Genomic DNA, 72,089 nt, shown 5'->3' with positions numbered 1-72,089 from the left:
TTTTACGGCACATTCCTAATAAAAAATATTTTACTTGAATTAAAACATAGCTTTTTTTATAATAAATAATAAATAAATAAATATATATATATATATATATATATATATATATATATAATATATGCAACAAAAAAAATTCATTTCTTTTTTTAGACAAGAAACAATACATATTAATATTTTATTTAGAAGTAATAATTCATTTTTTAAATGCATGACAAAATAATAATTTGGAATTAAAAAACTTAAATATATTGTATCATGTAATATAATTCAAATATATATCTATACATTATTTTAATAAAATTATATTATTTTTTTATGATATATTAATTTCAACACGCAGAAATATATTTTACTTAACATATAACTGATATAATAACATATATAAATACATACTAGTTCATAATATTTATTTATGTTGGAAACATATCTTAAAATTCTAATAGAAAAATTTAAATCATTTAATTTAACCAAATAACTCAGAAAATACCCTTATACTATAATATATCCAAAAGGGGAAGATATGTATAATTTTAATAATAATATTCTGTATGTGTATATTAATTATATTACTAAATATATTACTTCATAATAAAGACTTCTTTAAACAAAGGGCATATTACATATTTTAATTACGCTTGAATATAATTTTATCATATTTTTTAACTTTCTTGTGGTAATAAGCAATTCCTAATATCATTGAAATACCTAATATAAAGAAAACAGAGAAATATACTATGAAACCCAAAAAATTTCTAATAAGACCAGACTTCTTCTCATTCGAGATTTCAACAACTGTATAAAACATTTTTCCAAAAGGGGTAGCCAACAATGTATTCTGCAAAGACTCCAACCCACTTTTATCAAGGTACCTGGACAATACACCAAATAACAAATTTGTAACTCCATATCCCACAAAAAGTTCTACCAGTAATGCTATGGAAAACAACAAGAGTAATATCACAGGAAAAGAGAGCCTTAATGAGAATTTTTTAAGAATTATTTTTTTGTAAAGCTTGTCGCTAATTGTCCTCTTGTTTTTAAGAAAATTCAAGTAATCAAGTTCTTTGAAAATTTTTTTTTCTATATAGGAATATTTTCCTGTTTCAAATATATAGGATTTATTTTTCATATTTTTTTTATGGCATCTTGCATTTCTTGGTAAACTTCCATTTGATTGTTTCTTTTTTCCTATGACACATTTTTCATTATTAGATGTATCTCTTTTATCATTTGGCATATCTTCCTTTAAATATACAATTGTGGAATTTCTATCCTGATTATATTTTGCCAGTAAACGATATTTTCTTGTGTATAATATTCTAGGACTATTGTAACATTTAACCAAAGATTCATTATGTGTCCTCTGAAAGATAATAAAAAAAATTTATTATTTAATAATATAAATAATCTCACACTAAAAAAAAGTACTAATAAAAGTAAAATACGAATAATACGAATAACACAAATACCCTTAAAAAATATTTTCACACCGTGTAAATATAAATATGGCATATCCAACTTAAAATGATAATAGCAGATATTTTTTTAAATAATAGGGTCTTAATTTTTTGTTCCATCATATATATATATAATAAGTAATATCCTGAGCAAGGATATGATTAACAATATTAATATATTCTTTTAATAATGTATGACGCTTTTTTTATTTATTTAAAAAAAAAATTTTTTTCTTCCTAGAAACATAATAATACGTTTATAATTATAATTCTTTTATGTACGAAAGTGATAAAGAAAAATAACTTCAAATATAAACTAAAAAATTTTTATTGTAGTATTTTTTATAAAAAAATAATTTCAATAAAAATAACATAAATCTGATTAATTTATAGATATTCAAAATATATAAATTATAAATTTAACATAATAAAGTAATGAAGTAAATTTTTTTTAATTCTTTTCAATTAAAATAAAAAAAAATATATGATTTCATAATATTTCGAAATACCAAACATATAAAAAATATAAAAGGTAGGGAATATATATAATTCTCTGTTCTCTATTTTAAAATAAGTGATACTGTTTTCATTGTTGTTTATATATTAATAATTCTAACTTAATAACATTTATATTTTGGAATAATTGTTTATCCCTAGAAAAAATATTATCTATTACAGCGTAAATATAGAAATAATAAATAATGAGAAAATACTTTTTTTAAATTCTCATATTATTTAATTTGTAGTATTTAATTATTCAATATATTAACGCATACACTATCTTATAGTCTATAATATATTTTAAATATACAATTTATAATAAAAAATCTAATTCATTAAATAAATAAATATATGGAAGATAAATAAACACTGATCTTTTATATTTGCTAAATCAAACGGATGTTATATTATTAATCATATATAACTTATACTATTATGTGTAAAAGAAATGTTTGTAAATATATGGAATTAATTTTTCCTTTTAATATAATATTTGTGTTAGAAAGAGATAATAAAAAAATAATAAATATACGAAGTAAATAGTGATTGATGCATAAAATTCATTGACATAACTAAAATATTGGTAGAATAAAGTAATTTTTTAAATATATTATGAGATAAAACAAATGTAATTTTTGTAATCACTATATTATATCCTAGTAATTTATATAATTTTTATAAATGATAATTTATTCCAACAAATACGTAAGATAAGATGTAAAATGAGAACTATTCTTTAAATTTTTTATTTAAATATATATCTTTATAATTTCTGAAATTTTTAATTTTATATTAATATTTAATTTTATAAATGGAGAACTATACTATTATTTACTCTTAATTTCATACTTCAATTATAAGAAAAAATTATAAATCTATCAAATATATACGCGAATCAGGAAAACTATAAAGTATATAAATTTCATGATATATTTTTTATAAATATAATATAAATCACCATTTCACATCATAACGGAAATAATAATTCTTAAAAATATAAATTAATTAACTGAGAAAATTCATAATTATTGTGAATTTATAAATTAAATTAAACAATCTTTCATCTATTTGAATACAAATCTCCATGAAAAATATACTCAAGCGATTATTGTACGTAAAATACGTATTTTTATTATTCGTATTTTTCAATATCAACTTCGCTTTTATATAAATACATAAAATTATATTATATTTATATTTTAATACAGAATACTCAATTATATCAAAAGTATAATTATTAATAAAAAAAAAATATATAGAAACTAGGGAAATACTAAATATAGAGAATAAATATTTTTTTGCCTTTGAGTATCAATATATATCTATATAATGTAAGCTACATAAGAATAAATTTATTAATATAAATCATCTAATTGTATTTAAACCCATAACTTCATTAAACATAAAGAAAAATATCATTCGATATATAAAAAACATTATTTCTGAAATTAATATTTTAATTATAACTATGCTTAAATTTCCTTGTCACCTACTTCATTGGCTTATTTTTGAAATTTTACCAGTACATAAATAACCATTAAAATATAAAATAAGTAAAAAACATTACAGCTGTAACTTTGTCCTTATAATTAAAAAATAGCCTTAGTACTTATGACCCTGACATATATAAAAAATTTCCTAATGAAATAAAAATTAAAAAAAGTAATAAAAATACTTAATAGAATGTATGCTTATAAAGTATATACTAAGCGACACTTATATATTTTGAATGTTTTATATGTTCTTTTTAAGAAGGATCAATACATTTCCTTTATATATAGTACTAAATTTGTTATAAAATAGTTTCTCAAAAAAAATATATATATAACACTACAAATGGCTCACATATATCACATATCCTTTTCTTAAGATATGTTTTTGCTTATTCTTATAAATTACCATTACACCTACAATAATCGTTTCGAGTATATTCTGATTAAACATCATCTTCTCACTCTAGGAATCATTACATATATTTCCACATGACATAACTTTAATTCTATATTAGTTCTTCTCTTTTCATTTACTTCGTATAGTATATAGATTCTTATATTCAATGTTCAATCTTCACTGTTCTAATTATCTAAAAATTTATCAAAGTTACATTGCAATTAAAAAAATTATTTTTATCATTTATGTAATAAATTTACTTATAAAGAAAATATACCTATAAGTATATATAAAAAGAAGAATCAAAATATATATAGAAAATTCTCTGCTATGTTAATATACCGCATCATCGATATAAGAACTTATTCAAATAAAAAGGATAATTACAAATATTTTAACTAAAATAACAAATTTATTTTATTACTAATTATGAAATTATTTAATTTTAAAATATATCCAAGTACCTAAAAAATTCACTGTATATTCAAAGGATATTAACAAAAAAGTATAATTATTTTCATGTTTATTTACTTTATTTTGAAAAAGAATTAAAAAAATAAATAAAATATTAATATAATGTATAAAGAAGAGTAGATAATTCTAAAAATATTTTTGTGAATATTACCAATAAATTTTTTTACAAGAAAATCAAAGTTATATATTAATCATTAATGGTAAAAATAATTTTATTAGTAACAGTTCAAGAAGTATATATATATTAATATTCTAAAAGAACAGTTCTAAGTTTATGGTATAAATACTATTCAGAAAAAAAAATAAAATTAAATGCCTTGTTAGGTTCATATACATTTTACTTTATTAGAATAGAAAAACTTAGTTCATTTTGAATGTGCACATAAGTATATATTAGAAATAAAATTTTGCTTATTTTTTTTTTGGATTTTATAATGCTACATTTAGTTTATTTTACATGTTATACGTTTTAAAAATCTATTATATAATTGAAAAAAACGTAAATTGTTGCATAGCACATAATAATATTCAATGGAAGAAAAAAAAAAAAATACAAAAGTACAAAAATCTTATTAATAGTACAAATTATAATGTAACATCTGTTATATTCCTACGATATGAAGAAAATTTGTACATTAATTAAATAATTCCATTCTAAGAATTAATACACAGACGAAATTTTGATATTTTAAAAATTTCTATACAATATAATGCTTTTATATATTCATATTATATAATTTTTTATGCAATACAAAAATTTTTATATAATTTAAATTAATGTACCTTTCTTAATACTAAAATAAGGAATATTAGATTTAAGAATTATGAAATTTATAAATTTTTGTTTATTTGAAAAACAGTATAAATTAATAAGTTCTTCAGAAATGATATTTTAAAAAAAAAAAATAAAAAAGTAAATATAGCAAAAAATCATTTTTATTAATTATTATAATCAAAAAAAAAATTGTACAAAAAAATTATTTTAAACAATATAATTTGAAACATAAAATTAAATAGATAAAAAGTACTAAATGTTGATATATAAAATAACATATAACACAATTTAGGAAAATATTTAATGCTTTATATTACTTTTTGACAACTGTATAAAAAATGCAATTGTATGTATACTTTCTGTTGATACAAAAATAATTATTATCCCAAATAATATATTTAATGATAGCTCTATTATAACTAAAATAAGTTATACATAGATGAAATATATCTTTAATTGCAGAAATATTTTAGTACCATACTCTTTGTTGAATATAGTTAATATAGATAATTGTAAAAATATAATACATTAAATGTATTATATTTATTTTATGACAATAAATTGATATAAACATGTAAGTAAAACATTTTTCAAAAAAATAATTAAAACAAATGTGCAAAAACCTTAAATTTTCAGTATTCTATATAATATATATAATTTTACAGTATTTCACAAAAAACATATAATTGTTTTTATACTTTATGATTTCATATTCATATTGTGTACATATTTATATATATATAAATATATGTATATTTAAAAAAATTCTTCGTTTGAAATTTTTAAATTATTAAGTATGGGTATTACTTTTCATCGTTTGTAACTAATTAAATGAAAAAATATTAAAACCTTTTCATATTTGCTTAACATATTAAATATATTTCTAGTACATTAATGTATTTTTAAATTTTACATATATTCTCTTTTTAAAGCATCAATAGAAAATGTGAATATATACAATAATCCTTTATACACTTCTGAGCAACATAAAAAATACACAAATAAATAATACATATTCATTTCAAAAAACAAAAGAACATTATTTTTATAAAATTCATCTTGTTCTATTATCTGTTAAAAAATATATAACAAAACTACAATTTTAGATATATATATAAATGGATCTTATATTTCAAAATATTTCTCAAATTCTTTTTTGTATATATATTTGGTTTTTTACAATACAAGAAATATTCCTACGTAGAGCATTGGTCATCTTTTCATACATCACCTATAATTTTATTATCTATTTTTAACATATAATAAATCTTGAGTATTATTAGTTTTGCGTATGTTTTTGTAAGTATACTCAGTTTTTTCTTATTGTATTTTTATTAATTTTTACTATATTCAAAATAATCCATAATTGCAAATTTCCTTTTTATTTTGTAAGATGATATAATCTATTTTTATTTAGTTTTTATATATATATAATTTTTTTATTCCATTTATATATTTAGAATAATTTGCTTCTTATATTCAAAGAGTTTCCTCTATATTTAGCATCATTTTCAAAAGGATATATGGGAATTAATAAAGAAAAATAGATCTTAATATAAGAGTAAAAAATGAAATAAAAGACACAAATCATATATGCATAATATATTATACATTAAGTTTGAATTTAGAATATTTTTTACAAGTTAATCCTTAAAGAATATTCCTATATATCATATCATTTACGTAAAGTTGATGTTCCTTAAAAAAATGCTCTACTCAACAAGAAATAATGTACAAATAATGTAGAAATATGTAAACTGTATTCAAATATGGAAAATCATTTAATAAAATATAATCATAAAATTAATAATTATTTAAAATCATTTACATTTTTATAACAAGTTATAATTATTCAAAATTTTACTTATTCTATATATTATTTATTTATCACATTTTTACAAAATAATAAATGAATTCATAAGTTATATTAAAACTTCTATATAATAATAAAATATTTATAATTCCATTTATGCTTCTATTTTCATTATTTGCATTTCAAATAAGGAGCATATAAAACTTGTAAAAACGTAAAACGCAGTCGTTTTCCTACTTCACAAATATAACGGAACTTGTAATTATATATAGTCTACCTTTTTTTTTTGGTTTATAGGTTATTAGAATAACAACATATTTTTAAAAACAGAAAATCGTATTTACTTTTATACACATAAAATATAACTTTTGTATATTATTAAAGAAAATAGTCAAAGAAAAAATTATGGAAGAATTAAATTACTTTACAAACTAAATAACAACGTAAAAAAAGATATTCTACCGCTATTAAAAAGAATAATATACAAGTTGAACTTGAAATGGAAAAAATAAACATTACGCACTTTTTATTTATATTATTTTTTTTCCATTACATATTAAAGATAATTAAGAATTAATCAATTTTTGCATTACTCTTAACATATTTTTAATACCATTGATATATTTTTTTTATAAGTCCTTAGGGTCTTATATAGTATAATAAAATATATATATTTGAATTATTCTAGATTTACTATGAAATATACTTGGAACATCCTTTAATATTTTTTCTGTTTTGCTTCTTGAACATTATACATAGTTTTTTCACTTTCGAAAAGTCTATTACTAATCAAATTTACAAATAAATTAAACTAACGTATATATTAAAAATAAAATATGCATATTTTAATTTGTTTCATAATTACAAAATTTTAAGAAAAATAACGTACACATGTGTGTACATTTTATTTGTAATTATAAGAAGATATTATGTTTTGTAGAAAAGGAAAAACATAAAAAAATATCAAGCAATGGAAAACCACCTAAACAGACTGTGTAAAAAGGACTTCTGGCTAATCTTTCTTTTTGTATTAATATTCTTATTATAAACAATTAAAAATTTCTTTCTTTACTTTTTATTACATCAAGCTCAATGAGTGTAGATTCAAATATTTTTCCTTTTCCTTAAATGGGTCTTTTGTTCATATGTACAATTTTACATATGATATTATATCGATAATATATTTCATTATATTTGAAATAATTTTAATAATTTTCTTTACAAAGTTAATTTTGTTTCCCAAAAAAAGTACATTATGCCCATATATTATTTCTATACAAATTGTTAATATATATAAAGTACGTGAAATACATATTACAATTATTGTTCTTACTATTTTTAGTACATTTAATTTTATAGAAATAATTTTAAAAATGTTCATGCAAATATTTCTCTTCTTTTTATCCTTTAATGCTAATGATATCAGTGTAACACACATATGATACACCTTAAAAATGTTTTAAATTAATAAACCTTACTTTTGTACAAAATGTCATAATATCATCTTAATTACCAATATTTTTTCCATTAATACCAAATGTTTTCATTATTATATAGAAAAAAAAATACAGGGAATTATAATAAGGGTCTAGGAACTTTCCTCTTTATTCGCTGTAGATAATTTTTTAAAGTTTGTTAATACTTTTTTACAAAAACTCTTAATGTTTTTATCAGTTATATGTAACTTAGTACATTTACCATTACTATTATTAATGTTTTGTTGTTATATTCCTCTTCTTATTTTATATATGAAGACAGTTCTGTTAATATACATTCATGAAAAATAAATATAAAAAATAAATTGTATAAACATATAAATTCTTTCGTTGATGAAAGGATTTATATATTTCACTTCATTAGAAATATAACACATAAATCATGAAATATATATAATATTTATAATAAAAAATATAAATGTACTCACTCATTCTCTAATGAACGGTCCTATATACTTAAAGATATAATAATTATGTAAAGCATAATACTTGTTACATAATTATAAATATATGTAATATATAATGAGATCTAAATTGTTAAAATATTATGCATTTTGCCATATTAAGTACAAGTTCCAAATAAATATATATTATTAAGTATAACTCATTAATTCTCCTTTAACATATAATTGTACTAGTACTAACATTATCAAACAAAAATTGGCATTTTCCATAATGATAGAAATTAAATGAAAATTTGTAGTTCAATTTCCCTATAAAGCGAAGCATTATAAGACACATTATTTCTCTATAAAATTATAATTTATTTTAATTATTCTATAAAACACTATTAATAATATATAATAGAACTAAATTTTTTTATGCTATATAATTATAATCTTTATTTTGTATTAAAATGTTTAACTAGTAATACTATTTAATTATCTAAAAAATCAAGGACACAAATTTGTATCATGCATAAAAAATATAATTAATATATTTATCTAGAAATAAAAAGTGTCCAATTTCAAATATATAGAATTATAACCATTCTATTTAGTTATATTTTAATTTTATAAAAATATATATATATCATTATATAATTTTGACTTTATTTTTATTAAAAAATAAAATAAATCGTAAATATTGTTATAAATTTGTAAATATATTATAATATAAATAACAACTATCTGATTACATAAAAAAATATTTATTAATACAGAAAATTATTAATTATACAGCTTCTATTTAGAACATAGACTATATTCTAATGCTATAAAAATGTTTTTTCTGTTCATATTAACGTTAACATATCTCTAAATTTGAAAAATAATTTTATTATGTAATACTATAGTCTCCATTTAACATATAAACATTGAAATATTAGTATTATTAAATAAGTATACTCAAAATAAATTAATAATATGAATTAATGGGCATAAAGAAATGTTTTAAATTAATTTCCTAATTATTCTTTTAAAAAATTAAAAATAATGATAAAGAAATTTTTTCCTTATATTTCATACAGTAAAAATATGTTGTGAAATATGTATATAACATAATAAAATAATTTATGCAAAACGTATATTAAAATTTATGACAATTATTTTTTTCTCACTGATTAAATAAATATAAAGAACAATTATTTTATTATATTTTTTAATTATATATTATCACATATTTTATTCATTAATGTTACACGTCATATTAATAACAGTATATAATATTAGTTTATTCAAAAAAAAAAAAACAGAATAGTATTTTTAAGATTATATTATTTTTTTTAACTGTTTCAGATGAAAAAATACCAAATCACAATTTACATTAAATAATTAGTATTTGATAAGAAGGCTTTTATGTCGCTTTAACTGTTATCCCAATTATAATGAATAATTAAATATATTTTTTATGAATTATTCAGAATTAAATTTATTAAAAGTATCATTATCTTCATTTTGGCATTCAACAGAATATTATAATAAAAAAAAAAAAAAAGTATCAATATACGAATTAATGATCTAATTTTATAAGCATATATTATACAGAAAAATTGAAGATATTAATATTAATCAACGAAATATTTCACTAATTATAAAATGAATTAAATACATTATAACACTTTAATAGTAGATTCAATTAAAATTAGCTAATAATGTTGTTAGAAGATATTACAATATTCATTCAAATTTCATATAAAAAAGATAACTAAAATGAAATTTTTTCTAAAATCAATGAAACAACTTTTTACAAAAATTTATAATAAATAAAAGAAATAAAATGTAATACTAATACAACCTGGTCTGTATTATTATCAATTAAATGATTTATAAAAATCCTCTTAAATTATTTAAATAAATAATGGCAGCAAATGCAAAAATCATTGTCTTAATCGAAAATACATTATAAAAAAAATGATGTTTATGAAAATATAACACAATATACTTGAAAAAGTATATATAATATTAGTAATTTTACGTTTGATATATAATATTTACTAATTAGAGTTTATTTTACTTATCACAATATTTAATTAGAAATCATTTATTTGGAAACAATCACAATATTCGAGTTATCAGTATTATAACAAAATGAAGAATAAAATATAATATTTTTAAGAAAAAAATAATGTAATATAAAAAAAAAAAAAAAAAAAAAAAAAATTAGATAAAATTAAATATACATTATCGTATTACTTATTTTGAAAAAATATTTAATGTCATTATATCATGAGCAAAACTCCAATAAGATAGAAATTCATGCTGTTTACATACATAATGCTGATGGTATCTTACATAATATTTTTATTCCAAAATATTTTAAAATATTATGTGATTATTATACCAAACATATTTTATTTTAATGCACTCAAAACGAAAAATTTCTATTGCAAACAATTACCTACAAAAAAATGAAAAAACATTTTTACTATAATTCCATTATATTTTTGGGTTAAAATTTTAAGTAGCACAAGGTGTATAAATAAGATATCATAAAACTGTTGTGAATTTCACAATTCTATTATAACTCTTTTCGTAATTATTTTATATCCTGAACACAATAAAAATAATATTTGGCATATTTTAAATCTTTAATTTATATTATATCAGTTCATTTTAATATCATTATAAAATACCATTATTATTATGATAAAAATATAAAAGTGTTTATTCTTTCCTTTATAAATAATAATTTTTTACCTCATAATTTATTGTAATATATATTCGTGTTATGCTCGTATTTTTAACACTTTAGATATATAAAAATTTATATGTTATTTAAAGTAAATAAAAAAAAATATATAATTAAAATAATAATTAATATAATGCATAGAAATTCAAAGAACCATTTTCTTACAATAAATTCACGTGCAATTCATTAAGTAGAGCAATTATAACTGTTAATTTTCTAGTGATAATTATTTTTTTATCTAATTTAAAATCATTTGTTTTTTTTGATTCATATATATATTCTTATATGATAATTCTGTCACATTTATAAAAGAAAAATTTTATGTAGTTATTCAAATAATTTTGATGAAAAATTTATTTATAATACACTAGAATCCAGAAGAGTTTCTACAAAATAATTATATTAAAATAGTAATAAACGTAAAATCCATAAAATTATTCTTACTGAAGATATGGTTATTACGTGGAAATTTGTATATTGACAAAATATTTAAAGTACAAAATTGATAAATACTAATATTAAAAGACTAAAATAATGAAATTATTTTTTATTATGTAACATATTAATAAAATAAATAGAATATTTACAAATAATGCGTTAACTTTTAATTCTATAGTTTTTACAGTATAATTTTAAACTCATTATTCATTTTATTTGTTTGAAAATTAAAAATTAAAATTTTATTAAATGTTAGAAGTGTTACGGAATATTAATCTTTAACCAGAATTATCGAATATGAACACTTAACAAATATTTATTCATTTTATAAAATAATACATAATATATCATTAATAGGTATGCATTTATTTTTTTTATTTGGATAAGTTAACATTTAATATAATGACATATTCTTATATTTTACTTTCCTCAAACAAAAATGTCAACTTCAGGCGATAGCTCATGGGTATATATTAATTCAAAATTAAAAAGATTATTAATATCTTATAGTTAAAGTACTATATTCTCGGAAACATGTGTTGAATCATTTATGTAAAAACAACTTATAAATTTATATCTAATTCACTGTGTCCTCTTAATTTTCAGGAAAATATTTTAGAAGGATCACCTTCACACCACATATATAAGGAACTCAATAATAATGTTGAGGGAACGAGTTACGATAGTTACTGTAGTGCATTCAACCATTCAAAAGATAATACTGACAATGCAAATTATAATCTCTGTAAAAAAATTGCAAGAAATGCAGATAAATTATCTAATTACTTTAATACAATTGAGTACATTACTCAGTGTGCACATTATAAATACTGGACATATCATAATATAAAAAAAAATTTAGGAGATATTACAAATGATGAGAAAGCCAAACCTATAACTGATAAATTCCTGATAGCTCAAAATCAAATTAAAGAGAATTTTAATACATATAATTGTCAATATGACTTTAAGACTGATATTGTACAAAGATTAAATGATATGGTAGAAGAAAAATATTTATATGATTATTTTGAAAATTTTGACATCATTAAAACGCAAGAAACATGTAAAAATGTTAAATTTCAGAATTACAAAAAATATCTTAATCATGTTATTACACTATACAATAAGCATAAAACGCAGAATGAATGTTGTATAGATTCATTTTGGTCATATTGTGATGATTATTTTAAATGCAATGAAGAATTTGATCCTAATAAATTGCTGTCTACATTAGAGTCTAACAGTAGTAAAAAGTGCGATAACTTAATAAAAGCTCAGAAACCTCTAACATCAGGTAATACGTCACATACTGGGAATTCCCTAACAGATATTACAGATTCAATTTATTATTTCAAGTGTAATAATTTTGAAATTGACAAAATTACAGACACAAAACAAGAAGGTGGAAAACTTAAATGTCATATGTTTCGGACATCTGATCATTCTCATATTAAACCATTATCAACTTCTTTTCATCGTCCTTCTGTGCAGATTCCTTTTACAAAATATGGACAACGAGGAATTTCAGTATCTACAAAATTACCACACGGAAAACCCGAACAATCAAATAATTTTTCCATTTCACAAACATCAGATGTAATTGAAGTTAAGAGTGATGATAAAAATACTCCTTGCACAAATCCACGCTTCCTAAGAGATGTAACAGGAATCTGCATAGAGCCCGATGTTCGCAAAACTCAAACAATTGGAGTAAAATTTAACACATATGCTCCAGGAAAAAAAATTAAAATAACACTAAATCCTAATTCTAATATGTTCAAAAACAATTTTTTTCGCTTTGGAATTGCATTTTCTCTGATAGTGGGGATAATTTTCACTATATACCTTTATTATAAAGTAAATGAATGTTCTTTAATAAAATCCAAAATTTATTAATTTACTATTTTTAATTTCTATAAAATTTTATGATTACAAAAAAAACATATTAAATATATTTTTTATTATTCATTTTTATAATAGTTTACTCCATTCGGAAGACATTTACATAAAAAAGGATCAAGGCATAAAAGAATTCATGATTATTATGATGATCCGTATATGCGCCAGTTTATAATCCGTGCTCCAAAATCGGCTAAAAGAAGATCTGGGAATATGGGATTACAACTGTCTTATTACTCTAGGTAAAATATTCTTTATTGGCTTCTAATAAAATGCAAAATGACTTAAAAAAAGCTTGTTGAAAAGCAGACATTAGGAAATGTTACTTGCACTTATATTAAGAGAAAAAATATAAAAAATGAATTATATTCATTTAATACATAAAATAATTCTACACAGTATATAGTGAATAAGTGAAACATCATCAAATAATAGTAATTACATATAATTATATCTACGCAGAAAAATATCTAAATTAAAAAATAATTATATATAGAAAATTTGTATATAAAATGATACACATACAAGTATAGAAAAACAAATATATATAACAAACGATTGGTAAGTATTATCTCATATATAACAACATAAAAGAAAATTATATAAAATAAGTTAAAGAAAACAATATATAAAAACTGTAATAATTTGAAAAGCTAAAATGAATAATCACATATAAACGTAAATGCAGCAATTATGAAGCCATATTGAACTATACAAAAAGCTCGTTACAAAAGAAAAGTAAAATATTAGAAAAAAATTCCCTACATAAATATCAAGAAAATTTAATGATGATTAAAGACAAAAAAAAAATTTCTAATGTATAGAAAAATTAAGGTATCCTTGGTAATATTACATGGGAATATTTCTATTGAAGATAATAAATTTTTTTTAGGAATTATGTTTGTACTTTTAAATTTCTTTGAATACATCCTTATTTATTTAAATTTAATAACCAAAACTCATTAATTTATTTAATGCTTTCTTTTTCTTTTTTCTTTTTTTTAAAATGATTTTTATATAATGATGTATTAAAAGTGAAATAATGTTTATTCTATAAAATTCTAATATTGATTTTGCCATGGATACACTTTATCAACTTCAAAAATATAATAAGTCCTTATAAATTATAATAACATAATTTTTACATTAATAATGTTAAACTTAACTATTTTAATTATTTAACAAAATTGCTATAAAGTGGATATATCTTTTTTAATTTTGAAGAATGATCACAGTTTTCATATATAAATAGAGTAATGTAAAATGAAATAAGATTTAATTTTAGAAAAAAGATAATATGGAATTACTATTTCGACACATTAACTCAATCACTGAAACCTTTGGAATCATAAAACACAGAATAAATGATAATGACATATAAAACAGAACATCCATATAGTTTATATAATATGTACATAAGATTGTTATCTATAATACATTAAAAAATATATCATTTTACTTATTTTATCATGTATATAAAATATATGAAGTATATTGCTAAAAAATGTATTTGAAATATTAGTAGGCTAATGTGAGGTAATTTATTTTTTTAATAATTTTTTTCAAAAAAAAGTAAAGGATAAAAATAATACGAATGAGAATTATATTTTAGATTAAATCGAATAAAAACTATTTAGAAACCTTAAATTATGTTCATTTATATAAAAGAAAGATTAAAACTCAAAAAGTTCATATTAATATATGGTCATAATCTAGCTAAGAACTCTTAATTTTTTCCAAGTAATGATTCTGATTTTATAGATGTTTTTGTCAGAGTTTCTTTTTATAGCTAATACCTATTATTATGTCAGTAAAAATAAATTATAAAGGATATATAACTATTAGAAAAATTTGTTATTATATAAAATATACGTTAGTGTCTCTTCAAAAAAGAAAACGCCTTCTTTTATAAATTATTATATATTTATAAAATTTGTGTTTAGCAAAAAAACCCTTGATATGTATATTTTCAAAGGAACTATAAAATAAGCGTTATATTTATGTATAAGTTTTTTACAGTATTAAGATTTGTATATAAATTGACAGAGTATTTATTAGTGTTTAATAAAAAGTTTAAAAACTCATAAATTCTGTATTTTTTATTTCCTTTAAAAAGATAAAAAAAAAACATATATTTAAAAAATCTTAATATAACTAAAAGATTTAAGACAAATATAAATCAAGTACAAAAATGTTTCCTACAATCCAACAATTCCTAAAATATTTATAGCCATATAATATTACAAATAAAAGAATACAACGGAATATATATTTAAAATATATAAAAGAATGATAGAATAAATTTATAAAATATTTATAATATACTATTTTATACAAAAACATACGATTAAAAATATATATTTAAGATGAAATATTAATAGTTATTATTATCATATAATACAAAAAACTCTTATAAGAAGAAATTTATTTTATATCCTATTAATTTTACTCTATTAATCTGTAATGTAGGGGACAATTCTTATTAATTTATAGTACTGAAAAAAATACTATTACTAATCAAAAAAAATTAAGAAAAAAAAAATCATTGTACGTTTATTTCAGTATGTTCATAATAGAGAAGTATTAATAAATTTATAAAAAGAGAAAAAAATATATAATTATTGCAATTAAAATAATTATTTTTGAATTATTACATAGAGTTGTAAAAATTGACACATATTTTAATTCCATTACATTTTATGTAAATATTATAATATTATACATGATACTTCTTTAGTATACTTTGAACGCTTTAATTAATTCATTCATACATATTTTAAAGAGTTAAAGAAAATCCTGTACTTAAAAAAAGATATATTATATAACATTTCGTAAAGAAAGAAGCATAAAATTATCATTACTAAATAAATTAGAAAAAGTATTAAGTTTTATATTTTACAACAAAGTTAGTATATTAATTTGATCATATTCTCAAAAATGTTAGCGAATATTTATTTTTCATAAAATATCTTTTTCTTTTTTGTATATATTTTTCTATAAAATATAAGTCAATTTTATTTTTTGATAATGAAATATTGCATAATAAAAATTTGTTTATATAATAAATAATGTAACCTTATTTAATATTTTATTTATAACTATGTTAACGTAAAAATATAATTTATAATTTTCTAAGAACTCTTAGCTTAATTTTAATATATCATGTTTCTTTTTTCTTGTAGATTCTTTTTTCATGGAATAATTAAGTTTTAATTTTGAATTATGTACTTTTTGTAATTTATTGTATTCATTACACCTATAATATATTATTCTAACAATTAATATATTATAATAATAAAATATTTCATTGAGACTTTTAATATTCCATTTTCCTTATGTGGATATTTAATGCATGCATTTTATTATAGATTGTTTAGAGTATTCATAAACTTAATTCTACACTCATAAAAGTAGTGTTAGCAGAATAGTATGCTACTTTATTCAAAAAATAATGTAAAATAAAAAACTTTTGTTTATGACTGGTAATATAATTTTTAATAAAAATTTAATATATATATATATACCCTATTATTATGATAACTACTCTAGATTTTAATATATTATTTAGATTATGATTAAATTTTGAGAAGTTAATAGGACTATTAATATAAATGTTATTTTTCCTATTATAAATAGATTTAATGGATTCAAAAATACACATTCATTTCTATATTAAATAATATTGTAATACATATCTTATATTCAAAGCTTTAACAAGGTATAAAATATAGTAATTACACAATGTCATAAGTGCAAATAAATAAAATTCCTCCTTCTATACATTTTTGAGATCTCCGATAATTTAGAGCCTTAAATTACAGTTGAACATCAGAAATTTAATTTTGTTCTTATGGGGCATAATATTAACATATATTCTTATTTGTTATTTAAAAAAATATATTTCTTTTAAATTACATAAAAAAGCAAAACAAGTGGTATTTATTATTAATAATATAAACCTTTTATTACTGTCTCTTTGAAAACTGTATCAGATAGCATGAATTAAATTAGTCATTATATTTGACATAATTATTAGTGAAATGCTTAAATAATAGCATATATTATATTAAAAATAATATATATATGTTCCATCCTTTAATCTCAAATAAATGATATTTAGAAAAAAATTTAACAAATAATATACTAATACTTTCTTAATTATTTTCCAATAATTTAATCTTTTAAATACATAAAAAATAAATAAAATATAGACTACTTAAATATAAATTTCCAATGTAATATATATTCAAGTAATTTGAAAAATATTGAGTAAACTATACAGTTATGTGCAAAAACAATATAATAGTTACTTTAAAAACGTCCCTCATTTGTAATGATATAGAATCCCCAAATCCTTAAGTTTTTAGTAACAATACATAATTAAAAAGTACATTATATTATTACATATTTATAATATCACATTTAGACTATGTAAAAAATTAAGTCTGTTAAAAAGGTTTTTATAACTATTACCTTTTATAAAATATTTCTCATAAAACATATAGTATAAATATTAACGATTTTTTTTTTGGTGTAAAAAAATATATATTATTACCAATAAAAAAAAATTTATACATATGCATGTTCTGTATATAGAAAAAGACACATTTATTTTTATCATAACAATAATAATACATTTTCTTAAATAACCTAAACAAATAAACACTTTAGACTTAATCGAATAAAAAAAAACGAAAAAAAACGCTTAATAAAATAGAAAGTGACACATTTCACTAAAATTATGTTAATTATTGCGTTCTATATTAATTTGAACGCTTATGTATATATTATTCATGAAATATATTTTAACGCGAAGATTTATCTATTCAGAAAAAGTATTTTGTTAAGCTAAGATCATTCCTTAAAAAATAAATTGAAAATTATTCAAAAAGTCCAAAATTAAAATTAACAAAACTAAGAACACACATTTTTACTATTTCACAGTGAAAATAAAGATATATTCAGGTGTATTTACAAAATTTATATAGTTATTGTTATCGTCGTTAAGTATATCACTAAAGATATAGCTATCTGTTAAATTCATCTTTATAGAAAAATGCATATTACCTATTTAGTCTTTTTCTGAACTTCATATTTTCATATTTTATAACTTTTTTATAGTAGTAAATCATTCCTAATATAAATATCACAACAAATATGAGGAAAGGTACGCAATAAAGCAAAATAGGTGATGCAAATATTACTTTTATTTTTTCCATTCCAGTAGCGCTTAATAAAGTAAACAAATGCCCCTGTACATTTGTCCCCAATGTCTGTCCTTCAGATGAACTTGGGTATAACAAGCCTAATAATCCCAACAACCCACCCTTTGTAAATTTCTCTAATGAAAGATCTAATATGGGTACTATTAATACCAGGAAAAATAACAAAATTAAAGCAGTTCGTATTCTGAGTTTTTTACGTGATATTTTTTTATATTCCTTATCTTCAATTATATTGATTTTTATAAGGTAATCTTTATAATCAAGTTCTTTAAATATTTTTTCTTCGAAATTGGAATACTTTTTTGTTTTAGGTATAGCACATTTATTTTTCTTAACATTTTTATCGTATTCCTGAATATATAATGAACTTTTACATAATTGTCTTAGGCTTCTATTTGATCCTTTTTTATTATTAGATAAACATTTATTTTGTTTCACTTTATTATGCTGAATTTCTCTCTTAAAATTCTCAATACATGAATCACTATCCTGCTTATATTTTGCTAATAATCGATAATTTCTTGTATTTATTTTTCTACAAAGATTGCATTTTTCATACAAATTTTTATTTAAAGGTTTCTAAAAAAAAATTAAAAATATAAAAATATATTATTTAAATGTAAAAATATTCTCATCTTAAAAAAAGCATTAATAAAAATTAACAATGACATCATAAATAATACAAATATATTTGAATAATATAATCATACCAGGTCATTGTAAAACTTACATATCCAAGGTAAAAGTATAAACGTTGAAATATTAATAAATAACAGCATATTTTTTTGTTCCATCATATATTTCTAAAATTATAATATATTCAAAAAGTATTATATTTATAATAACATATAATGCATTCAATGATAAATCGTACTATATATATTTTTTCAATTTTTTTTTATTATTTCTCTAAAGAAAGATAATCATATAATATATCGAAAATGTATTTTACAATGCGGACCAAAATAAAATACCTTTAGAAATATATTATAAATTTTTAGTATTAACGTTATGAATAAAAAAATAACTTTAAATAAAATACTATAATTTTAATTCACTCATAAATATTCAAAATGCATATGTAAATTTTTTAACATAGTCGATTAATTACAAGTTTTCTTCATAGGAAATTATTAATGTAAAAACAAAATATATGATATATTAATATTTATAAATATTCATTTATTTTACTACATAAAACATATAGAATATAGATCTATTGCAATACTTTATATAATAGGATAATCATTTCTACTTATATTGACGTTTTCCTATTTTTAATTATAATTTCTATGATATTACACATTGAAAAAACGTGTTATTTTTTTTAAAATACTAATTACTATGAGTATACAATAAATACAATAATTAATGAATTAGTTAATAAATGTAAAATTCTTTTAGTTTTATAAAATATAACACATTTTATAGTTACCACATAAACAGGTACATTAGTTTATACTTTACAATACATTTAGAAAGTTCAATATATAATGTGATATTCAATCTATGAAAAAATATATATACATAAAAAGTAAATAAATTATTATTTTATATTTATACGTTATATTTTTTAAAAATTGAATTCTTAATTGAATTTAACTTGTACCGTTATTTCTAAATGGGAATTTTTTAAAATAATAACTTTAATGTTTTTATTTTTTACCCATATTTATACATTTTAAAAAATGTTAATATATTTGAAAAATAATAAATAAAGACACAATAAAATTAGTATATGAATGATTCATACAATTATCATAATTTAAAAATATTCAAAATAATATAAATTTAGCTATGAGATCAATATACAGATTATTATATGTAAATTAGAAATAGAAAGTGTAACTATATGATTTACCGAAGTACATTATTTAGTAATTTTTCAAATGACATTTTTAGAGCTAACATATTAGTTCTTCTTTTGTCATTTATAAACATATATTTTCAGAAAAATAATTTTGCTGATACAGATTATGTAATAAATATGAATAAACAAAACATTTTTTTTTTATAATACTTATATTAACAAAAATTTTCCGTTCAATTATTTCTGCTACATATGTAGCGTAAACCATATAATAACAATTATAAAATTATTATATTAGCAAAAAAATTACTGTAAAAATCCTAAATTATATTTTATTTTTCTTTCAAGAAAATATTATTTTTCCAGCAAATAAATTACGATATTAACAATAAAGGAAAATAAACATTTAAAATACTATTTTCAATTTCAAAAAAAAAAAAAATAATATCAGTATAATAATATAATCACTTTGTTTCATTATGTAAATACCAAGGAACTCTAATTATTAATCTTAAGAAAATAATTCTTTTTATTAAAAATCTGAAAAAATAAAAATTTTATACTAGAAAATGATAAAAAATATAATGTAGAATTATTTATAGTTAAAATGTAAATTAACAAGTGAATTCAATAAAATAATATTAATTGTTCTTTTATACAATAATTTTAAAGAACAAGTATATATTTCTCATTAAAATATTCATATATATAAAAATATATATATGCGAAATATTAATTCATACAGTTTAAGGAACACATTAAATTACATATAAAAAATTTTCAAACATTCAAATTCACAAAAAAAATAAAAACATATATATTTTATATTTACATATAAATATTGCCACGAATATGTGAAGTAATCCAAAAAATCTAAGCAATTACTCTTATATTTAATATATCATTAATGTTATTACATTCACTATATAACGCTAAAGGCCTCCTTACAGAAATAAGCATATTCCTCACTATTCATTGAACAATTCCATTGACTTAATCTTTTTATATTTTATAACATATTTAAAATAATAAAAAATTCCCATTATAAGCATAATACCCATTATTAAAATAGGTATACAATATACTAGAATACTAGATACCTTTAATGATATATTTGGATCATTTGAACAAAAAGAACTTAATTGAGAGTTTGGCGCAGCTGAAGCACCTCCATCTAACTGAGGCTGTGTATCAGATGTTAAACTATATCCAAATAACTGACATAGTAATGTCAATAAATACAATGAATTTTCAGAATTACTTAACGATAAATCCAATATAGGTAAAATTAATACAAATATGAACAATAATAAAAGTAAGCAAAGTCGTAATCCATATTTTTTACGTTTTAATTTTTTGTAAACCTTATCATTAATTAATATCATTTTTTTAAAAAAAACTTTATCATTAAGTCCATTCATTATTTTTTTCTCATAATGATTATATGATTTATGTAACATGGTACATTTATTTTTCATAAGTCTCTTAATTAATTTTTCCTTATATAATGAGCTTCTATATAATTTTTCTTTTTTTTCTTTGTCCCATTTTTCATCATTAACTGTAAGTAATTTTCTGTTTTTTTTTCTTGTATTATATGGTATCTTTAATTCTAAATCTTCAACATTTGAAAAAATACCATTTTCACATTTTCCTAACAATAGATAAATTCGCTTATTTAATTTTTTACAAAAACTATACCTCTTATCCAAATATTTATCAAACCTGCTCTAAAAAAAGAAAATGTATATATTTCATAAATAAATGGTTAAATATTCCAATTCCCAAAAAAATAATTAATAAAAATAAACAATAAAAATATGAATAATACAAATTCCCCTCAAAATATTTTATCATACCATGTCACTGTATAAATGACAAATCCAAATTAAAAGTACAAACAGCAAAATTTTGATGAAAAAGATAAACCTAATATTTTGTTCCATGCTATAGTTTCTAATATTATAATATATAATATAAAGAAAAAATTAACATCACGTTATACAATTTCAACAATAAAAAAATACTTCTTTTATTTTTTTTAATATATTTTTTTAAAGTATTAGCACATATAAAATATTTTACTACTTTAAAAAAAAAAAATACCTAAAAAAGGATACATAAAAATTTCTTAATTGTTATTATTTATAAAAAATTAACTTTATGAAAAATTACTCAATTTAAATGTATTCATATATATTCACAACGTACAATTTAATTACGTAATGGATAGATTAAACAATATTTTTTTATAATTTTTATATATTAGGAAATATTGGATTTATTTTACAATATAAAATGTATAAAATATAGGTATATGTTATTGTTCTAGGTATTTCTAGAATAATTACTATTTTTAAATTTTTCTACTAAATATTCTAATTTTATAAATATTATATTTTGGAAAATGCATATATTATTAATAAAAAAATATTAGTTATTAAATGAATGAAACAAAAGAACTCATAAATTCCAAAAATATATATTTTGTGAAAACTTCCGTGTTCTGCTAATAACACATTCTTTCCTTTATAGTCTACAATATATTTAAAAAATAAAATTTATTATAAACTATATAATTTATGAAAATGTATACATTTTAAGGGGAAATAATAACTTTTTTTAACTTTTGTGTAAATTTTTGAAAATTATTATTTTTAATTAAGTTTAATATATATAGTAGTTTCCTAATAACATGTTTTTAAAGTCAAAAATTACCTTTTTTTTTCATTAAATGTATATATATAGAATAAATGTAATAAAAAAAAAAGAAATGTAATACACGTATAAAATGTGTTAATATTATAATAATCTAGATTCAATAATGTGTTTATTAAATTCTTGCATGAATAATAATGCATATCTTTTTCGTTACCAGTTCATATTATAATATACATTTAAATAATAATTATAAAATTAAAATAAATCTAAAATTAAGTGACTTCACTAATAATATCATGAAAGTAGTTATCATCCAGTGTGTCTCACATATTTTATTTCTTACTATTAATAATATCCTATGTACATAATTACAAAAAAATTAAAATTATACTAGTATATCTAACAATTTCATACCAATATATTGAACCAAAAACTAAAATTCTCTTATAAACATATGCCTATTGTTTACAGAAAAGAATATAATTACTTAAAATATTATAATATTTAATATTAACAAAAATACATATATATATATATTAATTAATTAATAGAAAAATATTAGACTTTAAGTTTTAATATGTTTCCAAAATCAAATATAAATAATAATATTTTTAATATTTTTATTTTATATTTATGACAAAAAATATAACATGCGAAGCAAATAGGTACACTAACACATTATGCACGTTGCTATTAATTTTTTCCTTTTTCCTATCAATTAACATAATTTATTTTACTTTTATACTTTTTAGATCTCATTTTATAATTAAAAATGTAAAATATTATATTAATTATTATAGCACTAACATGATGTAAAAAAAAAAAAAAAGAGGATAAATTATTTTTTAAACAAGTTATAATCTAACATGTCAAATATACAAAGGATACATAGAGTATACATATATTATTACTTTATAAGTTGCATTCCTGAAATGAATTCACCCATATTATGTTTGTATTATTAATAAACAAGCTCCAAATTAAGGATTTTTTGACACTGTTTCAAATTATAAATAGAACATTATAATTATTATATATTTTAAATAAATATATTTTATTTATCAAATCCAAAAGTAAATTATTTAAAATTAAGGAATCAGTTATATCCCTTTATTTTTTTTTTTCTCTAAATATAAAAATAAACTTACATTTTCGATAGAAACATAATTAATAAAAAAAAATATAAAAGTAAACGTAAATTTTGTAAAAAAATATCTTTAGTAATTATTATAATTTTAAAAAATATTTAAATTATAATAACATATAATATAAATTTTCATAGTATCGGAAAAAATATATTGTATAACTTTAGAAAATTATTAGAATAACAATTTTTTTTCATAAAAATATTACGGAGGACAAAACTACTATTTGTTTATTAGTGATTTATAAATAAATATTACCTCAAATTATATATTATTTTATAACTATTATGCAACAAATGTAAAATAAATAAAATATATTATTTATTATACAATCGTGCGAAAGAGGATATATTTGCATTCCTATATTACTATTCCTTACGCTTTTTCGCACATAGTTACAGGATATAATTATAATTATATTATACATTAATGTTAATATTTTTATAGAATGAATGTTAAATTTATACCAGTGTGTATAATCAAATTACTCTTCTGAAAAATAATTAAAAGAAAAAAAAAAAAAAAAAAGAGTAAATTTATAAAATATATTAATATCAATATAATCTTGTTTCAAAAATCTATCTCTGCTATTCTGTCAAAAATATAAATAAATATACTTTTTTCTAATAATATTACTTTATTATACATATTAAAGTAATTCTCATAAAATATAATCAAATTAACAACTTAATAATTATAATTACAAAAGTAACCACTTATTCATTAATTGATATTCTTCAGTATAACCATAATTAACGTTCTCCCACATGTAATACATACTAAAAATTACAATTATGCTAAAGTGCCATAACTATTTTTAGAAGTGAATTTAACCATAACTCTAAACATTAAATCTGTATTCAGGAATTATCTACAAATAATAAATTTTTTTTTTCTTAACTTTTAATTTATTTAAAAAATAGTTATATATATAAATGTATTATTAATTATCAATATATACTCTATATATTTATGAATTTAAAAATAACACTAATACTTTAATTATTATATGTATAAGCAAAACTATAAAAAATAATACAAATATATAATTATTTATTTTCAGATGATTACATGATTGCAGTAGTGTACTCGCTTATTTGAATTGTATTAATTAAAATTTTAATTCCTACAAACCGAAGAAATATTTTTTTAAATTACTACTACGTAAAAATCAAAAATAAAAAAAAAAAGTATTTCAATATGTTATATGTGAGTAACTGTTTTAAACTAATTCATTACTTTAATCATTCATCTACATGGGATACATATACAAAATATAGCATATTTATTTATAAATTATCAATATAATATATATTTAAGTAATTTTAAAAAATTTAATTATCTATACAACTAGACACAACAATGAAATAATAAAAGATTTTAACTATTCATTTAATTATGAATACTCGAAAAATTTAAGTTACACAATAATTATGAATAATTAATATATAATAGAGCTGTTACTATAATATACAATAATACATTCCGTTTTACACCATTTAAATAAACTAAACATCCGCTGATGAAATTTTTAGAATAAATATATACTATAACATAATTTTTCTAAAATTTATTTTGTATAATATATGTGAAGTTTCCTTTTGCGTAATAAAATATTCACATATATATAGTTATAGATAGATAGATAAGTAGATAGATAGACAGATATAGATATATCCGACAAAACACATCCTTTTAGTTTTTTCATACATTAAAAAAGATACATTTATTTTAAAATTAAAACTAATAATGGTCTTATTAAAATTTTCATCAAATAATAATTTTAAACTAAAAAAATATAAAACGCTGAAACATGCACTTTTAAATTCAAATGAAAATGACTACACATCAGTAAAACTATGTGAATTTTATTATCATATATATTCTTTAATGTGCAATTTTATTATTCATAGAAATCTATAAAAGTACAAATATACGTTATTTCAAATATATTTGATTAAGCTTAAATAATACTTCAAAAGTGCAAATTCGAAAATATTAAAACATTAAAATTAAAAAAAAAAAATAACATAACAGTTTTTTGTTGTCTCGTATAAAAATGAACAAATATACAAATGAGTATGTATAAAATTAGTGTAATTATAGTAATAATTATTAATAAATTATCGCTAACAATATTAAAGTTATGATTTTACATTAATAAATTCCTTACAAATTATGCAAATTTTTTATTAACTTTTTATTCTCTCATCAACTTAATTTTTTTATATTTTTCATTATTTCTTAAGATCCTAGGGACCAGTATCACAAATACGATAGCTAACATAATGATAGACACCACATATGATATTATAAAAATATTATCTAATATAAATTCTGGAAGTAATGATACCAATTTATATCCAAAGTTTTTCATAGATGACCACCATGCCTGACCTACCAATTTGTTTCCAATACTTGTCATAACCCCTGAAAATTCTATTATGGGTAATCCAATTCCTAATAAGAATAAAAAAAAAAATAAGGCAATCACTAGTCCATATCCATTATATTTCATTTTACTTAAAGTAATAAAATTAATTCTCCTTTTTCTTTTAACGATATTATCATATTCCTTTTTGTTAATCCATTTTTTTTCATAATGATAATGCTTCCCATCAAACATTCCACTATCATAATCTATAACTTCTGTATAGAGTTGCGATTTATCTACTGAATTTTTATTTGATTGTTTCCTTTTACTTATAGTCTCATCATCATGATGAGATATAATTTTTTTCTCGAACACACAATTATTTGGTAGCCCTTCTTTTATACATACAACATTTGAACGTTTTTCCAGTTTATGTTTTCCTAATAATCGGTATGTTCTTCCAAATAATTTGTTATCAACAATGTATTTCTCATTCAATAATTTTTTTAATGTGCTCTAAATAAAACATAAATGTGTTATTTAAATGTATAAATAATTTAATGTAAAAAAAAAATATTAATAAATAAAAAAAAAAAAAAAAGAACTATAAACATATAATTAAATAAAATTTTCATACCGCATCATTAGTAAAAAGGCATATCCGCAATAAAAATATAAAAGTAACAATTTTAATAATTAAAAATAATTTAATTTTTTGATCCATAATTTATTTTCCTAATATCATAGTATATTCAGTAAGAAAATATCTAACCATAATATAATATTCTTCCAAAGATAAAGGTCACTAAATTTAATAAAAAAAATTTTCTGTTATTACTTTTAATTATTTCAAAAAAAAAAAAAAATAATACCATATACATATATATATATATATAACTATATTGCATTATACAATGTAAACCATGAAAGATAACATTAAATATTTATTATAAAATTTTTATATTACTATTATTTTTTAAAAATACGAACATTAACTAAAATAACATAATTCGAATTCATACATAAATATTTAAATTATATGAGTTCATTTTAATAATACAGTAACTAAATAATATTTTATTAACCTTTCTGAAAATAAAAAAAATTATAGTACAATAATTTCAAATATAGGATTTATTAAAAATATAAAAACTATAAAATATAGATATATATATTACTATGTATTAAGACATTCATTATTAATATTAATGTTTTTTTTTACATCCGTAATTATAATATATGTAAATTGCATTTAGTTATATTTTGAACTTAAAAATTAATACTATTAACTATAAAAATAAATGAAAAAGCTTATATTTAAAAAAATAAGATTCCCACATACAAATTATACTATATACCATAATAAAAGAGAATGATTATATTGGTAAATTACGCATATTCTTAGAAATAAAGTTTTTATTTTATTATATATTTTTCTAAACTTTTTATATTTTTAAATATACGAACAACATTAATACTTTATTTCTGTATCAATAAATTAATAATATCATAAATTAAGTATATTTTGGATACTTATTATTATTACGTAACAACAATAAATTAATGGATTTGTAGATTCACTACTTATTCATATAAGTAAATTAGTATTTATATTTATGCATACAAAAAAAAAATATTAAAATTAAAATTTAATTTATTAAATACAGATTCGATTCAATAGTAATAATATCAAGAATATTTCAACTGAAATACATTTAAAAATAAATGTTACGTACAACATTTTTAATTAATTAATATAATAAAATTATAATAATTATTTATCAAATGATTCATTCTTTCTTTCATTAATGTTTCTTACGTACATTTTAGAAGGAATTTATAATTTTCTTTATAGTTTTATAATCATATAATATATATATCAAATATTTAAAAAAAAAAAAACTACAACAAAAACCTAATATAATTGAATAATGATTTTTATTATATAAAATATATATTTAGCAGCAAATGTTTTATATATTATAATACTTTTTTAATTTATCATTTATGACATAATAACCATCAGTTAATTATTATATGAACAATAAATTATTTTGAACATATAAAAAAATATTATAATAATTTTTTCTAAAAGAACATAATTTATTAAAAAATAATAGAATATTATTAATTTTAAAAGGAATTTTTAAATTAAAAAAATAATAGCACAGGATTTAGAATAATTATATCTTTATTCCAACTATAAATAGAATTGTAGTCTCATAGAAAAAAAATTTTATTCAATATTCCTTAAAAATTCTATTATTTAATTTTATCATAATCGTATTTTTTTAATTTTTACCTGAATCTTTTATGTTTTTATATAATGAAGGAAGAATTTATTAACCATTTTTTTTTTTTATGATGTATTTAATATTTTCCTTGTTATGCGCCTTCATCATAAGAGAATTTGTGCTAATATATATGCGCACTAATATTTAATTTATTATTATTTAAACGTAATATAATGATAAGTGTTCATGTTTTATTAATACTCTTTTTTACTATTATAATATTTTTTTAATTTTGTACACGATTAAGTTCATAACAATATTAGCAATAAATTTTTCACAGCAATATTTTTTTAAAAAAATAATAAAAATCAATTAAAAATGTTCTACAAAAGTTTCATTTTCTAATTGATTTATTTTTTAGTAGTACTGCAATATTCCTGTTTTGGTATATTATATATATTTATTACACTATTAAAAATTAATAAAATAATTCATGCATGCACAAATTATATAAAGTAATTAATATATTAATTGTACATTTATATACACATATACTCCTACTCTATGCATAATGATTTAATATTCAGATATATGTACCCCCATGTTGTTTATAAATTTTTTTAATTGATTCACTACATAAAGAAGAAATTAATAATACACCTTTTTTATACATGTTTGCGTGAAATTAAGAAACATAAAGCAAAAATACTAATAAAATTGGAATATTTTAATTATATTCTTATAATTTATATCTTATAATTATAACATTACTATTCTTTTATAAAATATTCTTTATTAATATATTATTCAAAAATTATATTATTCTATATTACATAATTCTTTCATAGGTATATTAATTCGATATCTTTTACCGTTCAATTATATCTATTGTAATGTATATATTATTGAATCACTGTTAATATATTTCATATACAAAATAACTTTACCTTTATACATGAAATTAGTCTAATATATTATTTAACATTAGATATATAAACATATGGACTATATAGAGATTTTTATGGAGGAAAATTTACACATCATTTTACTTACACATTTGTTAATAAGCTATAATTTCCTTTCTATAAATGTTAAGATATACATTTGATATCTTTTATCACCAACCTGTATTAATATACTATTCAGTATTCTCAAGTAGTAACCTTCCATATAAAATATTTGTGTATATTATATTTTCCAAGTTACATTTTAAAATACAATGTATATTACTTTGTTCCATTTCTAAAATATACTTTAAGATAAATATATCTATTTATTACATATATTCTTGTTAAGTTTTTATTGATATACTAATTCATACGTTTTTTTTCTTTTATTATTATTACGCTTTTTAGTTTATTTATATGTATTCTTTCCATTTTTTAGTTTTTGAAGTATTAAGTTTTTATAGACACTATAAATTATAACGCTATTGAAAATTGAAGTGCTATTAAAACTAATTTAGAATCTTTATCCATAATTTTAATGCACATCTAATAATAAATAACAGTTCATTGTATTTATTCATTATTTTAATTGAATTTTTATATAAGAAAAAAAGTACTTTAATACTTTTCAAACTAGATACAAATGCATGCATAATAACTGCAATTATAGATATTAATATATTAATTAAATTGCTATTAAGATATATAAAAATATTTTGACGAAACTTATAAATTACATATTCAATATTTCCATCGTGGAAACACAGAACATATAAAAAATAATATGACTTTATATAATGACATATATATACACAATTTTCATTTAAGTAATAATGAATATTATTAGTTAATAATTCCTCAAAAAAATTTAATTATTTTTTAAATTCTCCATTTTAAAAATCTATGTAAATTTATAAATAGTCATGATAATAAAACATCTAATATTCTAGTGAACATGTAATACTACATTATTACCAAGTGTAAATTTACATAAGGTATTTCTAACATTGATCTAAAATACATTTAAAAACCTTTTATATAAATAGATAGTATAAGTGAAATTAAAAAAGTATATATTAGTTTGCGTACGCATATATTAATCATGAAAATTTTAGTACATATATATGCAAAAATTATGAAGAAAAACATACAGAAATAAAGATCTTACCGTAAATTTACTATAATAATACACATTATAACCCATTAAAAATGAATATGTATAGAAACCTTAAACATCTATTTTATTTTTTCTTAAAAATTTTCTATGAATAATATAACGGTTTCTATTATAAAGAGTAATTTTTATTTATAAATATTTTTTATGAATATATATTATATATATATAATTAATAATTTTAATAGGTACCTAAATTTTTAATATTAACTAAAATAAAAAATAAAATGTGGAATATATATTTATAACATATTATCGTAATGCGTACTCAAGTAATTCCAATAAAATTGAATTAACAGTACATTCTTAATAAGCAACATATTAAGTTTGTATATATCGTATTTAGATGAAATAAATTATATTTTGTAAAATTAGCATTAATTATTAATCAATTCATTATTAAATAAAATATTATATAATGACATAATTATATTTTCATATATAAAAGATTCAATAATTTAAACATATAACAAAACGTTTTTGTATTAAATACGTATTGTAATACATTTATCATATTAACATCTAAAATTAATATTAATTAAATTTTCTTTTTTCAAATCGTCCAAAAAAAAATATTCCCCTTTTTTTTAAAATACAGTAAAAGATGTATACAATCAATTTAGAGCAGATAATAATTTTTTCTACCTCACAAAACAACATTTTAGTCTAAATGAAACTAAAATAAAAGGAAAAAAATTACATCCATTTCATAAGTTTAGCAGCATAGAATTTCCTATTAATTTAAAGGAAATATACGAAATTCATCATTTTATATTAAATTTATGAAACATGCATATATTTCATACATAAATATATTTACCTATACATAAGTATTATTACAAAATATTATATACAAACAACTCCTTAAAATATAAATTTAAAAAATAAAACATTCAAATTTACTATATATTAAAAATACATATTTTTCTATTTCATACGAAAATAGTTATGTATATGTATTTTATATTATAAAATTTTTGTAACTCTATGTATCTTATATGTTCAATATTTTTAAGGATGCTGCAAATATTATTATTTAACATTAAATGTATTTCTTATAAAAGTAATTAAGAATATTATAACAAATTTTAGAATTATTTGCCCTTATTTTTTCATATTTTTCCTTTTTAATAGAAACATAAATAAAACCAAATATGCTCAAAACCACCACAGATATTAAAAATATTAAAATTACATGGTATAGTGTACTTGATAAATTTGCTATCATTGTTTTTACATCTCCATTATCGTAATGTGAAACTAAAGCAATCGATATTATAAAGAGTGCAAATCCTGCCAAAAAAACTAAATAGGGTGGCGAAATTCCTAAATCCATCTTTCTATTTACCGTTTTACCTTCAATCTTGTTATTAATTTCCAAGTTATATTTAATTATATCTATGGGACCTAAAAGACTGAATATCATTTTCTCAAAAAATTCATCCATTCTAGTAAAAATAGTTTTTTTTCTCTTAGGTAATCTATTCCTTCCCTCATTTTCTAACAAAATTTCCTCTACTTTTTCTCTTCCGGGTTTAGGGATTTCGCTATTTTCATATATGTTTTTCTTTTCATCCTTTAATTTAGTGTCACCCTTGTCATTTGATGTAACGTCAGTTGATTTTGTATCCAATGAACTCCTTGATAGAATTCTATCAGTTGTTATACGCGAAAATTCATCTAGTGTGTACTTCTTATCTATTGAATTACCACACATAGACTAAATAAAAGAACGTAAACATTTATAATATACAAGTATATACATTTCTAAACTAAGAAAATTTTATTGTTAAAAATAAAATACAGAAACAAATGAAACAATACGAAGTAATATTATAGTACCACATTATTGTAATAATGGCATATACAAATTAAAAAAGAAAACGTTAGTATTTTAATAAAAACGAGGATCCCAATACTTTCTACTATTGCATGCATTAATACTATTATATGTTAAGTAATAAAAATGTTAATTATATTTTACATCCTGCAAATTATTAACGTAATCTTTTAAATTACTTTTGATTTTTCACATTTTATTTTATTTTATTTAAAACGTAATAAATTGAATTTGTAGGATACATAGTTCATATTAAAAATTACACATTGAAAATTAAATTAAAAATTATTTATAATAATATAAATGTAGGATTTATTACATTAAATATAAAATAATGTACTTTGAAGAAGTACATTAGATAAGAAAATATAAAATCAAAAATTAATCAGTTATTGTATATATTTTATTATTTAATTAAAAGAAAATATAACACGTATACACGTATACTTTCATATATTCTGAATCTAAATATGTATTTTTGCACTGTTTCCATATAATAATTCTAATTTTATGAACTTTTTTTTAACCTTTCCTTCTATAGATAGATTATATTTATTATTCGTAGTAATAAAAATAATAATAATAGGATAAGAACTTATTACATATATACTTTTTATTACATAAAACGTATATTAGTATTTACCTAAAAAAATACTTTTTCTTTCATAAACTATTATGTATTAAAATGAAATTCTCAGTTACAAAATAATATATATATTTAAGTATATTTTTTATGGTATTACAACATGGCTGTTATGTTTTTGTACATTAATTTTAAGATAAAATAATATATGTCTAAATCAAAATAAGATTTATTATTATTTAATGAAAAATTCTAAAATTCTTAAAGCATTTATTATAGGTGTTCCTTTTAAAAATATAAATACCCATATTTATACATAAGTATTAATATGAAACAATAAAATAAAATAACGAAGAATTTAGTATAAAATTATTGTATTCAATTCAATAATTTTAAATATATTTACATCCTCATATTATTACAAATGAAAGCAATAAAGAAAATACATATGTAATACATATATAAGGATAACTTTAATATTTATAAATACAGAAAAAATTCATAGTATATTATTTTTTTTAAAATTTATTTTTAAGATATACAAACAATATTTTCATATTATTTAAAAATCTCTTAAAACAAGAAAACTATTCAATATTTTTATAATTTTCTTAGTATATTTAAAATAGATTTGATAATAATTACATTAGTACTGAAAAAAATACTATCAAAGAATGAAAAAAAAAAAACAGTTAGGTTTATTTCTATATCATAATAAAAATAAAACAAAAAAAAATTAAATTAAAAAAAAAAAAAATTTATCTCCATATATTAATAAAATTAAAAGAAATAATTTTAAAAAAAAAATTATTTCCACAAGTAAATAAAATTAAAAGAAAAAAAATAATAAATTAAAAAAAAAAAAGAAAAGATAATTATTACAATTAAAACAATTTTTTTGAATTGCTAAATTAATTTTTAAAAATTTGTACATTATATTTTTATTCCTTTACATTTTATTTACATGCTGTAACATTATACATGGTATTTCTTTTGTATAATTTGAACGTTTTTATCATTTTGTACATACATATATTAAAGAGTTAAACGAAATATTTTATATAAAAAAAGTTTGACACATAATAACATTTTGTAAAGAAAGTAGCATACAACTTTTATTACGAAATAAATTACAAAAAAACTATTAGGATTTATATTATACAATAAAAATTGTACAATAATTTGATCATATGCTCAAAAATGTTAGTGCATATTTATTTTGCTTAAACTTTTTTATTGTTTTTTCCATATATATTTATCTGTAAATATTTAGTTAATTTTTTTTTTTTTTTTATAATCAAAGATTTAATAATAAAATTTCATTTATATAATAATATATATACAAACTTTAGTTAATGTTTTATTTAAAACTTTTTCAACGAAAAAAAGTGATACATAATTTTTTAAGGATATTTATTTTAATTTCTATAGCCATTTATTTTTTCCTAATGAATTTTTCTTCATACAAATAATTATATTTAAATTTAAACTTATGAAAATTTTTTATTTTATTGTGTTCCTTACAGTTTCAATATATTATACTAAAAAATAACATGTTATAATAAAATATTCCAATAACATATTTAATATGCAATTTACCTTATGTTGATATTTAATAAATGTATTTTGTGATACAGTGAATGAAATATTTATAAACATTGTTTTATACGTAAAAAACCGTTGTTATAAAAAGGGAATCCTGTTTTATTCAAAAAATCATGTAAAATAAATATATATATATTTTTTTTTTTTTATCCAAAATAAAAAATCTTTATTTATAGATGATATCATAACCTTTAATCGAAATTTAATGTATTTTTCTCATTATAAAAATAACTATTATATAAGTTTTAATTTATGATTTAGATCACTCCTATATTTTGAGAAGCTTCTTTGGCTATTAATTTATGTGCTATGTAACACGTTATAAATATATTTTCATAAATTTAAACATTCAGATTTATTTTTATATAAAATAAAATTATAATATATATCTTAGATTCGAAGCTTTAGCAAAGCATAAAATGTACTTATTCTATAATGTCATGTGTATAAGTGTAAAAAATGAAATGTTTTTCCAATATATTTTTGACACTCATGGTTTTTTAAAACATTAAATTATTGCTAAACATGAAAATTTAATTTTTCTACTTAGGAGACATAATATTAATGCATGTTATAATTGAAGATATTTAAAAAAAAAAATGCATAAAAAAACAAAACATGTAATATATATTATTAATACAGTAAGTCTTTTATTACTGTCAATTGGATAATCCCGTCAACACCCATGTATTAAATTATTCATAATATTTATTGTAATTATTAGGATAATACGAAAAAAATATCACGGATACTATTAAGAAATGACATATAAACTATCCATTATGTAAACCCCATATAAATGATATTTAGAAAAGAGTACGACAAATTATCTATTGAAATTTTTTTAATTATTGTCCAATAATTTAATCTTTTAATAATATAAAAAATAAATAAAATATATAGATTATTAAAATATTTATTTTAAATAGAATATATATTCAAGTAATTTACGAAAAATTGAGTTAACATTACAATTAAGTACAAAAATAATATAAACATAGATTTAACAAATTTATACAATTGTAATGATTCCAAATATTCTATTTAGTAAGCAATTATAATTAATCCATAATTGAAAAGTAGATTAATTCATTATATACTTATAATTTCCTATTTTTACATTGTAAAAAGAACTGAAATATATATATAACAAACCTTTCCAATATTTATGTTTTATAACAAAATTTACATAAAAAATATCTTTTATAGTAAATGTCATTTTCCCCTAAAATAAAAAAATATATGTATACACATCAATGAAACGAGATAAATGCACGTTATTTCATTAGATATAATGAAGGATACACTCTTATTAATTAAAAAATAATACATTTACTTAACAAAATGAAAAAATAATAATTTTATATTACACCAGAATATAATATATAACTTATAATAATTTATTACAAATATATGTTATCACATTTATATATAACTAAGTGAATTGTTCTCTTATATATTCATTTTAAGGTACAAAGATATATTGTTTATAGAAATATATTTAAAAGCCCAAACTTATATATTATTCCATAACGTTTAATTCATAGTGAAAGTAAATTAAAATACAAATTGAAAAACATTAAAATGTTCAAATTCACAAAAAAACAAAGATTATATTTTTGTATTGTTTTATATGAAATAAAATAGTTATACACATGTGTATGTATAATATTTAACACATTATACATATTCTTATTAAGTATAACATAAAAATATTAGAGTTAACACTTCATATTATATACATTTTTACAGAGGTATCTCTATTTCTTGTTATTCGTCTTACTCATTTATTAATTTAAATTTTGTATATTTTTCATTATTTATTAAGATCTTACAAATCGATGTTACAACTATAGTCAACATATCAATGATAATTATGCTTAATGCCATAACAAAAAGACAATATTTATATACGTCTGACAACCCACTTATAACATTTTTAAAATATTTAAATAACGAAAACTAAGTAATAGATTCCAATATTGGATTTAATGACCCCATCCCTGATAATAGTCGTATTCCTATTCCAAACAAGAAAATAATAATAAATATAGCAACGACACAACCATAATTTCTAAATTTTAATTTTTTTAAATATATATCACAGATTCTTCTTTTTTTTTAATCAATTTTTTATCAAAATGGAAATATTTTCCATCAAACATTCCAGTATTATTATCCAAAAATTCTATATTGTATTGTCCCTTATTTAAAAATCTTTTACCAGTTTCTTTGTTTTTTCCTTTAACTCCTTTTATATTATTTGATATATCTGTTTTTTCATTTACACCATTATCTAAATAATTTTCTTTTAACCATACATTATTTAAATTCTTATTCTTTTTATATTTTGCTAGTAATCGATAATTCCCTGTAACTAAATTTCCATCAGTCTTACTTTTCTCATCTAAAGGTTTTCTAAACGTACTCTAAAAATACAATGTAAATATTTTTTATTTAATAGAATAAGTTATCTAATGGTAAAAAAAAAACATTAATATAAATAAAAAAATAAAAATTAGAATGACACAAAAATGCTTAAATAAGGATATACTGCATCTTTGTTAAAATGACATATTAAAGTTAAAAAGACATACACAAAAATTTTTATAATAACTAGTAAGTTTATTTTTTGTTCCATCATTTAAATTTTTAATATATTTAAAGATGGAAATATTAATTACAATATACTTCTAATGAAAAATAATCCTATATTTATTTAAAATTTTTTTTTTTTTTTATTATTTCTTCTTAAATACATAGTAAAATGTATATAATTATAATAGATCTTATCACATATACCAAGTAAAATAATATCAGCTATACTTTATTTAATTTTTATGTTATATTTATAAAAAAACAATTTACATTAAAATAAAGTAATTTTAAATTATTCATATATATTCAAAATATATAATATAATTATTTAATGTAGTTCACTAAATAATCTCATTAATAAATCTCTTTTAATTAAAATATAAAAAAAAGTATGAGTCCACAATACTTTGAAATATTTATATTATATATAATATATAATATATGACGTAGAGAATACAGGCAATACAATGTTCTCTATATCAACGTGATAAGATCAAATCATAAGAATCCTATACAATTAATAATTCTAATTGTAAAAACATTATATTTTAGAACTCTTTTTCACCCTTAAAAAATATTAATTATTTTAACAATATAATTATAGTAATAATGTATTAAAGAAATAATGATTTGTGTTATTTTAATTATAGCTGATTCATTATTTGATTTCTAAGCAAACATAATCTTTTATAGTAAAAAATATAATTAAAATGAAAAAAATTAAATTAATATGCCACTATGAAATTTATGGATGAATATATATTTTAATGGAAAATGACTTATTTTATTTTATTTTTGTATAATTCTTGAAAATACATTTTTAAATTTTGTTTCATTAAAACCATTATTTTTAAGTAAAAATATTTATATACATCTACTTAATTTTCATTATATATTCATTAATAAATTAAAAAATATATTTCAAGAATTATTATACAAAAAAAAAAAAATAAACATATTGTCAAAATATAAATATTCCACATGTCTGCGCATATATATATATATATTTTAAACGGATTAAAATATTTTAAAAAATTATAGCGATACTTAATATTAAAAAAATATATATATATATACATATACATATATATATATATATAACTTTTACAAAAAATTTTTTTATCAATTTAATAATGTAGTATTCTCTTACAGTCTATTCTAATATATTCCAGCTTATACGTACATTTTCAGAAAATCATAAGCATTCATGGACTATTTCATTAAATAAACAGTGCATTCATAAGTCTATTCATTTATGATAACTAAAACATATATTAATATTACATTAAAAATTTCATTCAAATATATAAAATAGCAAGTTTGATAAATGAAATTTTTTCATGAAAATCATGCGCAAAATTTTTGAACGAGAAATATTATACAACACACTTAACGAAGCCTTGTAAAAAATATTAGAATAATTTTTTTAAATATATCGTCATAAATTTTATCTAGCAAGTAAAATCATTTTTATTACTTTTTCAATTACTATAAAAAAAAAAAAACAATTTATTTTTTTAACATTTATTTTACTTAATAAGCGTTATAAATACAAAACAATTAGTTGTTGTCATTGTAAACTCTTATATTTCGATGCACTCTCAATACAATGTTAACATGGTAATTAATATATTTACAGATAGCTATAAAGAATAGGACACATATGAAAACACATCAATAAATTATTACATTATTCTGGAAATTATATATTTATTTTCATTAGCACTAATCATAATATAAATATTTATACATATATATATTTAAAATTTTACTAATACTGAAAACCAAAAAAAAAATTTATACATATTATATATTAACATGTGATTATATTCAATCCATAAATTTAATATTTTAATAATATAAATGTATATATAGTTTATTTATATGTAAATTTTCCATACAATATATGCTTTATTCATATTTTCAAAATTGAATTAAAACCGCCCTTTGGCTGAATAATAAAATAATAATGTTTTTAGTTTCTCATATATTCAGAGCTATTTATAACAATATTTTTATTAAAAAAGTATAAATTCTCTACTTATCATATATATATATATACATAATTGTACAATATAACTTTCGTTTTCCATTAAATTCATGCATAAAAAAAAAAAAAAAAATTTCCTGTTAAGATACTTTTTACAGTAAATATATTTTACAAAACATTTTTCATAAAATACATTTCATAGATTGAATATTAATTTTTTATTAAATAAAATGTATATATCCATAAAATAAACAATATCCTCTTCATCTTATTAAATAAAAAAGAAGACAAATTTATTATTATTATTTTAAAAATAATAAACAAATTGATCAATGAGGTCAACAAATAATAATAATTAACTAGAAAAAGATAAAAAAAAGGAAAATAGTTTTTATTTGAAATATTATTTATAACAATACTATAAAACTATATTAATTGTCCTATTATGTATTAACTTAAATACACATTTATATTTTTCATAAAATATATTTATATACTCAAAAATATATTTATTAATTCACCCTACTTAATTAATCATAAACAATACAATAAATAAATATTAAAAAATATTAATAATATTTAAATTACGAAGGAAACTAAATACATATTTTTTTATTATTGTAAATCAAAAGTAATAAGCACCAGAATTTATAAAATTTAAGCAATTATTTGTATGTTTATTAAATATAGTACTAAGGATGCTATAGGTATTATTTCATACTAAATATTTCTACATAAAAAGGATATATTCCTTATTATATATTTTACCTTTTCCTGAACTTAATTTTTTGATATTTTTTAACTTTTTTATGGTAATAAACAACACCTAATATAAGGGTGACACCAAATATAATGAGAGGTACTAAATATACTAGAAAAACTAAAAAACTCTCTACATAAACGTAATCTCTAAAAGTTCTTTGATTTTATGAAATCATCTTCACATATACTGTATTTTCTTATTTGAAAAAGAAACTTAAAGTAGATTTCTTCAAAAAAATGTGTAAAGGATCATACCACCAATCTGAAAATATAATATGCAATATCTTAAATAATCTTAATAAAGGCCCATAGTCAACAAAAATATTATAATATGGACACTATTAATAACAATGAGATTATATTTACAGGTGAAGAAAGTCGTAATCCATATTTTTTACGTATTATTTTTTTATAAGTCTTATCACTAAATGAACCGTTGTTTTTAAGAAAAGAAATAAGATCAATTGCTTTGAATAATTTTTTGTTTCAAAATCACATGTTTTATTTTTCTTATCTTGTTTTCTTCCTCCAGTATACATTGATGAATTTCCATTAAATTATTTTTTCTATTTATTGTTTCCCCTTCATTATTAGATATATCCTTTTTTCCGTTTAGTCCATTATTTGGAATTTGTTCTTTTAGCTCTACAATTATTGAACCATTAAACTTAGACATCATTTCTTTTCGAAAATGTCATAGATTTATATCATATTCTGCTATATATCCAATGTGCTAAATATGAACTATATATACTTTCATTCAAATTCTAGTTATTAATTATTTCTTTTAATTTTTTTTCAGTTTTACAAAATTCATATATATCAATGTTTTAATCTTTATAAATAAAAAATTCTGAGCAAACCTTTTATTCATCGCAACTTACACTTCCATTGAATGTCTCATATATATTACATTGTTTCGTGCTTTTTTATACATATTTATGGAAAATAAACAGAAATAAAGAACTATATATATATATATATAAATATATATTCTCTTAATTTTTCCTACTGAGAAAAAATAATTATTAAACTACATCAGAAATAGAATAGTTATATATTAGGACATTTATAATACATTTTTATGAATAAATAAAAATGCACAAACACATCCTCTTTTATATTAGATATATATATATTAAAATATGCCAATTAATTACAACGTAATCTTTGTAAGCATAGTTGTAACTAAATGTAAAAAGTAAGAACAATTAATCTAACGATATAAGATATTCGAATTTGTACTAATTTTAAAATCTAAAAAACAATTTTTAACTTTTAACTATTTATTAATTAAACATTAGCATTACGTTATTAAAATACTAATAATGTTGTATAGAATAAATATATTATATTTTTAAAATAAAATATTAAATATTACCAACATGTAGCTACAAAAGAAATCCAATATTATTTGAACAAATGAAATTCATCGAAATTTTAATTTATAAATTCATGATATAATTGTATTAATAAAACATAAATAAACCATTATAGTTGTAATTTTCACAAAAAAATACTTCAATTTTCTTTAAATTATTTAATAGACATACAAGACTTGTTAAAACATTGTTAACAAATATGAACTGTCTTTTTTAGATATAGAATATATTTCTATTTAATTATAAAACCTTCGTGTTAATTTTTAAATAAATGTCCATATACTTACATTATTTAGGTAAATTTGGCAGTTAAAATAATATATAAATTTATTTTGCAATTTTGACAAATTCTTATTAAAAATATTTAATTTAAATAAGCAAAGAAATGTAATAAATTAGTAAAAATTGTATAATAAAAATAAACATAATTTAAAAAAAATATAATTTTTACAAAATTTACTATTATTTATAATTGTTTTATGTAAAAGGTTTCCATTATTTTATGATTGCTAAATGTTCACTATATAATTTCGTTTTAATATAGAAGCAACACAAAAATTTTTGTTTTTATTCCATAGATCTTTAAATGATCTATATATACATAATTTATATTTAATACTATTAAAAATATATTACAATAAAAAGAATACTATAAATCGCTTCAGTAAAAAAGAGTTTAAGTTTAATTATATTAAAAGGACCAAAAAAAAAGGGTAGTTAACGTTTTTAGTTTTTTAATTATTAAAAACATAGTTTAAACTTTAACTAAAAAAACAGCTGCGTAATCTATAAAAAATTTTTTACTCTATGAAAATGTGTTTAATTTTTTTTTCTGTTTATCCCAGATACAAAAATAATTATAAAATACAATATTATAATATATGTCAGCAATATATTTTTACATTTATTATTTATTTTTATTATAATTAAAGGAACTCTATGTGATAACAAATTATCTAAAAAAATTAAGAAAATAATATAGAATAATTCTTATGTCGTTTCGTTTTGAAATTGTAACTGGAAATGTTAATTCTTTTTCCATGTTAAATATTACTTACAAAAAGTAATTACGCTACTTTACATCATAAGGAGATAAGTAGTTCATCTGTATATAAATAATTAATATTATTAATATATACATATATATATATGTATATGTATAGAACTGCTTTTTATTTTTTCATTGGGCTTAAGAGGAAATCAGATGGAAATTATTTTTTAGTTTTATAATTATCCATAAGAAAACAATTGCTAAGTTGGAACAAAAACATAAAGAATGAACATTTTTGCAAAAGGGTATAATAATCATTTATTTTTATGTTTTAAAAAAAAAATATAGCTTATAATATGTGTTGTTACCCTTTTTCAATATTTCTCCTTTTTTTTCTTTTTTTAGTTTACACATATATATTATGTAATAGTGCATCTTAACAAATTTTATTTTTTAATATTCAGATCATATATAATAAAAATTTTACTACAATAATTTCTAATGAATCTTCATATACAATTATAGTTATAAATAAGCCAGATAACAATATTATACCTTTTTTTAGGCACACTCTATTAAATTTACATATATTATATTTCCTTTTTTCGAGTAATGCTATACACAAATAATTGCGTTAAAATTTTTAATGATGAATTACTTTTTAATTTATTCTATCCTTTAATATTACAATATATTTCTCTAATAATTAAAATATTATATTAACAAAATGTTTTAATAATTATTTTAATTTGTAGTTTTTATTATATATATCTTTAATATTTTTCTTATATGTTAAAGATATCATAATAATCATAAACATTTCCTTATAGATATAAAAGCAGTGTTACATCAATGGTATATAGTGTTATTCAAAAAATAATAATACGTAAGTTTTTCTGGAAATCTAAAATGGCTTGGTATATATAACATAAATTTTAATCATAATTTGATATTTATATGTTTTTATAAAAATAGGTTCATATATTTTCATTTTATTCTTTTTATCAATATTATGAGTTCATTGGGATGCTAATATATATGCAAGTTTACCCTGTTCTTTATAAATTCAATAAATTCATTATTTCAGATATAATGTTATATTAATTATAAACATAGTATATATTTTTTATATTTTAAGCTTTAAATGTGAATAATACAGGTTTAGTACACTATTTCATTCTTATAATTAAAATAAAAATATTTTTCCATTATATGTTTGCATCATATGGTGTATTGTAATCTTAACTTACTATCCAACATGAAAAATTTACTTTATACACATAAAACAATGTTAGTGCATGTTCAATTATATTAAAAAAAAAAAAAATTAAACAAAAAAAAATTATATTACATGGAAAATTAAAATATAAATATTATTTTGAAATTACAAAAAAAAAGAAAAAAATAAAAAACAGAAAAAAATTTGCAAATTTAAGAAGATCTTAAGAAAATTGTACATAATTCAATTATATCGAATTTTTTCTTCCATTTTAATCATCGTCCCTATTGAATAGAATTGTTTATTTAACTCTGCACTGTTCTCCTCTTAATAAGATTGAACTAAATCGGTTACTATTCTGTAAAACCTTATAGGAATGAAGCTCATGGTTCTTGATATACGAACTTAATTTTTCTCTCTGTTTGAAATTTTATACATATTTTATAAGGAACTCACTGATATTCGTTCATTACTTAATTAATCAAAATCATACTTAGCACTTCTCTTACTTTTAATTTTACATATACATAATCCAAAGGAGTAAACAAATAAACAAATGATATATTAAAAACAAATATAATATAATTATTTTACAATTATATAATTTTAAGAAAAATGTATTATAAATAGAAACTTATAATATATTCATAAAACAAAATATAATTTAGTATTTACTTTTCGAAAAAGAAAAAAAACCAAATTAACTCCCGTTATTAAAGCAAATACGAGGAAAGTGCCGAAGATAATATTACTTTAATACACTAGATTTTTTATCTTTAATACTGAGAGAATCATTAAGCATTGGAAGAAATGAATTTCCACTTGAACTGATTATTATAGAAGCCACATTTTTTCTAGATACTACAGTCTTTACTCTTTTTAAAGCACTAATTTCTGGTGCTGCATATATAACTGATTCTATTACAAGTTCTAGTTCTCTCGCTCTGTTTTACTTTATTAAATGCTTCCTTTAATTCTTCAACGGACCATGTCTCTCCATTCATTATTTAGTAAACTTTTGAGACTCTCATTTTTCTGGCAATTTCTGATTTACACATCAATTCCACATACTTAAAAATACAGAATTTATATTCCTCGTGTTCTTTCGGTTTAGCCTTCACTTTGTACATCAAATTTTCACTTAACGTTTTCATCAATGTCATTATGAATAAAAGATCCTCTTTTTATCTTCTTGGGAATTATATGAATTCCTTGGATTTCGTTTTCTACAATTTTAGCTTCTTCTGAATCTGCTCTGATATTTCGCACATGAATTCCTTGTGCTAAATTTTTTCTTAGTGCTTTTCCCCTAATACCTTGTTCTGCATCTGTTTCGAGTATTGTCTCCTCATTTCCATCTGATATATCTATTCTAAGTGACATAAGCGAAATTCCCTCTACTGAACGTGTTTTTAGTTTTAAGGAATGAACTCCTGAAGCAAGGTGTCTAACATTAACTCTTCCATCAGTTCCATATGCAATCCTACTGTGCTAGATCAGATCGTATTAATTGGAGCGACCTCATATATTGACTCATGTCCATTATCCAAATTAGAACATTTAGAAACATAAAATGACTTTATAAAGTTTTTATCGATTTTATTTAATTTTTGTTCAAACTTTTCATTCTCACCAAAATTTATAAGTCCTTCACAACCATCAACAATTTTGGATTTCAACGCAGTTAAAAGTTCATATGTATGAAACATTTCACTACTTTGCAAAAAATAATATGGACAAAGTAACATTTCAATATCACAACACGTAAAATTTGTACTGTTCATATATAAATCATTGATACAATTACGGTATTTTTTATATTTATTAACATTGAGACTCATACAAGTATCTCTATTGTTATTGCTCTCATAATATTTAAAATAAACATAAAAATACTTTTCTACTTTCGGGCAGAGAAATTTATCTTTGAAAAGAGTTTTATACTTTCCGATGATCAATTACCCAAGTATATATTTTTTAATATTTCACTAAGCTTATCAATATAAGCACTATAAAGACTATTATTAGAGCTCTTTCTAAATACTTTCCCTAATTCATTAGATGTCAAGTAAGTATATTATGCTCAACGATTTTCAGGATTGTTTCCTTTTATACGTATTTCGGACAATTTTTCTAAATTACGCTCAGGCTTGACACAAAGAGATTTAACTTCTTTGTTACTAAAACTTTTACGGTTCCTTTCCTCTTCGTTTCCTTCGACGGCCCGATTTAATTCTTGATATATTTTATAGGAAGTTAACTTTTGCAAAATATTCTCCTGGGTGCATGATAAAAACAAAGTAAATTAAATGAATGCATAAATAATTGTTTTAAAGAAATAATTTATCATTGCATTCAATAATAAATAAAATATATAAATAAGCTTATATTAATAATTGATTTAATAAAAATTGAAAATTCACCAATTCATCGTCATTCAAGGGAGTCATTATATGTACAGTTATTTGAATTAAATGGAATAATTAAAATGTTGATGCTGTAAAAGTTTATTGCACATAAAATAAAAAACAGAATATATAAACATTTTTTCCATAAGTTTGTAAGAATTTTTAAATGCAAAAAAATTATGTTTTTTAGAGCTGCTTATTAACTATAATTTAGGTTTTAATTCTTATAGAGCTATTAATATCACACAAAATGAACTTTCTAATTCAGAAAAAAAATAATAAAACTATAATAAAAATATAAGAATACATAAAATGAAACATTAAATAAAAAGGTATAATTATATAATCTTTTAAATTATAAAGGTATTATATAATTATATCAATGTTACAAAACACAACGTACTATTTCTCGTTTTCATACATATAAACATTAATTTATATAAGAAGACATAATATTCTCCTTTGCCATTTTTCGATATTTTTCATTGATAATAGTTTTGTATAAAAATATAACAAATATTCATATTAACATATGATAGCATATTTAGAGAATTTTTATATGTATAATTTAAATTGTACTATTTAGATCATTTTATGTGTTATACTAAAAATAAGTTACTTTTTTTACCAACTTAATCTATTATATATATATATATATATTAAATTTTTATAAGTTAAAAGTAAAAGATATAAATTATTAAATAAAATATATAATAAATAAATTCTATTATACTAGATGAAATAAATTTATAATAATATATTACTAATTATAATTGTATAATTTTAAGAACAGTTTTATTTTTTGCGTTTACGACATAAATTCCTATATTTCTAATTATTTTATAGAATAGGTAATTAAAACTTTTTAGACATTCATATTTGTAATTATAATCATATGATATATTAATTTTTGTTTTCTTTTTATTAATATTATTAAATATACCTACATAAAGGAAATAATTAAATAATCCATTTGGAATGTATTGGTAATTTAAAAATTATGAAATTTATGATTATACAAAGATGAAAAAAGTATGATCAAAATATTATATATTCCTAAAATAATAAAAATGCACTACATATATATAATTTAAAGAAATTCTATAGTGTACACATTTTAATAAATTTATAAGTGCATAATTTTACTTTTCATACATATAATAACAATTATAAGAATATTTATTAGCGCACTTTGGAATTAAGTTCTTTAATGTAAATCATTTTTATCTCTTCTATATTACTAAAATATTAACACATAATAATAAAATTTTATTTGAATGTAATAAGAAAATGTTAAATAATCATTCTTATAAAATTTTCGTTAAAAAGTATTTTAAATATACTTCAGTCATTATACGTAATATATTTAGCATATATGAAGCACCTGCATTAGGATATTATAATAATTTCAAAATATTAAACTAACAAATATATATAGTTTCATAATATACATCTTAAAATAGATTACTGTAGTCAATATGTATATTTATAATGAAGATCTCTTTTTTTACTTTTTATTTATATATAAAGTTAATAATATATATATATATTCATTTATTAATTTTTATGTCATTTATACTGTAATAATAAAATACTTATTTTTATTGATATTTAATAAGAAGAACATGTAAATATGTACAAAATTTTTCGTGGGTATTTGTTAACGTCTCTATTAAAGAAATATTCAAATTTAAAATATCTGTAGTCATTGGATCCTAACTCAAAATAAAAATTGTTGTTATATGTACTAAGTATAAAAAGATTAAATATGATATATAAATTTTATTTTTTATGATAAATGCGATTATTCTTATCTCATACTTGATTATGACGATTTATATAACATATTATATGCATTCATCTATTATAATTATTAAATGGATAATATAATAATTACCATATAATGTTAATAAAAGATCTTATTTTTCTTGATATATTTCCTCCCTCGGTTCCCTTTTCTCATGAAAAAAAACTTGATAATAATTATATATTTTTCTGTCATAAATAAATAATGTAATGTGCAAGAATATTTTTAAAATATTTTATGAATATTTATTAAATTTTTTACACTTCTAACATTAAAAAGAAAATTATATCAAATTAAAGAAGCAATATGATTTTAAAAATCATAAGTATGGCGTTTTTGAGAATAGATTAATAACATTTAAATATACATAAAATATATTATTAGTACGGGTTATAAGTTCAGAGATAACACCATAATTATATAGAGTAAATACCATCATTCCTAATTAATGAGTTTACTGTTATTTTAAATACATACACTCTAATAATGTTAAGATAGTGAATACTGTACATATAATTATATACCTAATAACCAAAAGGAATAGTGTAATGCTAAAATTAAAATTATAAATAATAAAATGAAATATATCGTATGCTATAATTATTAGATAAGGCATAGAAGAAGGAGAAATCGTACATATAGTTATATAGCTTTTAAATGTATTAATAAATTTAAAATAGTATCTAAATTATATGCAAGCTTCATCTCAGATTATATTTCATTATCATGAATTAGCAAAATCTCTAAAATAATTATCTCTTAACAAATACACTAGATTTATTCAATTAATAGAACAAACAATTACAGATTAAGTGATAAAACTCACCATTTTTGCGTAATTAATGAATGAAAATAAGGATGTTTTTATAAATATCATTTTTCACGTTTTAGAAGAATATATATACACATAAATTCTTGTGCCATGCAGATAATTTAATGAACTATGACATTTCATATTTATATGAATAATATTGAAAAAAGTCAAAAATATATATTATGTGACTACAAATATATTAATTTTTATTATAACAAAATGTGAATAAAAGTTAATTTATTCTACATAAGCAATAAAATTAACGTAAAATTATATTATCAAAAAATACATTTTTTTTTATTGCTAAATTTGAATACTCAAGTTATCGTTAAAGTATTCTATGTTCCTGTACTTTTATATAGTATCCATCATATAAAAAAAGAAATTTCCATTACTTACATAAATTCACAATTTGACTACTGTACTTAATAAACAAAAGAGAAAAGAAAAAATAATATGTGTCATTTAAATGTGAGATAAAGTTATAAAATATATAAATTATACTAATTAATTTTTCCCATAACATTAGTACGATGCCTCTACATTACAACTGAACTAGCTATATATTAACATATCCATATTATACAATTTTTAATTACTAACTCCTTTACATTTTATATCGGTGTATAAAAAATAATTCAATAGCAAATTTGTTGATGCAATAGACGTGTAAACTAAACTATTAGTACATCCGCTTGATGAATTCAATTCATCTATAGGCGATGTACTCTAATATAAAGTGATGATATAATACCTTTTATTAAAAAAAAACGATATTTATATATTTTGTTTGTTAATTGTACGTTGAAAAATATATTATTTACCATGCTTTATCAATTATTTCGTTATTTCAAATAACTCATTAAAATATTAAGAAATATTTTAACATATATTAATAAGAATTATAAAACATACTTTTTATACTTATTACTATATGGAAAAAAAATATGCATTCATATTCTTTACATAATAATCAAATATGAAACTTTTTTCAAAAATATTAAATATTCATATTTTTGTTTTTTATTATTATAATATATTTTTCTTTCTAAATGAGTACAAAATGTTCGAAAAACCTAATGCACATCTGCAAAATTGTTATAAAATATTAGTTCATATTATAGCATTAACTTTGAAATTGTATATACTATTATTATAATAAAATTCAGTTACCTATAAAATATGAAAAAAAATAAAATAAAATAAAATAAAACATAAAAATACGTAGAAATATTTGTTTAAACAAAATGATCAAATGGGTCACGGTTCTAAAAATCGATCATACATATTCTTGCGACACGGATTACTAAATATTATACCTTATTTAGAATTCCATTTTACAAAATCTCAATAATTGATATCGTTGTATATATAATATAACATCCTTAACAAGTTAATTGAACTAAATTTTAAAAAAATACCAAAAAAAACAGATTTTTTCGAATATATTTTTTTAATAATAATAGCGCAGTAGTAATAGCATTATAAGAATCATTTTAGCAATAAAAGGTGCTTATATAAAGGCTACTGTTAACTAATTAAACAAAGTAAAAAAATATATATTAAATGAAAATATAATTATTTTAAGAATTTTTATACGTCATTTATTAAAGATTGCTCAAATATAAAAATATGTTAGTATTAATTACATAAACAATTTTAAAATAATTTGTCAAGAATAACATAATATACGTAATACTTTATATGGTGAATGCATCCATATAATATATATACTTGTAAGGGCAATTCAAATAAATAAATATGCATAACTTTATCGCTTTGTCGCACGAAAAAATAAAAATTTCCTTATATATACTAAAAATTGGTAATAATAAAAATATGTTATATATTAATGTAGAATTAATACATAAACAATTATTTTAATACAAGGATAGCCAAACTTCAGACATGTGATAAACTCTGTGGGACTAAATTTTCGAAAGATCAGTGTTAGAACAAGATTGGATATTAAATATATTATACATAGAATGACTATATACAATCAAATAAGATTATATAAAATTTAATAAAACATAACAGTCTCAATACATGTTGTAAATCGTGATAAAATAAACACGTATAATTTATTTTATTGTAGATGGAATTTCCTATAAATCCAACTTCTTCTTTTTATAGCATGTTGCTATTCTGTATATATACATATATATAAGAATATATTAAAAGGAAAACATATGCATAATAAAATATATTATGATAATTTTCATAAATATAATTCTCTAAAGCTATGTGTACTATTAGAACACAATAATAATAGGCTCCATAATCAAATACTGTGAACTATAATTATAATTTCAAGTTCATTCTTTATAGTATTAAATAACCATAGTTACTAGATTGTACATTTATACATATTATATAAAAAAAAATTGTAATATATATTTTCAAACTAAATAATACTAAATAGAACTGATTTTATGCGTATTTATAGTTCCAAAGTGAACTTATTTTTCATATATATTCCAGTAATATATTAGTAATATTTTATGTGAAAAAATAACACATTTAACTTATCTTTTTTAATATTTAATATTGTACTTTAAATAAATAATTTATTTATTAACACGAATATAAAGGAAAATTCAAAAATTACCATAAACTGTTATTAATTCTGTGTTATTTATTATGAGCCGAGAAGTATAAACTACTATATCATAGAGGTATCCAGTACATTTTAACAAATTATAGAAGAGTATATTACTGAGCAACAAAATTAATTTCCCATATTTACAAAAAAAAAAAAAAGACAAACACTTTAAAATATATATCTGAAAACAATTTTTACACAGCTCTTTCCATATATGTTCAGATAATACTCAAAATAATATCACATTTTGTGTTAACTTATATTACCAATTATGTTATACATATTATATATTGTTTTTATTACATAAATGTAACTGATATACTCAAATGATATAATTTAAATATATAATATCTGAAAATTCCATGAATTATTTTCATGTATTTTTCTTTGTATAATTTTTTTAAGCAGTATAATTTTAATAAGAAATGGTTTAAATGGCTTAAAAATTAATAAAAATAAAATTATATAAGAAAGAGTACGAATATTGCACAAAATAAATACAAAAAATAAAAATAAATCAAACAAAAAAAAAATTTCCATATAATATTTTAATTAAATATATATATATATAATATATATAATATAACAACTTAAATATTTTAAAATTTTATGGGTACAATTATTCTCAAATTTTGGTACAATTAACATTTTTTTTTTTTTTTTTTTCCATTATGCACATTATTCTTTATCAAATAAGCGTTTATTTAGATTTAATCATAAAAATTACAAATTATTTTTTTGTATTACAACAAAATAATTCGTTTTATTAGTTATATTTATATATTATTATAAAATCTCTTTTGTTAGCTCATGTTTTAACGAAATAATAAAATAATGTATCACCTTTATATTAAATGGTAAAATAATATTTGTCAACAGGTAGAAGTTCACGTAGTGATAAAATAGTCTAATAAAGTTAAAAAAGAAAATATACAAGGACAACTTTTTAATATTTTGATTTGAGTATTTTCAAGCAATACTTAAATAAAATAATTGCGAAGCTACAAGATTATTTATATTATTAAATGAAATATATATTTATTATTCTAATTTACGGGATTGATATATCTTTTTTAATACAAATTCAAAATATTTTTAACCTTCCTTTTTATAACCATATAATATGAATAACTTAACTTGTTGCTAATGTAATAAAACAATTTTTCCTATTTTTGAATATGTTGCCAACTATTTTTATATTACTAAATATTCACTCAATGAATTAAAATTTAGTCCATATAAACTTAATTACATTTTAAATTAAAATAGGGAAAGATAGAAATACATAGATACGTAACAAAAGATAATATACTTAAATTGTTCCGTAAAATAATATATATAATAAATAATTTTTAATTGCATTTTATAAAAATTGGCTAGGAGTTATAATTTCATTTTAATGCTATATCTTTACCACTAATACAGAAAAAACTTCGAACAGTTCTTATTTTATCAAATCCTGCCTTTGCATTTCATATACTGAATATTAAAATGAATTAAAAAAATTAATATATTACTAAAATGGTTTATATGAATAATAAATTACAAACGTAGAACAAATAATAATAATGCACAGCCAATATAAAAAACGATCTATCTTTCGAAATACACAAAAAAAAAAAAAAAAAAATCAACTACGCCTATAACCGTAACAATGTTTGTATATATATGTCCTTATACAATGTATTTGTTTAAGGAACAAACATTTAACAAGATAATATAAAAAAATGTTAATCTATTGAATTATTTTACACTTCTTCCTTCTAAATCGTACATAGTTCTAACTTCAGTTAATGTATACTAATTTTTAAATAATAGTTTTAATAAACTAGCATTATTGAATTATTACTTTTTCTTTAAGATTGTCTTATATACCTATTCGTACGTAATACTGAAATCTCATTATTCCAAGTGGTAAATTAGCGGTTTTCTCCAAAGTCAACATAAACATATATATATTATTTCTTCCTGCGATTTATTTATGCTCAGAAAAGGGAAAAAAACAGCTGTAGTATAAATTTAAGGTTAGCTACTATATCATAATCTTTTTACAATGGGGAATTATACAACTCAACCTGTCGTTCAAAAACATATATATGCTACATAATTTATACAAATTACAAGTTAAGTATCAAATAAAATTAAAAGATTGAATAATATCCAAAATGAAAATGATTTCGTGAGAAAATTCTTGGAATCAGGGAGTTATCTCATTAAAAAAAAGTTGACATGTGAAATCTTTTTTAGTTTAGATAGATGGGAAGCACTGGAAGCACCTTTACCCATGTACTTTCGTTGGGCTCCTGATAAATATGGAGGTTTCCCTGTTATTCCGTCAGTTGATGATATAAAACTGTTTGAACTAAAATACAACAATCATCAATTCTGCAGAGAAAGAAAATAATTTAATAAAATTATAGAAAATATTTTAATAAACTAAAAAACACGAAACAAAGATCTTCCAGATCAGTGTAATTTAGATCCATTTTGCAGAAGTCATTGTGAATTTATAGAATTATGGTTTGCTTATATAAGAGCTTATTTTATCGAAAATTTGGAATTTATTAGAAGATATTATAATGAAAGAAAAATTTATTTTGAACATGATTGTAATGTTCTACTTATTAAAACCATGGATAAATCCCCCTATTATTGTGGTGTCTATTCTGATTGAACCTCGTATCGTAGCCCACGTGTGTATCCTTAGGATGAAGATGGTAGAATATTTATAAGGGACTACCTAAAGGTTTTTACAGATCTACGCAGACCTACTACTACTCGTACTAAATTTGGTTCTTCGAAAACTAGAAAACTATATGGTGATAATATTCGAGGAGAAGAAAAAACAAAAGACAAATTGAACGCATGTTACATAATATATTTCAAAAAAGTATCAACAGTTATAGTATTAACAGTGAACGTATAGTCCAATCTGAGTATAAAAACAAAGATCAAACGCTAAGATTTAGTCTTCAAAAATATCATGAACATGTAACATATAAAGATAACACTAGTACCATTACTCTCATACCTAGTAATATTCCCAATAATTATAATACACATCCTGAATTCAATTTATATTTAGGACAGAGGTAAGGTTCCACGAAAGCCAGTTCCTGAAAATGTAGAACCTCCTTCGGTATCTCTATCTGATCCATTCGAAACTGCTAATGGATATCAATTAGGATCTAAATATCCTACAGCAAATGAACCTTCTGAAGATTCTCCAGAAACAGAGTCTACTGAGAAGTCTGCAGTGGATGCCTCACCTCCAAAAGCTGTATAAGATGAAGTAGATACAAAACAAACATGATATGCAAAATATATAGATACTTAGGATTCTTTGCTAACCCAAGACCCAGAAAGAGCTAAAGTTGATTCTCTATCAGAAGTTCCAGAAAATAATGGAACCCTTATCCAAATTGAAACCTTTACATCTGATATTTCAATTAATGATTATCATTCTGGTCATTCAACTTCTAGTTTTCCAACGGGTTCTAGAATATCTATAGAAAGTATATCATCCCAAGAATCGCAAATACCTTTGGAAGGATTCCCGCATACCGTAGATTTTGATTCTTTTAATGATACATGCCTAACTATTAGAGGTGATTATGCTGATACCCAATTACTCAGTAGTATTCCAGGTAAAATAGATTCAACTTATAATTATTTGAAATAACTGCATTAAATATTATGTTTATGCTTAAATGTATTTATAGATCAAAAGGGTAATGACGCTAATGTTACAACGAAATTAGGATAATTCTCTGGTTTCCCCTAAAATGAGTGCATCAACTAATATAATAACCTTTGTAATTATTATTGCATCTTTCCTTATAATTAAGGCAAAATAAAGCTTAAGTACTATATTATGATCAATATTTTGATTACTACATAAAATTGCATAATAATATGTTTTCTTCGTACTTTTTAGAACACTTTTACCGGATCACTTTTCATTAATAAAAAAAAGAAAAGACGACATAAACGGTAATATATAAAAATGTTAGCACTACCATCAAATTTAGAAAGTACCAAAAAATATTCAGCAAGTGATAATTTAAAACATCCAATGTATATTATTCCACACGATGATGAAAAGAAAGATGATGAAGAAACCATAAAAAGAATAAATCGATAAGACATATAAGAAAATCCCCCCAAAAAAGGAAAGAACTAAGATTATTATAAACATACATATGGAAGTGATAGAAAATTACAGAAAAGAAGAATGGGAATTCAACAAAGTACAATTTTTAGAAATTTGCCTAGACTAGTTGGAAAAAGAGGAATATTGGTCTTATCGTAACTTGACAAATAATGAAATAATAATGCAAAACATTAAAAGTAGAAACAACATTGAAAAGGAAAAAGTTTTATGGAATTAATGGATTAAAATATATAGAAATATTTCTCAAAAATTGAAAAAAGTGGACTCATTTAATAATTTGAAAAATGAATGGAAAATAAAACTAGCTTATATACATGAAATGGAAAAATTAAAAAAATAAATATTCTAATGAAAATCACAACTTTCCACTTTTAGAAAGAGACAAAGATATATGGAAACAGTAAATTTTAAAAAAGGACAAGTTAATAGAGCACTATATTGAACAGACGTACTTTAACGGATTCATAGAAGAAATAGAGAAAGTGGAAAACAATATGAAAATGTAGAAGCTGGAAATAATTTATCACTAACAAATATAGGGCAACTGAAACACAATCAGAATTTCGAAGAATTATATAAGTATAAAAAAAAAAAAAAAAAAAATTAATGACAAAATGTGTATATTCATATTTATGATAGTATTAGAACAGTGCAAAAAAGAGGAGCATATAAAAAATAAGGAATCAAATTTCGATACATGCTTAAAAGAATGAAAGCGAGAAATAAATTCAGCTAAAAAAACATAGATATCAAAAAAAAAAAAACATAATCGAAATGAACAGTCCCATCCTAAAAAGTAGAAAAAATAAGGAGATACAAAATTACAAAGGTGAAGAATATTTTGGAATGGAGAAAGAAGATTAGGTAAAAGAAAATAATACACATATAAATCCTATAAATAATGATAATAGAGTAGAAACAGGCAACCTAAAAAATGATAAAAATACATCCATAATACATGCTGCTAATATTAAAAAGAAATTAGATGACGCAAATGAAAAAGATTCCATAAGAATGATGATGAGAGAATTTAACAAAAATAAAGGAGTATATAAAATAAATAGTAATACAAATGATAAAAAAGATGATGCAAAGTTAAATATACAGTGTAGTAATTCTAAAAATAAATTAATAAATAATAATAATGTGGAAGAAGTAGAAGAAATAAAGGAACAAGTAGCATCACATCAAATATTAGCAGTAGATTCTGCTGGTACAATTGATAAAACTGAAGATGGTAAAAAATAAAGTATAAACAAATCTTTATCAAATTCATCATCTGATATTAAATGTGACTATGAATCATATATAGATATAACTCATATAAAAGTAAATCAGTTATAAGTTAGAATTAACGGATCAATAAATAATGAACAGAGAGATAATTTAGAACAAATACAAAAAAAAAACTATACATAAAAAAAATAAAGAAAAACTAGAATATAACAATCAGGCAGAGTATTAGACTCGCTATATAATACTTTGTTCACTAATTTAAAAACCCGAAAATAGTGAAAAAAAATGTTCAATATAAATATATACATTAAATAAGACAAGTACGATGAAAAAAAAATAATGTAAAGAATTTACATTTGAAGAATCAAAATATATGAATTTAAATGTAAATATTGTAGGAAAAGTTTAAAATAAAAAATATATATATTAGACACCGTAAGCAGTTGAAAAGAGTCATGTTATTATAAATGCATAAAAGATAAAAAAAAAATATATGCAAAAACGCATGTAAGAAAAATGTAACGAATACTAAAAACTCTGTTAAAATAGAAAAAACGAATAAAGATGACATAAAGGGGAGCATAAAATAAATAAAACAATCCAAACCCTCAGTAATAATATGAATGTATTGTTTATTATATGATAATTTGATATATAGTAATGATAAAAGTTATAAATATTGCATGTTCATTAGTTAATGAACGAGGGAATTAAAAAATTAGATGAAATAAAAAATGATTACTAATGAAGGACACGAAAAAATTGAATATTTAACAAATATTACTGTTAATGATGCAAATATACCAAAATAATGTAAAACGGATAAAACCAAAAATAGAAGAAAGAACTTTTACAACTTGGTAGAAATGAATTTATAAATAAAATGTCTAACATATACAAGGTATCAGTCCCTTGAATATTATTTATATAAATAAACCTTTAATAAAAGATATATATTATGCAACGATTATTGTAAAAATGTACATATGGGAAAAATATTTACCTATATGATTATAAACATTTATTATTTTAAAAAAAATAAAGATCAAAATTTATGCACATTACAATGAAACAGTTATGTATCAAAAATTATTAGTTCACGATTAATATAAAAAGACTATCAAAATAAATTCTTAATGAAATTAAAAATAATATCTTTGGTTATACATATATTCAAGTGACGATCTAATAAAGTAACCGCCTATATATATATATTAACTACTTTGAATGCATATATTAAAAAGCAGTTCAAATAACACATACATACATCTATTCGTTTTTGAAAATATTTCTGTAAAGTAATAATTTTTACTTCTTGCTTCAGTAAACATGTTGGTATGTTAATATACCCCAAAAAATCAATTTATTTTTCATTATTTTGCTACCTTCTATATTTTTTTTTTATTATATGTTTCTCCGTTAATACATGTGAATCAAATTAACAAATATTTTTTATATATGAAAGCTAATTGTTTCTTTAAAACAATAGTTTGCGTCTTAATATTTACTTCCATAATACAAGTATTAAGATTACATATATACGTCTCAGATTAATGTATATTAAGGATTTAAAAACGAGGTCTTCATAAAAAGAGTGTTAAGACATTTATTAGTTTCTGACACAGACAAGCTGTTATTTACATATACATGTATATGTAAATTCTGTTATCTTTTTATTTAATTTAATTTAATTTTTTTTTTATTTATTCTCATTTCAGTATAGAAGACAATTTATATGTATCTTAATAGTCATATCCTGCACAATTTTCCAATATTTACGAAATTAAAAAAAAAATGTTTTAAGTACTATAATAAGCTAGATTAATTCCCCTTCTTGGTGAAATATCATGCTCACGTTGTAATCTTTCCTCAAATGCTGTATCCCGAGATACTAGAAAATTATAAACATTTTTATATCCATATATATCGTCATACGATTTAGTTCCAGAATGAGTGATCTAATAATCAAATGATTAATAAAAAATATAAATAATTTTTTTTATTTAATAATTAGATATTCTTAAGGGAAATGAATTATATAAAGTGATATGAAAATTATTTATATATTAAAGAGGATTTTTATTTACTTTATAATATAAGAAATGCAGGAAAAATATTCCCAAAAGTGCAAAACCAATTGTTATTACAACTCTGAAAGGATCACACATAAATCCTTGACATGTTAATTCATTGGAATATCTACTTCTGAGTATAACCTCACGATCAATAGCTAATTCTTCAAAAAATTCTTCAGGTTTTTTATAAGATGATTTGGAGGAGCAATCTAAAATAGATAGTAGTTCATAAGGATAATACCGTTTTTCACATTTTAAATATTCTTCACAGGTGTTCCTCGAGGAATTCTCAAAAAAATAAGTGCAGCAGTCCCTTATATTCTGTTTATATAGTTCTAAAATTCTAGTAATGTATTCACAATATTTCTCTTTTTCACTTGTAACAGATTTAAGTTTATTTTTCAAATAATCAAAACTTTTGAAAAAATCATGCAGTTCTTTTTTCTCTTTCAAACTAGCAAAAGATTCAGTCAAATAAATATGACAAGGTTGATTCCTTAATTTTTCTATATTATTAAACTTTAATAGCACTTCATGTAATTTATGTATACTTGCTCTGGCTTCTTCAGAATTTGGATTTGTAAATTTTTTCCATAATTGTTCATATGTCCAGTAACTTAAATATGAACAGCGATCTCTTGCGCTTTTCTCGCTTTTTAAAACATCAGATAATTTGAATAAATTTCGTAATATCTTTTTACAAGTATTTTCAAAATCATCGGGATATATTTTTTTAGTGCCCTTTTTATTATTAAATTCACTGCAATATGTATTACAATCAGAGCATTCTTCAATACTACTCATCCCATTATTCAATTTTTCGTATACTTCGCACACGGTAGATCCCTTAAATAAACTTCCCTAAATATTAAGAACAAAAATTTATATAATTTTGTAAATGGTTATATTGAATAAATTTTTTTCGCTGTCCTGTAATAAAATATACTAAAATAATTAGCTAACAATAACTCTTTTTTAATGATAAATGAATATATACCTCTTCACATGAAAATTCTGAAGAATCAGCTTTACCACCAGACATGTTAACCTAATGGAATAATACGACATATGAATATATAAATATTCATTTGTAAAAAAAATAAATCCAGTTATATGTTCATAAATTATGTACTTCTACATGTTAATTTTTTAAGGTAAGTAACTATTTCGTAGCAAACGTTTTTCTTTAATCATAGTTCAAGCTTATATTATAATAGTACTGCTACACCTCGTAACATGAATATTTAAAAATGAAAGTAAAAAAAAAAAAGATGAATAATAGTGATTAACACTACAAATAAAAAATAACGCATAATACAAGTGAAATTTTTTTGTCAAATGTTATTTAAAAGAAGTCCTATATATATATGTACGACCGTTATAAAAATATATAATACAATGAATAATTCCCACTGTGAATAAACATAATTTATTTTGAAATATTTACTTTATCATCCTTTGGGGAATTTTACAATTAATTTATAGAAAAATAAGATATATATATGTAAGCATATGATATATGCAATAATAATATATAATTGTAATAACTACTTATAATTGTTTTTCATAAGATACAATTAAAAAAATATAATATAACTATTCATCCTTATTTTGAATACCATACAAGTTGATATCAACCTTGAATATATATTACAGAATAAAAATTTAAGTGTATTAAGGAGAAATTTTACAAATTACTATATACAACAAATTTGATAATTATGTTCTATATTCTTACATATAAAAATAAATATTTATTGTTGAAATGTTTAATTAGTTATATTGGAAATATATAAAAAAAAAAATATATATATACTTATTGCAATTACAAAATTGCTTCATTTCTTTTCCCTCCAGGTTAACGCAAAGGAAATTTACTATTTTACTTCTCTGCATATAAGAACTATCATAAAACATAACGTACATTTTATTAATGATTAATATTATTATATTATGTGAAGTACATAAATATAAATGTACAATATTATTTGTTTTTTAATAAAGTAATTTAAAAAAAAAAAAATTATATTGATTATCTCCAAAAGGTAGAAATAGAGGAACTATATTATTACTTTTTATATTTTCAACAAAATGATAACGTAAGTCCAAATTTAAATGAAAACGAATGAATATACTATATATATAGTAAATGATAATTTCGAAAATGTACAAATGTTTTGTATTTTCTGAAAATATAAATAAATATATGGGATGTAGTATTTATCACACTGCTCACGTAAAAAAAATTGAGAATAATTATATTACTTTCTCACAATGCTTTTGCTGGGGTAAACTATATTAAATGTGCCATATATACATAATGTTATGTATTTTACAATATTTGAGTTATTATCAAGCTTTATTCATTCAAATAATTTTAGCATTTTATAAATAATATACTAATACATAACCTTTTAGTATTCATTAAAATATCGTAAATAATTGTTGCCATTTTTAATTCTTAAATGCGCTAAATCCTATTTCATTATAATTTATACATAATAAATAAGAAATTTTAATTAATTTTTTTATTTAATTTTTTTCTTTTTATCTTGATAACTATATATTGATTCATACTAAACATCAGTTTCATATTGTTAATACTCTCAATATGATGTAAAATTACGAAAAAGGAATTAATAATAAATTAGATTATTATTTTTTTATATATCTTACTTAACATTTAAGAGCTTAATCTGTGCGTACTATTTTTATTCTTATTATTTGCATCTTTGTGAAACATAAAGAGTAATAACACATTTTTAGAATATTTTAAACAAATTAATAATAGAGATTTTTTTGATATTTTTGTAAATAAGGTGCATTAACGTAAATAGCAACGATTATTTATTTTTACGATAAGAAGATATTACATATCTAAGCAAATATGAATAATAATTATATCACAAAAAAAAAAAAAAATATTACACTTAAAATATTATAAAGTTAAAAACAAAAAAATTAAACACCAAAATAAAAATATACAAATGGAAAAAACGAAAGGAAAAAATGAAAGGTAAAAATAAAAAATATTTTTATTACAAACAATATATATAGCAAATATTTAAAAAATTATGTTCAAAAGGTAAAGTGACCTTTGAAGTAGTTTAATCCAACAAATAAGCATGCTCAATAATTATATTTTAAAATAAATATATGCTTTTAATATTGAATTTTTCTTTTCTATTTAAATGTTTTTATTAAACTTTTTAATATGTATTCCTTTTTTCTTCTTCTTCCATCGTTCTTCTTTCATCGTTCTATTTTCCTTTTTTTCCTTTTTTTTAAATTAAATTGCCCAAATAATCCAGCTTACCTGCTTCTTAATAAACTACCTTAAACCATGGACTGTTTGACATTGTCATCAGATAATCTATAACTGATGTTAAGGGAATTTATAATCAAACATTTTAAAGGATACGTTAATGTACTAGTAGCAATTCTACTGAGAATATTATATTTAATTTTTTTTTTTTTCCACAGCTTCTTACATAACGAGGATCCAATCGACATAAACTAAAACATAAAAAAGGAAAAAAAAGAACATAAATAATTTATGTATTTTTTTTTTTTTTCGCAAATGTTATCAAGAAAAAAAATATTATTAATAATATACCGTTTTTATATTTAAAAATGGAGTTTATGTATACCTCATAATAAATGTAAAAAATAAAAAATATTTTTATTATAAGACCAAGGGAAAGAACAATAAGTAAAGGTGTGAAGCTTAATATTTGTGTTATTCCTAATGTATTATATATTTCAAAGATAGTACAGATGCATCCTTTTTCACAAAGCTCCCCTGAGCAAAGATATATAGATAAAAACTTAAATTTACCATTTAAAGCATTAAGATCTACTTGTATTCCTTTATCAGGTCATTGAACTTTTTGATCTTGTCCCAATCCCCCCTAAAAATCTTGTTCCACTACAGTGGTTAACGAAACATTCATTTCTTGCGAATTTTTGCAAGTTGGTTAAGTACCAACTAATATATATTTTGAACAGTATTCTCTTCCTTCAATATTTTCCACTTCACGTAACGTTTCTTCCCCTGAAGGTAAAGCTCTTTCTACTAATTCCGCTTAGTCATCAGGGTGTCAAACGGTATCTACCAGATCCAAGCTTCCAGTATCCTATGGTTCCGCACCCACCGCAGATTCTTCAACTACACTAGATAATTGAAATGATGGTAAATTTAAGTAATAACATGATATATGCTTAAAATCATTGAACAATAATCTCCGAATATACTGCATAATTCAGTTTCATGTCTACTACTGATTAGGAACTTTCACATTTGGCTGTTCGCTCAACTTCTTCTTTACCTTCTATATCTCTAGATAATTCTTGAACATCAGATTTTAATTAAGATATTAATTTGTTTTGTTTATACTCATCATCACACTTAAAATAATGATCCAAAAAATAACCAACAAAAGGATGACTACATGTTTCATGATCTAATTGTTCATTACATAGTTTATCTATATATTCAATGTACTTACGGTACATTTGGCATATACTACTATAAGAAAAGTTTTAACTCTTAAAATTATCATGATTTGCAAAATAAATCATACAAATCCTTCTATTTTTTCCATCCATAAAAACTACTTTGAAAATAACACAGAAAAGAGAATAGATTTAAATCCTTATTCATAATTTTTCCTACTTCACATAGTTCCTTAAAAGCATGTATGTACTCAACATAGACGGATTTTCTATTAAACGTTCTCCATATGTTTTAATAAACACAATAACTAAATTGTGTACAACTCACACTATAATTTCCACCATTTTTGTTAGTTACATGCTCTAAATTCTTTGCAAAATTATTGCAAAAATTAGTAATGCCACTGTACGTATTATCATATGTTACTAATTTACTACAGTATTTATCATATTTACTATTATTAGCGAAAATTTTTTCATTTTCATAGAACTCCCTATAAAACTGATATCCAGATAACTCACTTCAATTGTTTTCATAAATTAAAAAAAAAAAAAAAAATTCTTATATAAATACTTGTATTGTTCCCGTAAACATAGAATATCTTAGGGTTCATTAAAAGAAATATAAATATATTCACACATAATAAATTTCTTATAACAATTCAACTATGATAGCATAAAAATGTACCTATTCTGTTCTATACCTCAAAATTTATATTCTATTTTGAATTTCTTTTTCTGAATTGATTAATTATGCCTTTGTTCATATAATAAGGATATGCATGTTTTAAAATTAACAGCTCATAATTTATTAATATGCTACTACATGTACCTTTCTATTAGTGAACATTACATATGAATAACTCTCCCCTTTTCCTGACTATTCCTAAATTATATTTTAACATTTCACTACAGTAGTACTTTTAGTACCACATAAAAAATTAATATTCGTACTTTAATTAAGTAAAAATGTAAAAAGTTTCAAAAAATACCATTTTATCAAATTTGCATTTATACATGTGAAACATAGTTCTATTAAAATATGTTATATGCCAAAACACACTATTTTTTATGCGCGCATAATTTGTATATAAATTGTAATTTGTTCAGAAATACTTTTATTAATTAGTCCATTTTCTTTTCTTTTTTATTTTATAAAATAATATAAATAGTTAAACGTTAAATATACTCAAAAAAGTAACAATTCTTTTTTCATTCTTCCTGAATATTTCTTTAATATAGAGAATTAAAATTTCATAACGAACATATTATTTTTATTGTGTCTGCCGTAAGTTCCATGTAGTATTTGTAAGCACTCCTTACCGACATAATATTAGATGAACAATGCGTTAAAATTTGAAAAAAAGAATGAAAAATTTTATTAAATGGTAAATAGGACAAAATTTATAGCGAACATTTCTCATAAATATAATTATATTTACATTTTTCAAGACGATACCTACAGCTAATGCTTAAAAAAGTATTACCTTGCCTTATTTTTTATAATTTTCCTATAATTACTATTCATTGGAAAATATTAATTATAATTGCTCAATTCAATTATTATCATACGAAATGTATATAGTACCATCTGCATATTATTACTATATTAATATAGTAAAGTTATTTTCATTAAAAATATTTTTTTTAAAAAAATAAAAAACGAAGTGTATCTGTTTAATTATTACGAGCATTGCAAGGAATAATGCGTGAAGAAAATATTTTTATAATTTACATTATAACTCAAGCACGATTTTCATCATTAAAATAAATACAATCTATTAAATATCAACTTATAACCTCAGTAAATAGAAACATAAATCCTCTCTCCACCCCCCACTCCAATAATTTTCTTTTACATTAAAACAAGATATATCTGAAAAAATAGTGGCATACTAATATTTATAAAATTTTTTGTGTAATTTATATCAATTGCATTTTTTCCCTTAAGATGCTTTGTAAAAATTACGTTAAAAAATAAAAATAAATTTTTTTAAAAGACATGACAAAATTACAAAGAATTAATCTTGGATTTTTTTTTATTTTTTATTATATACATATATATAATCTGATATAAAAATATATATATATATATATATATATAAACCTTATTATATCACAGTTTAATTATTTAAAATATTTAACAACTAATTTTACATATTTTGAAGGACAAAATTTTGAAAAGAAAAAAATAATTTTTTTTTGTTAATAGCGTAAAAACATTTCTGTAATTTCATACGAATTCTACTAAGGCATTTCACAATATTGACATCGTAAAGAGCATATTATTGCAAATTTTTATGAGCAGCAAAATAATATAAAAAAATAATTTTTTTTATTATTAAAGTTTTCGAGGACCATTATTTAGGTTTTATTAAGAATTCTCCTTCTATTTATCAGTTTAACTTTTCAACTTTATATAATCTCATATATATATATATATATATATATATATAAGCTATCATATGACATCCTGTTATGCGTAAAATTGTAAATAATGCATTATATTATATACATAAATTAGTGCGCTGTATGCGAATAAAATATGTAATGAAACAACATATATAACGTAGAATAAAATATACATATTTATACGTACAAATAAAACATTATGAATATTTAGTAAACATATCTTTACATTTTCTGGTATACATATTATAACAAATAAAATCAAACTTACAAATAATATTGTTGTCATGTTAATTAAAAGACTATATTATAGCAAAAATTTAGTGCTGATACAATAAATAATTTCTTTTTGAAAAGATAACGCTCTCTTTAAAGTTTTAAAAAATGTAACAGTATATTAAAATGCTTGCTCTGTTAGAATGAATAAAAAATATATAGCCTTTTTTAAATATGTAACTATGAATAAATATATGTACAGTTAACACATAGTGGCATTATTCAACACTCCTTTTTGTTAATTTTGCTTATAATAAACTTATATAACTCCTTTAATAGTAACACCTTTTATTAACTAAAACTAAGAAATAATCGTCTTGTTCTTTTTTTTTTTTTTTTTTTTTTTTTTTTATATATATATTCGTCTATCTTATAATGACAAATAATTTTTTATGTTCTATACGATAATTTGCATATCACATTATACAACTATTTTAATTCCTTAAATATGCAGACTTCATGATCATACTGTCTTATAAACTGTTAGCAATCATTTTGACTGTTATTAAAATTAGTATTTTAATTCCCTCATTCTAAAGTTCTTTAGTACTATTATGTAACAATTACAATAAATTTTTTTTTTTTTTTTTTTTCAATATTTATTTCTTTTATTCTTCTAATTATAACTTTTTTTACGAAAATATATAAACTCAAAATAATTTCATTAATCCTACTGAAATATTAAAAAAGTATCTTAGTTTTAAATAATTTTCATGTGCTCTTAATATTGCTTTTCGCCTAAGCATAGATAAAAATTGTATATTTTTTCATTTATTTTTCCATCAAAAACAATTATGTATACACTACTAATTCAGCTACGTTTTTCCATACTCACGAATACTCCATGTCAACACATACTAATTATTTATACAACAATTACTAAAAACTTTTATCGTTTAATGACGTTCTTCCTTTTTTAACTTTTGATACAACGTTATACTTTTTCCAGTATATTATAGTAAAATATTTTTCCCTACCACATTCATATCATTTTGATAAATATATACATATATATATATGGCATTCTACCAAATGAATTTGTTTTTTCATATTTCTAAATAAAATTATGCTTATGACCACCTCATTCTTTCATTTTACATTCGTTCGGACTAATTTAACCAACATTTTACTTCTATCTAGTAACGAAAATTATGAGCACAATTATATAATGTGTTATATAACCTCTCCCTAAAGCTACTAATTAAAGATTGAAAACTTCCCTGTTGTGGAATCTACATATCTGCATTTTTAATACTACGTCTTTTTTATTATATTTTTTTTTTTTTTTTTTGTCACCCGCACTCCCCCCTTTGCAGATACTTAATGAGAGTACAACAGTAAATATTTAAAATAATTCAACACAGACATAATATCTTTATATCATAGTTATAAATTGTTATTAAAAAAAAAAAAATAATAATGGTCATTCCTGGTATGATAAAACATTTACATATTTAAAAAGTGGTTTCCACATTCCTTAAACAAAAAAAAACAAAAAAAAAAAAAAAATTAGAAATCCGCAAAGTGACATATTTGTCAAAATATTAATCTGTATTATGCTATTATTGAACATCCTCACAATTTAAACCAATTCCCTTATTCAATTGTTGGTAAAATATGCACGAAATGAAATGTTTTCATTGATAGATTTGACTATCATGGATAAGATAAATTATATTAATTATTAATTACTGAAAAAAATAATTATTTTCATGAAGGAATAATTATATTGACACTTCCTAAGCAGAAGGAAGATCAAACTAGTAACACAAAAAAAAAAAAAAATAAATAAAAAAAATATAATTCAGTGTGGCACTACCTCCAACTTTGAATATTCCCCTTAACGCCAAAATACACGAATTAAATAGAATAATAAATTCTGTTAAAAATTAAATAATTATGAAGAGCGGTTATAATGCTTATTCAGATGACTATTCCTACATGTATATGTGCTCTTTATTACTACCGATCCTTCAATATATATTGATATTTTTTCATAAGAAATATTTTTTAAAATTCAATATGGAATGACTTACTTGATAGTAATATTCATAATTACAAAGTATTATACTCTTCCTTTTTTTCAACAAAAAAAAAAAAAATAATAAAGTACAGTATTTTATAATCTTAAAAGTGTAAATAATGAAAAATTATATCATAAAATAATTTGTTAATATATAACTACAGAATTATCCTATAACCATATTTTTTAAAAAATAAAATTCATGCTAATATATATATTTGCATATATGGATATATATATATATTTTACGATTCACCAAGTAGCGTACATGTCATTTGTATAACCTTTTTCCATTAAGAATATTTTACTTACTAAAAAGCTACTTCTTAAGAGTGTAAATACATTTTTTTTTTTTTTTTTTTTATTTTATTTTATTTTATTAATATATATTGATTCCACATTAATTTAATTATTAAATCATATAAAGAATAATAAACTTATATAATTTAACAGCAATATCATTTTTACCACACTATTCTTAATTGCTATGGGAAAATTATTATGTTGTATGGTATCTCTATTAAGGCTTACAATTCTCAGTTCAGACATTGCACCATAATTCATAAATATTACTTATTACACACTAAATGAATAGTTCAGTACATAATAATTTTTAACCTTAATAATTTTCCTCAAGAATGTTCAAATATACGTATTTGAGCTACAAATTTTAAGGCAAAAAAAAACAATTTTGTACACACATTTTAAAAAGTTGCTTAGTTATATGATATTTTATCAGAATTAATATATTTTGAAATATAGCAAATATTATCAAAATGTATAAGATTATGTTTCATACATGCATGATATTTCCATTATGCAACCTTAAGTGCTTCCTCACATATTGCTTTAAAATATTCTTATGGGGAAATAAATCCATTAGTGCTATTATATTATCGACTACATCTTCACTTACTATTAATAAACTTACGGAAAATAATTTAACTATTAAATATAAGCATTCTACCTATATATATATATATTATATATATATATATATATATATATATATAATATATGCACACAACAATTTCACCAATGCTTACATAAAGATGTGTAGCAGAAAAACCCCGGTATAATGATATTATAAATGAATTAAACAAATATAAATTTAATTTAAATCATTCTGTTCGCATTTCCTTTTATACATAAAAAATAATACGTATATGAGAATTATATTTATATTAATTTTAACATTAATATCAATGTTAAAGTTAAGATAATTTTAAAAAATATACGTAAAAAATAAAACATTTCAGTAAACAACGAATAAATGTTAATATAACCTTTAACGGCTTATTGGGACATTAATAATGCACATAAAATAATGAACTACTAATTTTGGATCTTTAATATTTTTTTGTAAATACTCTATTTTATTTTTTTTCCTTTTTTGGAGGCTTCATTGTGAAGATTTTATTAGCTTGTTATATTGGGTTCTTTTAATCAATGTGTATGTTATAACACACGTATGAATACTTATATATGAGTGTATATATGTGTGCGTATTCCCCTTTATACTAAAGCAAAGTGGAAAATACAAAAAGCATTAAAATAATTTTAAAGCACCAGTTTATCTTATCTGAATATTTTATTTTAATTACATTGTGAAAAGAAGCAAAATGTTTCCTCTTTTATCAGTTTTTATTTATTTTATTTTATTGTATTATTTTTTTATTTTATTTTATCTTATTATTTTTTTATTTTATTTCTTTTTTATTTTATTATTTTATTATTTCTTTATTTCATCATTTTTTTATTTTACATGTTTTTATTTTTGCATATTTTTAATTTTGCATAATCTTATTTTATCGATTTATTTTTTATTTATACATTCTATTTTGTATATACATTTTATATTTTAACTAAAAAAAAATGTTCATATAAGATAAATATACTACACATGCACAAATTCAAATTTTTATTAATTTTTTTTAATTTTTCTTATACTTGCATTTCAACCAAATTTTTTAATATTCATGCAAAAATTTTCAAAGTTCGCTTAAAACTCTCAAATATTAGGTTAAAAATTAATTATTTAAAACATTAAGATTAATTTCAACTCTGCTTCATAATACTATGAGAAAGGTATAAGGCATGCCATAAAAAAATATATATTTTTACAATTTACTGTTTATATATGTTATTAAACTATTTTAAGTTTATTTATACTTATGCATGACGTAATCTTAGTGTAAAATAACTAATCATTTATATTTAAAAGATAAATGGATAATCATATAAATTGATAAATGGGTAATCAGAAAAATGGATCATTAGATAAATAAAAAAATATATATTAAATATAGTATTCTTAAATAATACAAATGTAAATTTTTTCTTTCTTTTTTCTTAGATAATTATTTATGCATAAACACACTTTACGTGTAATTATTTTATGACACATATTTTATATTTATTATAGTCCGATTATAGTTTTAAAATATTTTATTCAGTAATATTTTTATTTAGAATACTAAGCAAAATATTTTTCTTTAATATATATATATATAAATATATATATTTTTTTTTTTTTTCCCCTTGTAATTGATATTGTATTATTACGTTTATTTAATATCGAAAAATTAGAACATTTTAAATTTTGCAGAAATAGAAAGCGGTAATAAAGTAAAAATATAGCCGAACAGCACCTACTCAATATATAAAGAAAAAGTTAAATGGCAAAAAATTTTGCTTTTACCCAAATGATTTAGCAACTTTAAAGAAATTCAATATGAGGAAAATAACGAATAAATACTTTATCGTTTTCACAAAAATTTTTATTTTTTCCCTTTTAATATGTGTATGGAAATATTCTTATGAGGTGAGGCAAAAATAAAATATAAATATGTTTTATCCTTTAAGTTATTGTTATTCTTGATGTTCGTCGTAAGACGGAAGTTTGTAAATATATACATATACGCGTACACATACACTGACAACAAATAAACCCCTTCTAACATTACACACATGGCATAATTTTTTAGTTTAGCAACTTTCGTAAATCGTGGGATGAGCAAATAGGCCGGAAGGACCCATTAAATTTCAGACTCAACAGATTATTAAAGGGAAGAATACAATCAAAGGGATATCAGGGTAATTCTAATTTAAGATCGAAAATATTGGATTTATTAGAAGGAGATGATAATACACTTGGGAAAAGATTTAATGCATTAATCCATGATGATAATTTTCGAAAAGAGCTTCATGCCTTATTATTCAAAGAAGATTTTCAAAGACAGTTTGATCAGTTAAAGCAAAATGAAAAATTAGAGGTACTTTTTGATTTATTCAAATTACAAGATTCTAGTAGACTATTTGATTTATTAATAAGTACGAATTTTGAAAATCCATTTGAAACCAAAACTTTCGATGCGGATACTGAAAAA

At 19.9% G+C, this 72,089-nt stretch overlaps 14 protein-coding genes across 14 annotated transcripts in view; 4 read left to right on the top strand and 10 right to left on the bottom strand.

Moving 5' to 3' along the window:
- Positions 1-628: 628 nt before the first annotated feature.
- MKS88_002161 (uncharacterized protein) lies at positions 629-1,580 on the bottom strand (the record flags this gene model as incomplete). Its single annotated transcript, XM_067215149.1, has 2 exons — positions 629-1,366; positions 1,494-1,580. The coding sequence occupies 2 exons, from the start codon at positions 1,578-1,580 to the stop codon at positions 629-631; spliced, it is 825 nt and encodes a 274-aa protein (XP_067074455.1).
- A 10,835-nt stretch (positions 1,581-12,415) lies between these two features.
- MKS88_002160 (uncharacterized protein) lies at positions 12,416-14,702 on the top strand (the record flags this gene model as incomplete). The annotated part of the gene is made up of 4 exons (XM_067215148.1): positions 12,416-12,442; positions 12,583-13,836; positions 13,960-14,120; positions 14,567-14,702. The coding sequence occupies 4 exons, from the start codon at positions 12,416-12,418 to the stop codon at positions 14,700-14,702; spliced, it is 1,578 nt and encodes a 525-aa protein (XP_067074454.1).
- Positions 14,703-18,941: 4,239 nt separating this feature from the next.
- MKS88_002159 (fam-l protein) lies at positions 18,942-19,897 on the bottom strand (the record flags this gene model as incomplete). Its single annotated transcript, XM_067215147.1, has 2 exons — positions 18,942-19,682; positions 19,814-19,897. 2 exons carry the CDS (start codon positions 19,895-19,897, stop codon positions 18,942-18,944), a joined length of 825 nt encoding a protein of 274 aa, XP_067074453.1.
- Positions 19,898-21,881: 1,984 nt separating this feature from the next.
- On the bottom strand, positions 21,882-22,859 carry MKS88_002158 (uncharacterized protein; the record flags this gene model as incomplete). The annotated part of the gene is made up of 2 exons (XM_067215146.1): positions 21,882-22,643; positions 22,773-22,859. 2 exons carry the CDS (start codon positions 22,857-22,859, stop codon positions 21,882-21,884), a joined length of 849 nt encoding a protein of 282 aa, XP_067074452.1.
- A 4,060-nt stretch (positions 22,860-26,919) lies between these two features.
- MKS88_002157 (fam-m protein) lies at positions 26,920-27,817 on the bottom strand (the record flags this gene model as incomplete). The annotated part of the gene is made up of 2 exons (XM_067215145.1): positions 26,920-27,609; positions 27,731-27,817. The coding sequence occupies 2 exons, from the start codon at positions 27,815-27,817 to the stop codon at positions 26,920-26,922; spliced, it is 777 nt and encodes a 258-aa protein (XP_067074451.1).
- Positions 27,818-32,490: 4,673 nt separating this feature from the next.
- MKS88_002156 (uncharacterized protein) lies at positions 32,491-33,386 on the bottom strand (the record flags this gene model as incomplete). The annotated part of the gene is made up of 2 exons (XM_067215143.1): positions 32,491-33,168; positions 33,291-33,386. 2 exons carry the CDS (start codon positions 33,384-33,386, stop codon positions 32,491-32,493), a joined length of 774 nt encoding a protein of 257 aa, XP_067074450.1.
- Positions 33,387-37,566: 4,180 nt separating this feature from the next.
- On the bottom strand, positions 37,567-38,117 carry MKS88_002155 (fam-m protein; the record flags this gene model as incomplete). Its single annotated transcript, XM_067215142.1, has 2 exons — positions 37,567-37,905; positions 38,031-38,117. The coding sequence occupies 2 exons, from the start codon at positions 38,115-38,117 to the stop codon at positions 37,567-37,569; spliced, it is 426 nt and encodes a 141-aa protein (XP_067074449.1).
- A 3,169-nt stretch (positions 38,118-41,286) lies between these two features.
- MKS88_002154 (fam-l protein) lies at positions 41,287-41,505 on the bottom strand (the record flags this gene model as incomplete). Its single annotated transcript, XM_067215141.1, has 1 exon — positions 41,287-41,505. The coding sequence occupies one exon, from the start codon at positions 41,503-41,505 to the stop codon at positions 41,287-41,289; it is 219 nt and encodes a 72-aa protein (XP_067074448.1).
- Positions 41,506-44,719: 3,214 nt separating this feature from the next.
- MKS88_002153 (PIR protein) lies at positions 44,720-46,868 on the bottom strand (the record flags this gene model as incomplete). Its single annotated transcript, XM_067215140.1, has 6 exons — positions 44,720-44,836; positions 45,406-45,463; positions 45,560-45,901; positions 45,997-46,342; positions 46,561-46,696; positions 46,842-46,868. 6 exons carry the CDS (start codon positions 46,866-46,868, stop codon positions 44,720-44,722), a joined length of 1,026 nt encoding a protein of 341 aa, XP_067074447.1.
- Positions 46,869-54,336: 7,468 nt separating this feature from the next.
- On the top strand, positions 54,337-56,196 carry MKS88_002152 (STP1 protein; the record flags this gene model as incomplete). Its single annotated transcript, XM_067215139.1, has 6 exons — positions 54,337-54,370; positions 54,509-54,661; positions 54,809-54,957; positions 55,138-55,308; positions 55,390-55,699; positions 56,066-56,196. The coding sequence occupies 6 exons, from the start codon at positions 54,337-54,339 to the stop codon at positions 56,194-56,196; spliced, it is 948 nt and encodes a 315-aa protein (XP_067074446.1).
- Positions 56,197-56,286: 90 nt separating this feature from the next.
- Positions 56,287-57,474, top strand: MKS88_002151 (STP1 protein; the record flags this gene model as incomplete). Its single annotated transcript, XM_067215138.1, has 3 exons — positions 56,287-56,360; positions 56,695-56,805; positions 57,138-57,474. 3 exons carry the CDS (start codon positions 56,287-56,289, stop codon positions 57,472-57,474), a joined length of 522 nt encoding a protein of 173 aa, XP_067074445.1.
- A 1,787-nt stretch (positions 57,475-59,261) lies between these two features.
- On the bottom strand, positions 59,262-60,579 carry MKS88_002150 (PIR protein; the record flags this gene model as incomplete). The annotated part of the gene is made up of 3 exons (XM_067215137.1): positions 59,262-59,420; positions 59,610-60,398; positions 60,535-60,579. The coding sequence occupies 3 exons, from the start codon at positions 60,577-60,579 to the stop codon at positions 59,262-59,264; spliced, it is 993 nt and encodes a 330-aa protein (XP_067074444.1).
- A 2,294-nt stretch (positions 60,580-62,873) lies between these two features.
- On the bottom strand, positions 62,874-65,520 carry MKS88_002149 (uncharacterized protein; the record flags this gene model as incomplete). Its single annotated transcript, XM_067215136.1, has 3 exons — positions 62,874-63,053; positions 64,321-64,513; positions 65,480-65,520. 3 exons carry the CDS (start codon positions 65,518-65,520, stop codon positions 62,874-62,876), a joined length of 414 nt encoding a protein of 137 aa, XP_067074443.1.
- A 5,914-nt stretch (positions 65,521-71,434) lies between these two features.
- The window catches only part of MKS88_002148 (uncharacterized protein), a gene marked incomplete at both ends in the record, with an annotated part of 1,147 nt that continues 492 nt past the window's right edge, over positions 71,435-72,089 (top strand). Inside the window, 2 exons of the mRNA XM_067215135.1 lie at positions 71,435-71,524; positions 71,688-72,089. The exon at positions 71,688-72,089 is cut by the window's right edge and continues 492 nt beyond it. Coding sequence (XP_067074442.1) covers positions 71,435-71,524; positions 71,688-72,089 — 492 coding nt within the window. The remainder of the gene's footprint in view (positions 71,525-71,687) is intronic.

This window comes from Plasmodium brasilianum, chromosome 7, assembly GCF_023973825.1.
Source record: "Plasmodium brasilianum strain Bolivian I chromosome 7, whole genome shotgun sequence".
NCBI lineage: Eukaryota > Apicomplexa > Aconoidasida > Haemosporida > Plasmodiidae > Plasmodium > Plasmodium brasilianum.
Note: the sequence above shows the minus strand (reverse complement) of the source record. Positions and strands in the feature narration are given on the sequence as shown.